General features: G+C 40.1%; 1 protein-coding gene across 1 annotated transcript; it reads right to left on the minus strand.

Annotated features, from left to right (window-relative positions):
• Nucleotides 1–16,203: 16,203 nt before the first annotated feature.
• Nucleotides 16,204–52,507, minus strand: LOC128094668 (probable alcohol sulfotransferase). Its single transcript, XM_052713148.1, has 6 exons — nucleotides 52,375–52,507; nucleotides 51,092–51,300; nucleotides 49,302–49,428; nucleotides 38,205–38,299; nucleotides 18,681–18,858; nucleotides 16,204–16,316 (listed from the first exon to the last, which is right to left on the minus strand). Exons 1-6 carry the CDS (start codon nucleotides 52,505–52,507, stop codon nucleotides 16,204–16,206), a joined length of 855 nt encoding a protein of 284 aa, XP_052569108.1.
• Nucleotides 52,508–70,581: the final 18,074 nt, after the last annotated feature.

Consider the following 70,581-nt stretch of genomic DNA (forward strand, 5'->3'; position numbering starts at 1 on the left):
TGGGGGACAGGCTATCACCATAGAAGAGAGGGAGGCATGAGGGGGACATACCTTGATAGTGTGCTCCTTTAAGCCAAACCTTTGAGCCAGTGCCATGCATTGCTCCTGGCTCACACATATGCACTTTTTAAAATGTTCCTCAAGGACAAGTTTCTGTTCCTGGGTGAAAAAAGTGTGTTTCTTCTGCTGTTTCCTAGGTTCAACAGGTGAATCCTGTGACCTTGGTGTGACTTGAGATGCCAGGAAACCCGGTTGAAATGGTGGAACTGAGGCACTCGAGGAACCTTGAGTATCTGAGTTGACTGGAGAACTATGGGATGTGTTACTCAGAAGTACACTGGGGCATCCACACTCTCCAGGTGGCAAGGGGATCCCTGGGGGACTTGAGAGCCACTGATTACAGGAGAATTTGATCCCATTGTGAGATCTTCCTACACTGGAGAACCTGGGATTAAAAACAGAGATCAGAGAAGCCCCACAGTCACTAACTCCTACACTAATTCTTTCCCATCAACTGCTACAGGCTTCAAACTCCAAACACCCATATTAGCTCCACATGCTACCAAGCCAGCTTCAATAGCTCCCACTCTCCCCCATCGAGGTACCCCCAACCTACATCGAGGCCTCACCTCACGAGGAAATCAGTACGTTGCTGAAGTTTGCTCAGAGCCCTCTCAGTGTGTGAACACTAGTCTAAGAACCAGGGCTTAAATACCTTCTCAAGGTGAAAATTCAAAAATCTCCACCCATCTTTTGGCTCCTCCCACACTACAGGCTATCTAATCCATTACTCACAACCACCAGTTTATGCCCCTCAGTATGTGCCCCACACCAGAGACTCCTAATCTTACTGATTCAATCTTAATTTTTTTAAATTCAAGGTCTTTCTATTATCCCAAGGGACCTACCATTCACAATGTTGACCAGCCTGGCCTCAAACTTATAGACATCAATTTTGATCATGCTCCTGAAGGCTAGCATTAAATAGTGGGTAACCAGGAGCCTGGGAGGTTTAATGATTGTTTTCCAAACAGTTTTGAAGGAAGTGACTGCAATGTGTGAATAATGGAAACTAAGAGAATATTGGTCCTACCATCTTGGTTCTGATGTTGGGAATGAATCTGTGCTCAAATGTTGCACTGTTTGGCAGCCTTTACCATAACTGTTAGATCTTGGAAAAATATGGATGTTCGGGCCATTTATTGCTTCTACATGCCAGTTTGGGACACCAGACCTGTTTGTATTGGAGATAGGGAAAGAAATTTCAGGAGTTGATGGCTAGCCTATACTAACGACATAGTAGCTCCAAATCCTGCCTGGGCTACATGAGATCCTGTCTCAATAGGGAAAAGTGCATGTAACAACAACAGACAATACACTCTCCATGAGTCTCTAGATTTTCACAAGAGAAAAAAATTCTCAACCATTACTGTTACCAAGGGCAAAATCTGGGGACATAGACCTGTAATCCCAGCTACTTGTAAAGCACCAGAAGAATTGCTAGTTCAAGGACAGCCTGGGTTACAAAGTGACTTTGGGGTCAACCAGGGATATGTGGCTTGAACTTTTCATTTGAAAAAAAAAATGGGATGAACATTTGAAATTTATCTCAGTGAAACAGATTCCTCTTTGCATTTTTACTATGTATAGGACCCTGATTCAATCACCAGTCTTTAGAAGATCAGGAAAGGAAGGAGGAGAGAATGCAAGGTGTTATTATGTTTTATGAGGAAGGCCTGACAAGAGACAAATGAGATGAAATGTCTGAGGTAGCTTGAGATGAAAATTCCAACCTTTGCTCCTCTGCCAGGACCCCAATTCTCAGTGACACAGCCAGTCCAAGAAGAGTTCTTTAAAGTCTTTATAAGACTTTTAAAAATTAAATTTAATATATTGTGAAGGTTCTGAAGTCACATGGAGGGGACAGTGAACAAGTTTCAAGAATCTTTTTGGCAAATGCCTTTTCATAGTGAGCCATCTTGGTGGACTCAGAAAAATACTTACTGGTTTTTATTCTTAGGAGAAAAGTGTATTAAATATATTTAAATTACCTTGGCATAGGATCTACCTTTAATCCCAAGAATCAAGAGGCAGAGGCAAGATGATCCCTGTGATTTGGGAAGTCAGATCTACATAACTTTCTAGGAGAGCTTGGAGCTCCACAGAAAGACATTCTCAAGTAACAACTGTATAGATAGAAATAAAGTTAGCCTGAAGATCAGAGGACAGACCCAGCCACTAGATTAAACACCATGCAGTGGTGGCACACATCTTTAATCCTAGCACTCTTGAGGCAGACATGGATCTAGAACTCTGTAAGTTCAAATAGATCCTGGATTGCATGTGATTGAGTCAGTCTAGGGGAGAAACAGAGCCAAGCAGTGATGGCACACACCTTTAATCCCAGTGCTTGCGAGTCACATGCCTTTAATCCCTGCACTTGAGATTTAATGCCTTTGCTACTAATATTTGGGAAGCACACACGCCTTTAAGGCCAGCACTAGGAAGGAAGTAATATGGCTGGGTAGAGAAAGGTATATAAGGCCTGAGGAGACAGGAAATTGAAGCTTTGGCTGAGGACTCATAGCTTGCAGTCTGAGGATTTGTGGACACAGGATCCCCCAATCTTTAGGCCTGAGGATCCTGTAGTGGTGAGAATTTTCTCTAATGAGTGGTTCCTTTGTCTCCCATCTTTCACCATTTACCCAAATATCTGGCTCTGGAGTTTGTATTATAAGAACATTTCGAATTTGGGCAATAGCTTCCTGTAAATAAAAATCACCTTTAGCACATTTTGAAGCTCTTCTCAGTCCACTTGCAGGTTTCTCTGCTGTCAAGATGCCTCAGATTATGAACAAAGTGGGCATGTGGAGAAATACCGAGGATAAAATTCTGAAAACAGCAGTAATGAAATATGGGAAAAACCAGTGGTCTGCGATTGCTTCGTGGGTGCATAGGAAATCAGCAAAGCAGTGCAAAGCCAGATGATCTGAGTGAATGGACCCAAGTATTAAAGAAGTCGAGTGGTCTACAGAAGGGGAGGAAACACTCTTATACTTGGCCAAGCTGATGCCAGCACAGACACTACCTCAGACAAAAGGCTGGGTAAAGACTTTCAAGTCAAGGGACTTTCAAAGCAAGCTGGTGTAGCTATCCTAATATCTAATAAAGCAGACTTCAAACTAAAATCGCTCGAAAGAGTTCAGGAAGGACATTTCATATTTATCACTGGGAAAATCTACCAAGATGAAATTTCAATTATGAACATTTATGCCCCAAATAAAATGGCACCTACATTTGTAAAAGGAACATTACTAAAACATGAATCACACATCAAACTCCACTAGTGGGAGACTTCAGAACCCCACCCTCACCAAATGACAGATCTGCCAGACAGTTCCCTTATTTCTCTGTTAAGTTTCTAACAGATACTATGACAAAAACGGATTTAATAGATATCTAAATCTCATGGAAACTGAATGATATCCAACTGAATCACCAAGGGGTCAAGGAAGAAATAAAGAAAAAATTAAAGATTTCCTAGAATTCAATGAAAATAAAAGTACAATATGACTAAACTTTGGGACACTATGAAAGCAGTACTAAGTGGAAAATTCATAGAACTAAATGCCTACATAAAGAAGTTGGAGAGAGACCAACCCCCAGCTCCCATCTGGCACAGAGCTCCCATCTGACACAGAGGTGAGTGACTGGGTTCATACCAAGGGAGGCCTGACCCTAGGTCCCATACCTGGGCCCCAGCCATTCCTGGGGAAGACCTGCCCAACTTGGCACCAGTTGCCGGCCAGCAGGCAGGGATCCCATGGGAAGGTTCCTTTTCTCCAAGAACCCCCAGCAGACCCTACAATCTGCATGCCCTACTCCCACACCCATCTGCCCGAGACCCCTGCCACTTCCTGAGACTTGGAGACCAGGCCCCAGTCCCATCCAGACCAAAGCTCCCATCCTCTGGCCCAGAGAGCTCCCACCCAGCCCAGAGAAAGAGAGAGCTCTCCTTGGACAAAGAGCTGTCATTGGACCAAGAGTAAACTCATGAGACAGTGAATCTGCCAGCCCTGATTAGACCAAGAGTGGCTTTCTGAGAAGTAGAATCTGCCACTTCTCATTGGACTAAGAGAGGCTTTTTGAAACGCTGAATCTGTCAGCTCTGACTGGACCAAGAGCCCTGATAAGACTAAGAATGAATCTGTGAGCCGGGCGGTGGTGGCGCACGCCTTTAATCCCAGCACTCGGGAGGCAGAGCCAGGCGGATCTCTGTGAGTTCGAGGCCAGCCTGGGCTACCAAGTGAGTTCCAGGACAGGCGCAAAGCTACACAGAGAAACCCTGTCTCGAAAAACCAAAAAAAAAAAAAAATGAATCTGTGAATCACAGAATCAACTAGCTTGGGTTGACCCAAGAGCAGCTTGCTGAGACACAGAAGCTGCCTGCTCCAATTAGACCAAGAGCTAAGATTAGACCCAGAAGGGCCCCCTGAGACACAGACACAACAAACACAGAGTGGACCAAAAAGCAACTCAGACACAGACACCTCTTATACCTATTAGAGGAGGAGATGGGCAGACATCAAGGCAGAAGTATATACAACAACATAAAGAGCAATAGAGCATCACCAGAACCAGGCCCTCCTGCAACAGCAAGATCTGAACATCACAAGATGGAAGAAGCAGAAGAAAGCAGCCTTAAGAAGAACATCATGAAGTTGCTAGAGGCCTTTCAAGAAAAAATAAAGAAATGAAATTGAGGAAAAGATAAACAAAAAACTGGAGGAAATCAATAAAGAAAATGAGAAAAAGTCAAACAAAAAATGGGGAAAATCTATAAAGAACTAGAGGAAAAGACAAATAAAAAGTGGAAGAAAACAATAAATCCCTTAAAGAAAACCATGAAAAAGCAATTAAACATGCGAAGGAAACAGTTCAAGACCTGAAAAGGGAAATAGAAACAATGAAGAAGACACAAACAGAGGGAATGCTGGAAATAGAAAAGCTGAGTAAACGAACAGGAAACACAGATGCAAGCATAACCAACCGAATACTAGAGATGGAAGAGAGGATCTCTGGTAGGTATAAGGGATACAATAGAGGAAAGGGATTCGTCAGTCAAAGAAAATACCAATGTCAAAAAAATCATAACACAAAATGTCAAGAAATCTGGGACACCATGAAAAGACCAAACCTATGAAAAATAGGGATAGAGGAAGGAGAAGAATAACAACTCAAAGGCACAGAAAATATATTCAACAAGATCATAGAAGAAAACTTTCCCAACTTAAAGAAGGAAATGCCTATGAAGATACAAGAAGCCTATAGAATACCAAACAGACTAGACCCCCAAAAAAAGTCCCCTTGACACATAATAATTAAACAACTAAATGTACAGAATTAAGAAAGAATATTAAGAGCAGCAAAGGAAAAAAGCCAAGTGACTTATAAAGGCAAACCCATCAGAATAACACCCGATTTCTCAATGGAGACTTTGAAAGCCAGAAGGACCTGGACAGATGTAATGCAGACACTAAGAGACCATGGATGTCAGCCTAGACTAATATACCCAGCAAAACTTTCAATCATCATAGACGGAGTGAACAAGACATTCCAAGACAAAACCAGATTCAAACAATACTTATCCACAAACCAACCCCTACAGAAAGCACTAGAAGGAAAATTCCAACCTAAGGAAGTCAGATACACCCTCGAAAACACAGGCAATAGATAACACCACAGCAGTAAATCCCAAATAAGGGAAGTATACACACACACTACCACCAAAAAATAACAGGAATGGACAATCACTGGTCATTAGTATCCCTTAATATCAACGGACTTAATTCACCTATAAAAAGACACAGGCTAACAGAATTAATACAAAATCAGGACCCATCTTTCTGCTGCATACAAAAAACACACCTCAAATTCAAAGACAGACACTACCTAAGAATAAAAGGCTGGGAAAAGTGTTTCCAATCAAATGGTCTTGCGAAGAAAGCTGGTGTAGCTATCCTAATATCCAGCAAAATAGATTTCAAACTAAAATCAATCAAAAGAGAACAAGAAGGACATTATATACTAATCATAGGAAAGAGCCACAAAGAATAAGTTTCAATTCTGAACATTTATTCCCCAAACACAAGGGCACCCACATATGTAAAAGAAACATTGCTAAAGTTTAAATCACATATAAAACCCCACACATTAACAATGGGAAATTTCAACACCCCACATTCACCACTGGACAGATCTGCCAAATTGAAACTTAAGACAGAAATAAAGGACTTAACTGATGTTATGACTCAAATGGACTTAATTGATATCTACAGAATATTCCATCCTAACAAAAAAGAATATACCTTCTTCTCAGCACCCCATGGAACCTTCTCTAAAATTGACCACATACTTTGCCACAAAGAAAATCTCAACAGATAAAAAATTGGAATAACCTCGTGTGTTCTATCAGACCACCATGGTTTAAAGATAGATTTCAACAACAACAAAAACTACACAAAGCCTACAATCTCATGGAAACTGAATAATTCTCAACTGAATCACCAATGGGTCAAGGAAGAAATAAAGAAAGAAATTAAAGACTTCCTAGAGATCAGTGAAAATGAATATACCACACACCCAAACTTATGGGACACTATGAAAGCAGTGCTAAGATAGCACTAAATGTTCACATATAGAAATTGGAGAAATCTCACACTAGTGACTTAACAGCATACCTGAAAGCTCTAGAACAAGAAGAAGCAAAGTCGCCCAGGAGAAATAGACACCAGGAAAAAATGAAATTGAGAGCTAAAATCAATAAAATAGAAACAAAGAGAACAATACAAAGAATTAATGAAACAAAGAGTTGGTTCTTTGAGAAAATCAACAAGATAGATAAGCCCTTATCCAAACTAACCAAAAGGCAGAGAGAACATCCAAATTAGCAAAATCAGAAATGAAAAGGGAGACATAACAAATAACACTGAGGAAATCTAGAGAATCATCAGGTCATACTTCAAAAACTTCTACTCACAAAACTGGAAAATCTAAAAGAAATGGATAATTTTCTGGATAGGTAAGTTAAATCATACCTAAGTTAAATCAAGACCAGATAAACTATTTAAATTGTCCAATAACCCCTAAGGAAATAGAATCAGTCATTAAAAGTCTCCCCACCAAAAAAAAGCACAGGACCAGATGGTTTCAGTGCAGATTTCTATCAGATCTTCAAAAAAGAGTTAATACCAATACTCTTTAAATTGTTCCACACAATAGAAACAGAAGTAACATTACTAAACTCCTTTTATGAGGCTACAATTACCCTGACTCCCAAACCAAGCAAAGATACAACAAAGAAAGAGAACTACATACCAATCTCCCTCATGAACATTGATGCAAAAATACTCAATAAAATACTGGCAAACAGATACCAAGAACATCAAAACAATTATCCACCATGATCAAGTAGGCTTCATCCCAGGGATGCAAGAGTGGTTCAACATATGAAAGTCTGTCAATGTAATATACCATATAAACAAACTGAAAGAAAACAACCACATGATCATCTCACTAGATGCTGAAAAAGCATTTGACAAAATGCAGCACCCCTTCATGATAAATATCCTGGAGAGAACAGGAATACGAGGAACATACCTAAACATAATAAAGGCAATTTACAGCAAGCCAACATCAAATTAAATGGAGAGAAACTCAAAGCGATTCCACTAAAATCAGGAATGAGGCAAGGCTGTCTGCTCTCCCCATACTTAGACAATATAGTACTTGAAGTTCTAGCCAGAGCAATAAGACAACATAAGGAGATCAAGGAGATACAAATTGGAAAGGAAGAAGTCAAGATTTTGCTATTTGCAGATGACATGATAGTATACATAAGTGACCCAAAAATTCTACCAGGGAACTCCTACAAGTGATAAATTTCTTCAGTAAAGTGGCAGGATACAAGATCAACTGAAAAAAATCAGTAGCCTTCCTATACACAAATGATAAAAGGGCTGAGAAAGAAGTCAGAGAAACATCACCCTTTACAATAGCCACAAATGATATAAAATAACTTGGGGTAACTCTAACTAAGCAAGTGAAGGACCTATATGACAAGAACTTTAAGTCCCTGGAAAAAGAAACTGAAGAAGATGTCAGAAAATGGAAAGATCTCCCATGCTCACGGACAGGCAGGATTAACATAGTAAAAATGGCAATCTTACCAAAAGCAATCTACAGATTCAATGCAATTCACATCTAAATACCAACACAACTCTTCACAGACCTGGAAAGAACAATACTCAACTTCATATGGAAAAACAAAAAACCCAGGATAGCCAAAAGAATCCTGTGCAATAAAACAACCTCTGGAGACATCATGATCCCTGACTTCAAGCTCTACTATAGAGCTACAGTAATAAAAACAGCTTGGTACTGGCATAAGAACTGACATGTGGACCAAGGGAATCAAAGACCTCAGCATAAATGCAGTTACACTGAACCTGATAGAAGAGAAAGTAGGAAGTAGTCTTGAATGCTTTGGCACAGAAGACTACTTCCTAAATATAACACCAGTAGCACAGACACTGAGAGCAACAATTAATAAATGGGACCTCTTGAAACTGAGAAGCTTTCGTAGGGCAAAGGACACAGTCAATAAGACAAAATAACAGCTTACAAAATGGGAAAAGATCACCACCAACCCAACATCTGACAGAGGGATGATCTCCAAAATGTATAAAAAAATTCAAGAAACTAGACATCAAAATGCCCAACAGACCATTTAAGAAATGAGCTATAGAGCTAAACAGAGAATTCTCCACAGAAGAATCTCAAATGGCCAAAAGACATCTAAGGAATTGCTTCACATCCTTAGTCATCAGAGAAATGCAGATCAAAACAACTCTGAGATAACATCTTACACCCGTCAGAATGGCTATGATCAAAATCACTGATGACAACTTATGTTGGAGAGGATGTAGAGCAAGGGGAACATTCCTCCACTGTGGGAGTGCAAACTTGTACAGCCACTCAGGAAATCAGTATTGCTTTTTCTCAAAATATTGGGAGTCAATCTACCTGGAGACCCAGCTATACCACTCTTGGGCATATACCCGAGGAATGCACAATCATACCACAAGGACACATGCTCAACTATGTTCATAGCAGCATTATTTGTAATAGCAAGAACCTGGAAACATCTAATACCCCTCAACCAAAGAATGGATGGATAAAGAAAATGTGACACATAACACAATGGAGTAATACTCAGCAGTAAAAAATAATGACATCATGAAAATTGCAGGTAAATAGATGGAAGTAGAAAAATATCATCCTGAGTGAGGTAACCTACATAGAGGACAAACATGGTATGTACTCACTCACTCATAAGTGGAGACTAGATGTAAAGTAAAGGATAACCACACTACAACCCTGAGCTCCAGAGAAGCTAGCTAACAAGGAGTATCCTAAGAAGGATGCATGAATTGCCCTTCGAAGGAGAAATAGATGAGATATCTATGAGCAAACTGGAGGTAAAGGGGGGCAATTTAGAGTAGAGGTTGGGGGATGAGAACACAAGGGAATGACAGGTTTGAGCTGGAACAAGGACAGAATGGGAGAGCAAGGAAAGAGATACCATGATAGATGGAGATATCATGGGAATAGGGAGAAACAGGGTGCTAGGGAAGTCCCCAGGAATCCACAAGGATGACCCCACCTTAAACACTAACAATAGTGAAGGGGATGCCTTAACTGGTCTACTCCAGTAATCAGATTGGTGAATACCCTAACTGTCATCATAGAACCTTCATCCAGTAACTTATGGAAGCAGATGCAGAGATCCACAGACAAGCACCAGGCCGAGCTCCAGGAGTCGAGTTTATGAGAGAGAAGAGGGATTCTATGAGCAAGGGACATCAAGATCATGATGGGGAAACCTACAGAGACAACCAAACCAAACTATTGGGAACTCATTAACTATGGACCAATAGCTTTAGAGCCCCCATGGGACTGGACTATGCCCTCTGCATAGGCAAGACAGTTGTTTTGCTTAAACTGTTTAAGGGGCTCCCTGGCAGCAGGATCAGGATCCATCCTGATCTTTTTGGAGCCCAGTGCCTATGGTTGAACAGCTTATACAGCCTTGGTGCAGGTGGAGGGACTTGGACCTGCCTCAACTGAATGTACCAGGCTCTGCTGATTCCCCATGGGAGTTCTTGCCCTGGAGGAGGTGGAAATAGGGGGTGGGTTGGGGTAATGCTGGGCGGAGGGGAGAGAGGGGAATCTGTGGTTCATATGTAAAATGAATAAAATTTTCTTAATAATAAAAAAGAAAGAAAAAAGAAACTAGAAAACCAACTGCATTATTCTCATACACATCTTAACATATTTTTACATCTTTGATGGTGAGTGGAGGACAAAGTGATTGTCATAGATTTTGATGGCTTAAAATTACTAATTCTTTAGAATTACCTTTATATTCCACAACTCAACTTTAAATGAAGCCTTTTTTAATCCACAAAATGCATATTGGCTGTGATTATTCTACAGAATAATTCAAACCTATCCCTCAAATGTGGGAAGTAATTCTATTTTGTCAATATATTAGATTTATTAAATCTGAAACTGGAAATTCTACATTTCATACCAGGTGATCTTCATATGAGCATGATAAATCACCATGGCTTTGTAATCCTCTGAGTTAGGTCTGCATTAAGTTAAGTGATCTATAAATATTTAATGAGTTATTTTAAATTTTGTATGATATTTGATGAAATTTTGCAAAACTAAAATGTAGATTAGTTTTACACATAAAAAATTCTTAAAAACTATGTTTATGTGTTATATGTTGAGTTCTTTATAGTATGATTCCTTATGATATTTTATACATACTCTTAATTTATCATTCTTTTTCCTTCTTCTATATAGATCTACATCCCCTCTGTAGTTAGTACACAGCATTGTTTCCCCATTTCCCTTTAGATTACATGTAACATGGTATTTATATTAATATTAATTTAAAAGAAGTATGTTTAATCATCAAATACTGATACAATAATAATAACACCAATATGAGGAAAAGTTTGCCAGTATTTTCAGATTCCACTTCTTGTATATTATGTCACTATTTCCAGGGATTCTCAAAAATATCAAATTTTGTGTCATTTTAAACATGTTTCTTTTTTTTTTTTAAAGATTTATTTATTTATTATGTACACAGAAGAGGTTGCCAGATCTCATTACAGATGGTTGTAAGCCACCATGTGGGTGCTGAGAATTGAACTCAGGACCTCTTGAAGAGCAATCGGTGCTCTTAACCTCTGAGCCATCTTTCCAGCCCCTTAAACATGTTTCTAACAGGCTTCATGTTATTGTTTTAATAGATAAAATTGTTTAAGGAATAAAATATGCTGAGACTGGATATATGAGTAGAGATTAAGATTGCTTGCTGCTCTTCCAATGGACCAGAGTTCAATATCCAGAACCCAGGCTGGGCAGTTCACTACCTTCTATAAGAACAGCTTGAGGGTATATGAGGGCTTCTTCTGTTCTGCTTGTGTGCACAAACCTTCCTCCAAAACCCCCTCAACCCTGTAGCTATAATTTAAAAATAGCCAGGTATGGTCGCCCAATACATAGAATGTTGAGGCAGGAGGATCTCTATGAATTCAAGGGCAGCCTGCTCTTCATTGAGGTTTGACAACCAGCCAGGGTTTTATAGTTTATCCTGGTCTCAAAAATCATTTAACAAAAAAAAAATCCTTAGATGATGTAATGAAGAGAATATATCGAATTATAATATATAAAATGAAAAGGAACTACTATACTAAGAATAATGGAAAGATCAGACCTAAGTTTAAGGTTCCGGATAAAGAGAATATTTATGTTATGGATGTTTAGTAAGAAATGGGTTAAGGGTCAGAGGTTATAGGGAAACCAAGAAGAAACCATTTGTTGAACAATTAATTTCCAAAAGTGCTCATAGTATATCTTCATGTGTTCATCATGATGTAGCAAATATCAAATCACAGCAGCTGTGGATACCTGCAGAGGGTCAAGCAGCAGAAGTCTGTCATCGATGGGGCACATGGTCTCTAGGACAAGTCCCATATTGAACAGCTCTAACTGCTTGGGAGGGATAATTATTCCCTTTTGGGGTTGTGACAACAATTAGGACATCCATGCTACAGTGCATAGCCCCCCCATGCTATTTCACAGGCAACATCACTCAGCTGGTAAAGGTGGTTGTGGCCAGTTGTGAGGATCAGAGTTTGATCCCCTGAACCTAAGTGGAAGGACAGAACTGATCCTGCAAATGGTCTTCAGACTTCTACTCATGCACCATGCTTTATACTCACACTCAGATATGCAAATAAAAGTAATTCAGTGTAAATAAAACATTTAAAGTATAAAGGATCCCTCTCACTTCTTTCCATGAGAGATCATTATGTGTTTGTCAAAAACATTTCATATTTAATTGTGTGTGTGTGTGTGTGTGTGTGTGTGTGTGTAGTTCCCAAGGAAGAGTGATTTGGCATACTACTACATTGGAGTGTAAGCTCCATAAGTATGCCCTCACATGAAACAAGAAGAACAAAAGGATAAGGGTAGAAGACATTCAGTGTTTCCTCTAAATATATCTTTTCTATAAATATTTTATTTAGCTGGGTGTGGTGGCACATGCCTAAAGTTACAGAACTTGACAGGCAGAAGCAGGTGGATCTCTGAGACTAAGGACAACCTGGTCTACAGAGCAAGTTCCAAACCAGCCAGGCCTACTCAGAGAAATCCTGTCATAAAAAACAAACAAAAATTTTAGTTTTTAAAAATGTTTATATATTTATTTATACACATATTATATACATATAGATATATTTAGTTTTCAATTATGTATGAATATATGTGTGAGTGTGGGTTTACACATGAAAATTTAACATGTGAAATTTACAGTTGTAATGTACATTATATTTGACCCTAAAGATGTTCGTGTGTTGATTTAGGGATTTTTATATTTATGAAATTAATGTACAAAATATGTACTGTATTGATTTAACATATTTGGGCCAAGCGACACCAAGAATGAGTTAACTATGAAGGCTTGTTTTTAGAGCCTTGTCATTTTTATGGTTAATATGGCTATCTTATAGTCAACTGCAATTTTTGTTTACATTTTGATTTTTTGTTTTCCTTATTGGATTAAGTTTAACATTTTATTATTAAACTTGCACATTTCTTTCTATTATAACATTTCTCCCTCAAGGATTTTGGACACAGCTGCTTGGAACATGATATGACTTTGAAGCTAGATAAAGGTATTATTTGTGTATGCTCAAGCTATACCCAGCATAGGAGACAGTTTAATTCCTGTTCTCTGCAGATCAAGATGATGAATTCTCAGCTCCTTCTCCAGCACCATATCTTCCTACACACCTCCATGCTTCCCACTTCTGATGATATTTGACTAAACATTTGAAACTGTAAATGCTTTCCTTTGGAAGAGTTGATGTGGCCATGGTATCTCATCACAGCAGTAGAAACCATAACTGAGAAAGACGGTCTAAGGAAGTAATTTTAAGTGTGTAAATGCAAGTTGTAAAGGTCTGAGGATATGAATGCTTAAGTTGTAAGGGTCTCAGAAAGTGATTCAATACACACTAAGGATATTGGGAAAAAATGAGAAATGTTTCATATTTTTCACTCTTTTTTATGCTATTGTTTTACTTTTAACATTTTAAGATTTTAAATGTTAAGACGTTTAACATTAATCAATGGAGTTCTGATAAACTGTTCATCTCTCCCTGGTAAAGTACTGACTACTATCATCATAGTCATAAGCTCAAAATTTAAAATTCCTTTGGTTGTTTTCTAGGTATAGACTTAAAAGTGCTTCTCATTGTGCTGAAAACATCTCATTCTAATCTTTATATATCCATCCCTCTGGATAGAGAAAAAAGTGTTCATGCCTTTAACCCAAAACCACAGCTTTTGGTATGACTCTAAGGCATGAGTCTACTCTAGCTGTTTTACAGACACCTGTTAACTGCTTTCTCTACAGTGAGAATTTCAGTACAGATTATAATCAGTGGAGATGCTAAAACATCAAAAAATTTTATCTCTTTTTGTAAACTTAAAAAAATTAATGTAAGCTTCAATGAGTCATGACTTGGATCCACCTGTCACAGGTCAAACAGACTCCAGGTGTGTACTCCTCTCAATCAACAGCTTAAGCTTCCCCACTTACCTACTGTCTATACTTAAGTGTTCTCTCTCTCTCTCTCTCTCTCTCTCTCTCTCTCTCTCCCCCTCTCTGCTAACCCTAGTCTTCAGACTATTTCCACATCCCAACTACCAGGAGCACAGGTCTAGAAGTTTCAGTGGTACACCAAAGAAAAACAGTTTTCTGCTAAGCTCCTTAACTTTACCTTACTTCTCTAGTCTATACCTGTCCAAGCAGATTTCTAATCACTTGAAGACTGAAAACTACTACAAATCAAGACCAGCTAGTCCTAGACTTACTGAAAACCAATGTAAACTAGATGCTTCTGATGGAATTTCTAACTAGGCAGAGCCTATGGCTTGAACCACAATTTTCAGACTTTTCCAAAGCCACCTGCACTTTGCTAGCCCCAGATGGTCACACTGAACCTAGGAAGCCTGAATTCCTCTCCTTTCTCCCAACCTTTGGTCAGCACTCTAACCTGCCTAGGTCCTGACAATGTCCTAACTTCAGCTAAGGAGAAGTTACAGAATAGTTTACATCATCACCAACAAACAGCCTGACATGTCAGGCCAAAAAAAAAAACCTCAGGACAAATGGCTAACTGTGGTGCCTATTATCAAAACAAAGTGCATGCTGGCCTCCAAGCATTCTGGGAAAGTATTTGTTACAGAGTCCACTCAGATATCTGGAATCCTGGCTCCTCTCAGCTCCTCTCATTCCAGGCTCTACCCAAACTTCTCCATATCATTGACATCCCTTCCCCAGCTTCTGATTCCTGTGTAAAAATGACATTATGACATACTACTTCTTGACTCTCTTGGTCTTCTTGCAACATTCTCTCTCTCTCTCTCTCTCTCTCTCTCTCTCTCTCTCTCTCTCTCTCTCTCTCTCTCTCTCCCTCTCTCTCTCTCGGTTGCTCTATGTTGATCCTGCTTTCTTGCTCCCCACCCCATGGCCTGGCCTATTCTACTGGCCATGATGTTCAGTCTACGATTCCCTGCTCTGGACTCTTCCAGGTGCCCCTGGCTGTGTTCTCCATCATGTCTATCAGAGAAACCTCCCACTTAACCATAAAAGTAAAGAGAATAATGCATTCTTCTCCAGTCTGCACATCTAAATTTAAATATAAGTGTGTCTCTATGACATTCAAACAGAGGGGACCGTGTGGGAGCAGAAAGTACTAACAGGAGAAAAAGGACAGGACTTGACAGTAGAGAAGAAATACTGAGTAAATTACTTGATGCTCATGTCTGTTTCAAAGTTTCCTAATGTAACCCATTATTTTATACACCCACTAAAATTACAAAAAAATGAAAAAGTGAAATACAAGTATAAAATACTGAGTAGGAATGTAAGTTTATAAAGGTCTTACTACACCTTAGGCTATTTGAATGAAGTTTCAAAGTCTCTATAAAAACATTTTTATTTCTTTTGAACAAATGTCCCAGAATAAAAATTACTTAAAGTTTCTTGTAGTTTTTTATGTTTAAAATGTTACAAGGATTGCTTTAATATGAGATTCCATGAAGCATATTGGAGTTAACTTATAATGTATAACAAACCACTAATAAAAAAAGGAAATATTTGTTGAATCATCTCTCCAAGATTCAGAGCTGGAGAGATGACGCTGAGGTCAAGAGCACTGTACTGCCCTTGTAGAGGACCTGACTTCAGTTCCAAGACACAAAGCAGGGGGCTTACAGAACATGTAACTGGAACTGCTTGGGAACCAAGCACTCTTCTGACCTCGAAGGAACTGTACACAGAAATATGGACACACACACACACACACACACACACACACACACACACACACACTCACAATTCAACTACCTCCACTACTATTACCACTACTAATAATTCTATCACTTAATACCTAAAAAAACAAAACTCTGCAATTCAATAACAGGATTTATTCTGTACAAAAACAGGAAAATAAACACCACTCTCCATATATTTTTTTAAGTTTTAAGAATTTATTCCCATGGAAACAACCCTGGAGGGAAACCAGCCATTTTCTCCTGGAATACTTTATCAAAGGCTTCAGCTTGGGCTACTGTAAAGTGATTCTTCCAGTCACCAGTCATGCCTGGAAAATGTGAAGCAGACACATAGATGGGTTAATGATGATCTCAACACTGATCTCAGTCCTTCCTTCACATGCTCTTACCATCTACTTGACAAGGCCCACACAGTTAATAAAGTGGAAGTACCAGTGACTTCCTGGAGAACACGTCTTATTCCCTTGACATAATTTACATCAGTCTTCTACCTCTGTGGCAATAATGTCCCCTCTTCTCCTATCTCATCATATCAGCTACACACTCTAATAACTTCCACACTACCTCTACCTTTTAGAATTTGATATTTTTCCTGCTTCCCACTATACCTGCTTCCATCACTCTGCCCAATCCAACAGTTTCATACATCAATTATCCAAACAGGTTTCAATTCTTCTTTTTAAATTTTAGTGTTTACTTATAAAAGTTCTGCAAAACATGCAAGCAACTTTTAAAAGCTCTTTTAAAATTAAGTTTAATTATATGTGTGTAGATGCACATGAATGCAGTTTCCTGTAGAGCTTTGAGGCATCAGATCCCCTTGAGCTGGAGATGCACACTGTTGTGAGCTACATGCCAATCATCTTGATGCTTTCATCAGATGCAGTAGACCCAGATACTGCCAGCTGGGAACATCCCAAGATTTCTGTTTTCAGTCAGCATGATGTCTGGTGATGCATCAAGACCTGCATGATCATTTTACCTTATCTTTTTACCAGACTTTGGTTCTCATCACTCCATTTTGTATGTCTTTAGTTTTGACGTTAGAGATGACAAATTGTGCAATTGCTCTCATTGAACTGTGTGTTCCTTCTTTCTAGAGTGCTGATGTCTTCCATATACTCACTTCCTGTTCTTTGGTTTCCTAGTTTATGCCACTGTGACCACCTCTTTCTAACTTCCCTCCATGTAGAACTCTGCAGGCCCATCCTTGCAGTCTTTTATTTCATAACTGTGACACTTTGATGAATTTCCTTTTTGTAAAGAAGCCTGAAACATGTATCTAATATATTTAAAATGTAAAATGTTTCTTTCATCACCAAAGGCTTCATTCATCAAATCATATCAGACACATTGATACTCAGTATGGACACATCCATACTCAGTATGGAATTGTTGAAAGCATTCATGAATGAGTGAGGAAGGTACTGGCCTTGTTTCCATTTTGCTGATGAGGGGAAATTAGCCTTGAGATGTTACCCAGCATGATGATGATGGATGTGTACTTTAAGCCAAAAATACTGACAGTAGACATCATGGTTTTCCTTATTACTTTGTATTCCTTATGTATCATATAAGTTAACTTTAAATTCCCAGTGGTATTATTAAAGAAAATATATGCTGTTCCGAATTAAATAGTAATTATTGATACACCATATTCAAATAATATGCCATTAATTGATATGACTATAAGAGTGTTATCTGCTCAGATGGGAATCTATCAGTATCCATTGCTACTCGCAGCTTTGTTATTTTCTTCATTATTAGAACAAGTTTCTTTATTGTTTTCCCACAGCACACCTGGCTCTTGATCAGCCAGACTGGATGCTGAGCTAACAGAATCTCAGTAAATTCAATATGACTGCACACTTGGATTGAATCAGTCCAGATGGGAGAAGTGCATCTTCTAAGCCTATATTTCTCTTCACTTGTTCTTTCTAAAATCTCCTCAAACTCTGGCGTGTCAGGGAACAAGATAACCCTAATTCTTGGTGGCTTAACTCTTGTTGGAAAGGAACATCCTCATAGTTCTAGAGGTTGCAGTTCTCACAAAAGGTTCTTGTCCAGTCTTCCATGGTTTTTATTGGCCTGCAGATAGTGGGCTTCTCTCTAGGTCTTCTTTCCTATATGTCTCAGATTAATGCCTTCTAAGAACACCAGTAAAAAATGATTCATGGCTCAAGCACTCTGTTTAGAAAACATCCACTGTGAAGTAATGAGGTCCAAAACCTTTGAAGTTTGTCAGAAGACATTTCTTTTTTCATGTCTTGATTGTGACAATGTCTTTATAAAAGTTCTGTCAACTAAACAGTGGATGAATGGGAATGACCATCTCTCTGGTCTGTAGTTCATGCAGTATATAATATGGAATCATAATGACCAAAATTGTTTGTAGATAATTATTGCTTGAAGCTTAAACCAGATTCATCCCAACTAGCCAGATGATTGAGTCTCCCAGGTAAAGAGTAGCTCTTCAACCCGGTGGTGGTGCACGCCTTTAATCCCAGTACTTGGGAGGCAGAGGCAGGTGAATCTTTGTAAGTTCAAGGCCAGCCTGGTCTACAGAGTGAGATCCAGGAAAGGCACAAAGCTACATGGGGAAAACCTGTCTCACTAGAACAACAAGGCCTCCATATGTTCTGACATAATTTAAAGCTCAAAAATTTCTTCACCTTTTCTCAAGAGAACCAAATCACTAGAAGCCTTATCTTCAGGGACCAGACTATAATTGGACATGATATTTTCTTTCATGGTTTGGAAGGAGCTGTACTTGAGGACCATATCCAGCTCATCTGGCTCTAATTTCTTCCCTAGGAAGTCACAGATCTTCTTTATGGAGCTCTTTGTGTCCTAAAAGAAGAAGAAACAAAAATGAAGGTAATCAATAGAAAGCTCTGAGACAACTGATGCTGAGATGGGAGCTATGGAGGGAGGATTAAAAGGGGATGTGAAGACAGAAATGGCAACATGAAAATGAGAAAGCATTGAAAAGGGTTGAGGAAAGGTACAGGGAATGTTGAGAGGACAGGAGTCCCACACAGCATTTGTATATTGAGTGGGCTTGCAATGTGGCTGATCTATAGCCCTAAAAGACAGAGGCTGGAATTTCTTTTAGGGAGGAGAGGATATTAGAGACAAGGTCTCATAAAAATCGATGCTGTTCTCAAACTTACTTCCTAGTGGACGAATTCATTGAGCGGCTGATCCTCCTGCTTCCATCTCTGTAGTGATGCGTCCACGTGTGTGTGACAACACACCTACTAAATATACTTGGGATGTATTTTCTGGAGAGATGATCTCACAATGGAGCCCTGTCTGGTGGGATGGAAATTGCTCTGGAGACCGGACTGACCTCAAGCTCAAAGAGGTCAGAGATCCACCTAAATGCCTTTGCTACCTAAGTGCTGGCATTAAAGGTGTGCACCACCATACCCAACCTGCCCTGTGATATTCAAAGAGACTTGTAAGAATAATTCTAGACAATGATCTACAGGAAAGAAGGCAGTGTGTACGAAGAATTTGAGAGAAGTTAATGTTTACATCATGTAATACTATATCCTATGGGTAAATGAGAATAATAGAGTTTTACACTTTCATGAGACTGATCTCAATAATTATTACTTGGGGATACTTCTGGGAGATATTAGTTTGTTTCAAGTTTTACCTCATGCTGTAACTCAGATGGACATCACATTCACAGTCTTCCTGCTTCAGATACCCGTATTCTGAAATTACAACTGTGCACTGCCACAACTGGGTTAAAACTAGGAAATCTCACAAGAAAGCACAGTCTTGGATTTGCTTTGAATTCCAGCTCTTTTTCTGGAGGCCTAAAGGTATTATTGTCTGAAAACTTTTATTACATATTTTATCACAGATTCACTTAATATTTCATGGGAAGGTAAAATCCATGGCAATAACAGAAAAAAAATGTGTTGAATGGTTGGACAGAAAACTCATGGGAAACTGCACTACCATGCAACAGAGACATCTTAGTAAGCAAGCTTCCTGGGGAATAATGAATTTTATGATGAGAAAGTAAAAGATTTTACAGAAGACAAAAGAGTCTTCTGTATTGCTACTTATATGGAAACTTTCTGTTCCTGCATGATACCATTAAGGGATCAAATTCCTTTTGAATAATACAATTTTCCTGTTCTTGATGCTCCTTAATATTTTTCATTAAAAATTATTTTTTGACTCCTGCCAGGGAAGCAGATAGGTTGATTGTAGACATTTACCATTCACTGTGCTCCTCCAGATCCAATTCCTCAGTCTCATGCCCAGTTATGCCACAGAAAATCTGTGGCAACCCCCACACACACCTAGAGTGGATTCCACAGATCTTCTAACCTTAGTGCTGCAATTCATTGTACTATCCCAACATCAAACTCCAACAGGCCCTCATTGTGAAACCAAAGACCATTCTGGCCAGGGTGGAGGTAAGCCAACTACAGATCTTCACCTCTCCCTCATTCCTTTAAGTACAATTCCCCAGGGTTACCCCCAGCTCTGTAGCAGAACACCTGCCTCAGCCACCCACATCCCTAGTAGGTCTTCCAGACCCCTCCTAACATCCCAACACCAATGCATTGATTTGTTACACACCTCAACTCCATCAAGCATTCCCTAGGAACCCAAAGACCAAGCTGGGCATGGAAGCAGTTAGGCTAAATGCAGATCTTCACATTTCTATTTGTTTGTTCAAATCCAGTCTCATAGTCTCTTTCTCAGCTCTGTGTAGAACACCTGCTACAGTCTCCCTTCATCAAATGCCCTTGTTTCATATGGATAACACAAGTCTTAAATTCCAAAGTTCATTCTGCCTACTCACTGTTTTGTCCTAGCAAATCCTGAAATCCAGAAGACACTCCCTAAGCACCTGCAGGCCACTCTTACCAGGAAAGCAAATAGGCTAGCTGCAGATCTTCATCTCTCCCTCCATTCTCCCAAGTCCACTCCTCAGTCTCATTCACAGCTTTATATCGAACCTTCTGCTGTGGCCTGACCTCACTCAGTGGCCCCATTCTCAGGTGACAAACTAAGCAGCTCCTGTGGAAAACTCTGCTCCCTTCCCTCCTGTGGACCATCTTATGACCCTCTCCTAGACCATCCCCATTCTTAGTTTTAGCTTTCTATGTCTGGAAACATTTTACCTAGAATCCTCAGTGGCCACACTTATCAGGATCCCAGAAGAATTTCCTACTTGGCAACACACAGCCACCACACTCTCCTGTGTACCAGATAGAGCAACAAAAAATAAGGAAGGAAGCATGAACCCAACAAAGACAAGACCAGATATTACCATGTAGAATTACAAGTTGCCCAATCCCAGATGCCTAGATGCCAACCTAAAAGCACAGTCAATAACATCCAGGACAGTATTTTTCACTAGAGCCCAGTAACCATACTACAACAGGCCCTGAATATTCCACCGTAGATACAGAATAAGAAACTGACCCTAAAATAGCATATATGAAGATGATAGAGTTCCTTAAAGAGGAAAAGAGTAAATATCATAAAGAAATCTATGAAAACACAAATAGTGGAAGGAAATGAATAAGCCATTCAGGACCTGAAAGTAGAAATAAAATCAATCAAGAAAACTCAAATTGAAGGAAATCTGCAAAGAAAAACTTAGGAACTCAAACAGAAACCTCAGATGTGAGCTTCATGAGTACAATACAAGAAATGGACGAGAAAATCTAAGGCATTGAAGACAAAATAGAAGAAATGGATACATTTGTCAAAGAAAAGTTTAAATTTAAAAAATACCCACCACATGGGATGGCCAAACACCCTAATTGTCATGCTAGAAACCTCATCCAACTACTGAGGGATCTGGATGCAGAGATCCATGGCTAGGCCCCGGGTGGATCTCTGGGAGTCCAATTAGCGAGAATGAGGAGGGTTTATATGAGCGAGAATTGTTGAGACCAAGGTTGGTTAAAGCACAGGGACAAATAGCCAAACAAATGGAAACACATGAACTATGAACCAATGGCTGAGGGGTCACCAACTGGATCAGGCCCTCTAAATGACTGAGACAGTTGATTGGCTTGATCTGTTTGGGAGGCATCCAGGCAGTGGGACCAGGTCCTTGCTCAGTGCATGAGTTGGCTGTTTGAAACCTGGGGCCTATGCAGGATTGCTTGGCTCGGCCTGGGAGGAGGGGACTGGACCTACCTGGACTGAGTCTACCAGGTTGATCTCAGTCTTCGGGGAAGGCTTTGCCCTGGAGGAGATGGGAATGGGGGATGGGCTGGGGGGAATGTGAGGGGGGCGGGAGGGTGGAGAACAAGGGAATCTGTGGCTGATATATAGAACTGAATTGTATTGCAAAATAAAAAAAAAAAAGAAAAGAAAAAAGAAAATAAAGAGATCAAAGCATGTATTTGCAAAGTTAAAACTGCCACAGTTTTGTGATGTTAATGATTTTAATAATCAAGACTGAAAACATTAAAAACTGTACGTACTTGCGCATTACTTCATCAACATGGCATGTAGGAAGCACAGCAAGCAACAGAAACTGTTAGCTTGTAAAATTAATGTCATTAATTAAAAAATAAAAGCAAGTAGATTGTGAATTATAAAAAAAAAATACCCATCACAAAACATTCAGGATATCTGGGAAACTACAAAAAGAACAAGTGTAATAATAAGAATAGAGGAAGAAGATGAAAACCCAGATCAAAGGCACAGAAAATATTTTCAACAAAATCGTACAAAAAAATTATCTAACCTAAAGAAGGAGATGCCTATCAAAGTAAAAGAAGCATACAGAACACCAAATAGTCTGAATCATGGAAGGAAGTGCCTACAGCATGTAATAATTATAAAAAAAAAATCTAAACATAGAGGGCAAGTAATGGATGAATAGTTAAGTGCTGGAATGGTAAGATCAAGTGGGGATGGTGAAAGGAGAGAGACTGGGAGGAGGGACTATGAGGAGATACAACTAAAATTAAGGGACATTTGAGGGAACATATGCAACCTAATACAGTAGTAACTTCTTTATTTATATGAATGAATACACACAGATATATATGTATGTATGTATATATACATATATGTGTGCGTGTGTGTGTGTGTGTGTGTGTGTGTGTGTGTGTGTGTGTGTGTGTGTGAAAGGACCATCTAAACAATATAAAGTAATAATGGGGGATATGGTATCACAAATGGCCATCTCTTGTCACCAAAGGAATTTTCTATTACTAAGATTAGTTTACACCTCATTGAGTTGTTGGCCAAAGAGATCTCATGGGAGCTCCAAACAACACAGGCTATAGGTTGCTCTTTACAAACTGATGACAAGGTACTGTTGCTGAAGACAACACCTTCATAACTCACTGAACATGGAAATGCTTGGCTGGTGACTACAAAGAGTTTTCATCCCTACTTTCCAGCATCTTTGTTACAAGAATGTACTTTGCACACTATCAAAAGAGAAATGGAAACATGAAGCCAGCCTCAAATCCTCTGATCTACAATGGTGTTTGCTGTGGAGCAATCCTTTTCTACACTATTAATATGTATTACTCACATTGGTTAATAAAAAGCTGACAGGCAGGTAGCTGGGCAGCAAGTTACATAGGAAAGAGAAACTGAGAATGATAGGATGAAGGAGAGTGGGGTCAGGTGAGATGCCAGCCAGCTACCCAGGAAGCAAGACATGCTAGAAGACAGGTAGAGCCACAAGTCACATGGCATTACATAGATTAATAGAAGTGGGTTAATTTAAATGTAAGATTGAACTGATAACAAGCATAAGCTATCAGTAAAACATTTATAATTCATATTCAGCCTCTAAGTCAGTTCTTTGGGACTAGGCAGTTGGGATAGGTAATGTCCCTTTACATATGGTATTCCAAGGTGTGGCTGAAATTTCCCCATAAAACCTGACAAAGCTTAAAAAAGGATCCTAGAGCCCCAACCTCTCACCAAGACAACCATCCCCTGTGGCACTAGTGACCACTGGAGGCTTAAGCCCACCCTGGACCAATTGGAAACAGGTAAGGCCCCATCTTAGACTGGGTAGACTAGGTCTCTACCCACTAAGCCACTGAGGCACACCCTGTGCCCCTCCCCCAAGCCACTGGAGCCCTAGAGACCATCCAGATGCCTCTTCCCCTGCCCCTCACCAAGAAAACACACCCCTGTGACACCGTGAAAAACAGAGACATAAGCCCACCATGCACCAATTGGGAACAGAAAGCAGGTTCCACTCTGTCAATAATTGGGAATAGCTGTTCCCTGAGACAGAGCCCACTGGTGCTCACTGGACACAGAATCCATCAGAACAGATTGGACCAAGAGCCCAGGTTAGATCAAGAGCTCCCATTAGACCAAGAGTATCAATTGGACCAAAAGACGATCCCTCAGACATAGACAAAACTTGCACAGAGTGAAGCAAGATATGGGTAGATGCCAATGCAAAAATACATTCAACAACATAAAAAACAATGTGGCACCAACAGAACCTAGTGGTGCTACATCCGCAAGACCTGAGCATCACAAAGCAGAAGAAACAGAAGAAATCGACCTTAAAAATGACCCTAAGATGACTAGACTGCTACTCACAACTCCAGAGAGGCTACCTAGTAAAGAAAACCCTAAGAAAGACACAGGGATCACCCTACGACAGAGAAATGGATGAGATCTACATGAGCAAACTGGACATGGGGGAGGGGTAATGAAGGGCAAGGGTCAGGGGAAAGAGAGCTTAGGGGGGCGGGAGATCCCAGCTGGATCAGAACAGAGAGGGAGAACAAGGAAAGAGATACCATGATAAATGAAGACCCCATGGGAATAAGAAGAAGCAAAGTGCTAAAGGGGTCCCCAGAAATCCAAAGATACCTCCACAATAGACTACTGGCAATGGTCAAGAGAAAGCCCGAACTGACCTACTCTGGTCATCAGATGGCTGAACACCCTAACTGTCATGATAGAACACTCACCCAATGACTGATGGAAGCAGATGCAGAGATCCATGGCCAGGCCCCAGGTGGAGCTCCAGATGTCCAATTGTCGAGAGAGAAGGGATTGTATGAGCAAGAATTGTGGAGACCATGATTGGAAAAAGCACAGGGACAAATAGCCAAATTAGTGGAAACACATGAACTATGAACCAATAGCTGATGAGCCCCCATGGAACTGGATCAGGACCTCTCGATAAGCAAAACAGTCAATTAGCTTAAACTATTTAGGAGGCCCCCCAGACAATAGGACCAGAACCTGTCCCTAGTGCATGAGCTGGCGTTTTGGAACCTAGGGCCTCTGCTGAGACACTTTGCTCAGCCTGGGCGAAGGGAGGAGGAGACTGGACCTGCCGGGACTGAATCTACCAGGCTGAGCTGAATCCCCAAGAGAGTCATTGCCTTGGAGGAGGTAGGAATGGGGGATGGGTTGGGGGGAGGAGGGAGGACAGGGGAATCCGTGGCTGATATGTAAAATTAAATTAATTATAATTTTTTTAATTACACCTTTAAAGAGGAAATGAAAAATTCCATTAAAGAATTTGAAGAAGCCCAAACTGACCTACTCTGGTGATGGGATGGCCAAACACCCTAATTGTCATGCTAGAAACCTCATCCAACTACTGAGGGATCTGGATGCAGAGATCCATGGCTAGGCCCCTGGTGGATCTCTGGGAGTCCAATTAGCAAGAATGAGGAGGGTTTATATGAGCGAGAATTGTTGAGACCAAGGTTGAATAAAGCACAGGGACAAATAGCCAAACAAATGGAAACACATGAACTATGAACCAATGACTGAGGGATCACCAACTAGATCAGGCCCTCTAAATGACTGAGACAGTTGATTGGCTTGATCTGTTTGGGAGGCATCCAGGCAGTGGGACCAGGTCCTGTGCTCAGTGCATGAGTTGGCTGTTTGAAACCTGGGGCCTATGCAGGATCGCTTGGGTCGGCCTGGGAGGAGGGGACTGGACCTACCTGGACTGAGTCTACCAGGTTGATCTCAGTCCGCGGGGGAGGCTTTGCCCTGGAGGAGGTGGGAATGGGGGGTGGGCTTGGGGGAAGTTGAGGGGGGTGTGAGGGGGGGAGAACAAGGGAATCCGTGGCTGATATGTAGAACTGAATTGTATTGCAAAATAAAAATACAAATTAATATGTAAAAAGCAAAAAACAAAACAAAAAAAAAGAATTCGAAGAAAAGACAAACAAAAAATGGAAGAAATCAATAAATCCCTTAAAGAAAGGCAAAAAAAAGCAATTAAACAGGTGAACAAAAAAGTCCAAGATTTGAAAACTGAAATAGAGGCAATAAAGAAGATGCAAAGTGAGGGAAGGCTGGAAATGGAAAAACCGAGTAAACAAACAGGAACTACAGATGCAAGCATAACCAACAGAATGTAAGAGATGGAAAAGAGAACCTCTGATGTTGAAGATACAATAGAAGAAATAGATTCACCAGTCAAAGAAAACACTAAAGCCAAAAAAGTCATAACACAAAACATCCAAGAAATTTGGGACACCATGAAAAGACCAAACCTAAGAATAATAGGGATAGAAGAAGGAGAAAAATATCAATTCAAAGGCACAGAAAATATATTCAACAAAATCATAGAAGAAAAACTTTCACAACTTAAGGAAGGAAATGCCTATGAAGATACAAGAATCGTACAGAACACCAAATAGACTGGGTGAAAAAAAAAAAAAAGAACCCTCATCACATAATAATCAAACCACTAAAAATACAAAATAAAGAAAAAATATTAAGAGCTGCAATGGACAAAGGCCAAGTAAAATATAGAGGTAGACCCATCAAAATACCACCTTACTTCTCAGTGGAGACTCTGAAAGCCAGAAAGTCTGGGACAGACGTTATGCAGACACTAAGAGACCATGGATGCCAACCTAGACTATTATATCCAGCAAAACTCTCAATCACCATACATGGAGTAAACAAAATATTCTATGATAAATACCTACCCACAAATCCAGCCCTACAGAAAGCACTAGAAGGAAAAATCCATCCTAAGGAAGTTAGATACACCCATGAAAACACAGGCAATAGATAACCCCACACGAACAAATACCAAAGAAGAGAAACACACAACACTACCAACAAAAAATAACAGGAATTAACAATCACTGGTCATTAATATCCATTAATATCAATAGTCTCAATTCGCCTATAAGAAGAAATAGGCTAATAGAATGGATATGAAAACAGGATCCATCCTTCTGCTGCAAACAAGAAACATGCCTCAACTTTAAAGACAGACACTACCTCAGAGGAAAAGGCTGGGAAATGACTTTCCAATCAAATGGACTTAAGAAGCAAGATGGAGTAGCTATCCTAAGATCTAATAAAATAGACTTCAAACTAAAATCAATTGAAAGAGGTCAGGAAGGACATTACATATTTATCACACGGAAAATCCAACAAGATAAAAACTCAATTCTGAACATTTATGCCCCAAATACAAGGGCACACACATTTGTAAAAGAAACATTAATGAGGCTTAAACTACACATCAAATCTCACACACTAGTAGTGGGAGATTTCAACACCCCACTCTCACCAAAGGATAGATCTGCCAGACTGAAACTTAACAGAGAAATAAGGGACCCAAGAGAAGTTATGACTAAAATGGACTTAATAGATATCTACAGAACATTCCACCTTAACACAAAAGAATATACCTTATTCTCAGGACCCCATAGAACCTTCTCTAAAATTGACCACATGCTCGGCCACAAAGCAAATCTCAACAGATACAAAAACATTGAAATAACCTCCTGTATTTTATCGGACCACCATGGCTTAAAGTTAGAATTCAACAACAAAATTTATGGAAAGCCTACAGTCTCATGGAAACTGAACAATGCCCAAAGAATCACCACTGGATCAAGGAAGAAATAAAGAAAGAGCCGGGTGGTAGTGGTGCACGCCTTTAATCGCAGCACTCAGGAGGCAGAGGTAGGTGGATCTCTGTGAGTTCGAGGCCAGCCTGGGCTACAGAAAGAGTTCCAGGAAAGGTACAAAGCTACACAGAGAAACCCTGTCTCGAAAAACCAAAAAGAAAAAAGAAAGAAAGATAGATAGATAGATAGATAGATAGATAGATAGATAGATAGATAGATAAAAATTAAAGATTTCCTAGAATTCAGTGAAAGTGAAAATACAACATACCCAAACTTATGGGACACTTTGAAAGCAGAGCTAAGTGGAAAATTCATAGCACTAAAAACCCACACAAAGAAGATGGAGAAATTTCACACTAGTGACTTAACAGCACACCTGAAAGCTCTAGAACAAAAAGAAGCAAACTCACCCAGGAAGAATCAACAACAAAAAATAATCAAATTGAGGGCTGGAATCAATAAAATAAAAACAAAGAGAACAATACAAAGAATCAATAAAACAAAGTGTTGGTTCCTTGAGAAAATCAACAAGATAGACAAGCCCTTATCCAAATTAACCAAAAGGCAGAGAAAAAGTATCCAAATCAACAAAATCAGAAATGAAAAGGGAGATATCACAACAGACAATGAGGAATCATCAGGTCATACTTCAAAACTCTGTACTCCACCTGAAAGAAATGGGCAATTTTCTGGATAGGTAGCACATACCAAAGTTAAATCAGGACCAGATAAATGATTTAAATAGACCAATAACCCTTAAGGAAATAGAAACAATCATTAAAAGTCTCCTAACCAAAAAAAAAAAAAAAAAAAAGCCCAGGACCAGATGGTTTCAGAGCAGAATTCTATCGGATTTTCAAAGAAGAGCTAACACCAATACTCTCTGAATTGTTCCACACAAAAGAAACAGAAGGAACATTACCAAACTCTTTTTATGAGGATACAGTTACCTGATACCTGAACCCCACAAAGATGCAACAAAGAAAGAGAATTACGGACCAATCTCCCTCATGAACATTGATGCAAAAATATTCAATAAAATACTGGCAAACCAAATCTAAGAACACATCAAAATATTTATCCACCACAACCAAGTAGATTTCATCCCAGAGATGCAACGTATGAAATCTGTCAATGTGATATACCATGTAAACAAACTGAAAGAAAAAAAACCACATGATCATCTCATTAGATGCTGAAAAAGTTTGGCACAAAATCCATCACCCCTTCATAATAAAGGTCCTAGAGAAATCAGGAATACAAGGAACATACCTAAACATAATAAAGGCAATTTACACCAAGCCAACAGCCAACATCAAAGCACCAAAAATGGACTCAAAGCGATTCCACTAAAATCAGGAAAAAGACAAGGCTGTCCATTCTCCCAATATTTATTCAATATAGTACTTGAAGTTTTAGTAAGAGCAGTAAGACAACAAAAGGAGATGAAAGGGATAGAAATTGGAAATGGAGAAGTAAAACTTTCAATATTTGAATACAATATGATAGTATACATAAGTGACCCCAAAAATTCTGATAAACTCCTTCAGTAATGTGGCAGGGTACAAAGTTAACTCAAAAAAATCAATAATCCTCCTATGTACAAATGATAAATGGGCTGAGAAAGAAATCAAAGAAACATCACTGTTTGCAATAGTCACAAATAATATAAAACATTTTGGGGTAACTCTAACTACAAAAGTGAGGGACCTGTATGATAAGAACTTTAAGTCTCTGAAGAATAAAAATGAAGAAGATATCAGAAAATGGAAAGATCTCCCATGCTCTTGGATAGGTAAGATTAACATAGTAAAAATGGCAATCTTACCAAAAGCAATCTACAGATTCAATGCAATCCCCATCTAAATTCCTGCACAATTCTTCATAGACTTGGAAAGAACAATACTCAACTTCATATGGAAAAACAGAAAACCTAGGATAGGCAAAAGAATCCTGTACAATAAAACAACCTCTGGAGGCATCACAATCCCTGACTTCAAGCTCTACTATAGAGCTACAGTAATAAAAACAGTTTGGTACTGGCATAAAAACCGACATGTGGACTAATGGAATCGAATTGAAGACCCTGACATTAATCCACACACCTATGAATACCTGATTTTTGACAAAGAAGCCAAAAGTGCACAACGGAGAAAAGAAGACATCTTCAACAAATGGTGCTGGCATAACTGGATGTCAACATGTAGAACAATGCAAATACATCCATATCTTTTGCCATGCACAAAACTCAAGTCCAAGTGGATCAAAGACCTCAATATAAAATCTAGTTACACTGAACTTGATAGAAGAGAAAGTAAGAAGTAGTCTTGACTGCACAGGAAACCACTTCTTAAATATAACACCAGTAGCACAGACACTGAGAGCAACAAATAATAAATGGGACCTCTTGAAACTGAGAAGCTTTTGTAGGATAAAGTACATAGTCAATAAGACAAAATGACAGCTAAAGATCCCCCACATCTGACAGACTGCTGATCTCCAAAATATGTAAGAACTCAGGAAATTAGACACCAAAATACAAAACAATCCAATTAGAAAATGGACTACAGTGCTAAACAGAGAATTCTCAAAAGAAGAATCTCAAATGGCTGAAAGACATTAAAAGAATTTCTCAACATTCTTACTCATCAGGGAAATGCAAATCAAAATGACTATGAAATACCATCTTATACCCATCACAATAGCTAAGATCAAAAACACTGATGACGGCTTATGTTGGAGAGGATTGGAGCAAAAAGCACACTACTCCACTGTTGGTGGGAGTACAAACTTGTACAGCCACTCTGGAAATCAGTATGGCATTTTCTCAGAAAATTGGGACTCAATCTTCCTCAAGACCCAGCTATATCACTCTTGGACATATACCCAAGGAATGTTCAATCATACCACAAGGACACATGTTCAACTATGTTCATAGCAGCATTATTCATAACAGCCAGAAACTGGAAACAACCTGATGGCCTTCAACCAAAGAATGGATAAAGAAAATGTGGTGCATATACACAATGGAGTACTACTCAGCACTAAAAACCAATGACATCATGAGGTTTTCAGGCAAATGGATGGAACTAGAAAATATCATCCTGAGCAAGGTAACCCAGACTCAGAAGGACAAAGAGGGTGTGTACTCACTCATAAGTGGATACTAGATGTAAAGCAAAGGATAACCTGACTGCAACCTACAACTTCAGGGAGGCTAGCTAGCAGGGAGTACCCTAGGAGAGATGCATGGATCACCCAGCGATGAAGAAATACCTGAGCAAACTAGAGCTGAGACAGATAATGGAGGGCAACAGATGTAAGATGAGAACACAGGGGAACAGAGGGTTCGAGCTGGAACAGGGACAGAGTGGGAGAGCAATGAAAGAGGTACCATGATATATGAAGACATCATGGGAATAGGGAGAAGCAGGGTGCTTGGGAAGTTCCCAGTAATCCACAAGGATGACCCCACCTTAGACTACTGGCATAGTTGATAGGGTACCTGAACTGGCCTACTCTGGTGATCAGATGGGCGATTACCCTAACTGTCATCACAGAGCCTTCATCCAGTGACTGATGGAAGCAGATGCAGATATCCATGGCCAGCAGCCAGGCCGAGCTCCAGGAATCCAATTGATGAGAGAGAGCAGAGAATCTATGAGCAAGGGACATCAAGACCATGATGGGGAGACATACAGAGATGGCCAGCCAAACTAGTGGAAACACATGAACTGTGGACCAAGAGCTGAGGAGTGTAGGGAAAAGGGGCTGGCTAAAGAAACCCACCATGACCCTGGAGCCAAGAATTAGGGAAGGATGGCTCAGACAAGGCCAGTGAGACAAACACAGTTTAGCTCAGATCAGAGCCATCTCTGCCCCTGTCCAACTGACTTGTGAAACCAACCAATCACAGAGCAGGAGAGCAGAATCCTGGCCCTAGAGCCCAGGACCAGGGAAAGAAAAAAAGCCTGTGTTTGGGACCTGAGCCAGAGAAATGAACCAAGGAAGCATGCCCTGACCCTGAAACCAGTTCCAAAGAAACACTCTTGGACCCTAGAATCAGAGTCAGTAAATGAAATATGCCCTGGCCTTAGAGGTAGTGTCAAAAAGCTAAGTAAGGCCAGTGAAAGAAACACAATTTAGCTCAGATCAGAGCCATCTCTGCCCCTGTCCAAAGACTTGTGAAACCAACCTATCACAGAACAGGACAGTAGAATCCTGGCCCTAGGGCCTAGGACCAGGGAAAGAAACACAGCCTGTGTTTGGGACCTGAGCCAGAGAAATGAACACTTTATCCCCAAACCCAGAACCCAGGAAATATGCCCTGACTCTGAAACTAGTACCAAAATAACACTCTTGGTCCCTAGAATCAGATTCAGTGAAAGAAATGTGCCCTGCCATTAGAGATAGTGTCAAAAATCCAATAAGGCCAGTGAAAGCAATACAGTTTGGCCCTGATATCAGGGCCATCTCTGCCCCTTGCCCACAAAACTGGCCAATCCCTGGACAGAAAAAAAATCACAGTTGACTCTGCCCCCTGGGCATCCTCTATAAACCAGCCTGCCCAGTCAGTTGTGCACCGTTCTCTCCACCCTGGTAGAGGCAGCTACTCTCCTGGACTCTTCCTTCCCAAATAAATCTCTTTCTCAAAAGAGTTTTGGCTAAAGACCTTCATTCACTGGTACACAGAGGAACCTTGCTGGGACATCCCATAGTGGATTGAGCAAGTGGGGAGCTGAACAGAAGAACCTTGCTGGGATATCCCATAGTGGATTGAGCAAGGGGGGAGCTGAACAGAAGAACCTTGCTGGGACATCCCGTAGTGGATTGAGAAAGGGGAGAGCTGAACAGAAGAACCTTGCTAAGACGTCCCATAGTGGATTGAGCAAGGGGGGAGCTGAACAGAAGAACCTTGCTGAAACATCCCATAGTGGATTGAGCAAGGGGGAGCTGAACAGAAGAACCTTGCTAGGATGTCCCATAGTGGACTGAGCAAGAGAGAGCTGGTAACACTGAGCCAGAGATTGCAGCTCTCCAGGAGAGGATCCTAGACACACAAGAATGTAGTCAAGCATGGCTTCTTGGTAGTGACTTTTTCTCCAATGGGCTGTTTGCTGGCAGTGAGCACATGCATGGCTCCTTTATGAGGTAGCTTTCAGGCTTAGTGTTAGCAGCAAACAGGGGCAGTGGCTCTTTTAAGAGACCCCACTACCAAACACTTATATGGGGCTTGTGAGCAGCTGGCAGCATGCTACTCTATGGCAGCATGAACCTAGAAACTTCCCAGAGATCAGGAAGTAAACATGGTTCCCAAAGCTGGTGGTAAACATGCCTCTGCCATGAGTCTAGACTCTCAGGGAACCAAGGGGGATGAGCTAGCACCAGCATTCTGTGATCTAAGTTACATAGCAATTTTTTGGTTCATGCACACAGAAAAGGTTACTGATGTGCAGTAAGGACAGATTTTTTAAAAAGAGCTTCTAAACAGGTCACAGTGTGTCTAATATGCATTGGCTTGGGAGAGAGAAAAAAAGAATATATATAGTCCTAGATTTAAATATATAGTTTTAAAATAAAGTAAATTCCTTAAATAATAAGCCACATAAATATGGAACACACACAGAGAGTCTAGATACTGTATGTTATTATGTTGTCTTTAAATTTTTTGTATACTCATCAACAAATGAGAACTGCAAAGAAACATTTGATTATGAAAGCTGCTAGATTAAATCAAACTATATATTTTGAAAATATCTTGACATCAAAATTTAAGTCAAAAGATATGTTACTTTGGGAAAGAGATTCTGATTTTATTCCACAGGAAATGAGAGGCTTTGGATTCATTTGGGGTTAAGAAAAATCAGGTTTGAATGAGGAAGACCACCTGAAAAATCTCCAGTGGGAAAGGATTACCCAACTGATGCAACATTTGAGAGTGCCTCTGTTGCAGTTCCCTCTGAGTTCTGCAACAGAACAACTTCAAGGCTGCTGGCTGAGATGATCCAGCCTCACAGAATACTTCAGTCAGGACTTGACCATAATCCTAAATTTTCTCAGGATCCCCAAAACATTACCAGGACACAAAATCAACCAGAAATAGTCTAAAGAACTACACCCACATTCCCAAAAACACATTATGATTGTCATTATTTGGAGGGTTGGCTACAAGTTGTTCTACATAATGGTCAGAAAACAATGCTAAACAGTGAGATTAGATTCAGGAATCTTGTTTGGAAAAGAGAAAGGAGGATATAGAAATGATAGGGAAAATGGTAGACTATTGAATCTACTTTAATCCAAAAACAAAGTACTAATCTTATGTATTTTACATTGATATGGATTTTGGTTTATTGATACAAATTTAAAGTCAATTTTGTTATAGTGTGTATATTTCTACTCTTGTCTCTGGTATTATGGTTATGCAGCTAATTTTAAAATGTAATATATAGTTAAGAAACACAGATTAATAGTCATCTATAATAACAAACATATAGAGGTGTTAGTTAGGTCTTCTAGGTATACATAGGTATATTTCAGATAGATAGGCAATATTCAAACACTTCAAGGACCTACAGAATACAGCATTTGAAATGTTTTAAGAATATAGACTTTTCTTGACACTAAGGCATGTCTGCTCCTGGCATCACCAACTACTTCAAAGAGAATGATGGGCATCAAAGAAATTCCATATGGAATTGGTTTTCATTATGGCAAAAGCTAGCAACAGAGGTAAAGTAATTGCCCTTGCCTCAATTACTGATGGTTACTTTCTAAACTGGACCAGCAGGATGCAAGAAAGGTAACTGCTGGACTTTGCCAAGATAGTGTAAGACAGTCCTTCAGCCGGGCGGTGGTGGCGCACGCCTTTAATCCCAGCACTCGGGAGGCAGAGCCAGGTGGATCTCTGTGAGTTCGAGGCCAGCCTGGGCTACCAAGTGAGTTCCAGGAAAAGGCGCAAAGCTACACAGAGAAACCCTGTCTCGAAAAACCAAAAAAAAAAAAAAAAAGACAGTCCTTCAATATTCTCTGCTTAACAGGAAAGTCTGTCAGATATGCTTGGCCTGTCGACCAGAGTTGGATGCCCCAGTGTTACAGATGAACTTTGGGTAACTGTCCAGGCAACCTGATGTCCCTGCCATTAGGTAAATTTTCACCCTTCTGGAGTCTTTGAGGGAGCTGAAGATTAAATAGTTATGGTTATAGTTTTCCTTAGTTATAATAGAAAGTAAATTAGATACAAAATTTAGACAAACCAAGATAAGATAGATAATTAAGTATTTTCTCCACTTTTGCAAATATAAATGGATCAGATACTGTTACTGTAACTCTTACATAATAACTGTTTTAGTTGTTCAGAGATTTACTATATTAAGGATAAAACCTTCCATTTAATTAGACAAAATGGAAAAAAAATATCTGTCACAATCCTTTCTACACTATGAATATGTATTACTCAGATTGGTTAATAAAATGTTGACTGTCTGGTAGCTGGGCAGGAAGTTAGGCAGTAAAACCAAATTGAGAATGATGGGAAGAAAGAACAGATTTAGGAGAGATGCCACCCCAGCTGATCAGGAAGAAAGACATGTTAGAGGACATGTAAAGCCATGAGACACCTGACAATACATAGATTAAAAGAAATGGGTAATCTAAAGTAAGGTATCTAAATCTAAAGGTAAGAATGAGCTAGTAACACGCCCGAGCTATCAGCCAAGCATTTATAGTTAACATTTCAGTCTCTGAGTTGGTTATTTGGGATCAGGTGGTTGGGACAGGAAATTTCCAATTACATAGTCCTACCTGCAAGATACGCTAAGGCAATGATGCCACAAAACTCACAAGAGTAACCAACCAATAACAGATTTTACTTAAGGCCTACTCTATGAGATGGAACACATAGCTGACACTGCTTTGGTGACCAGAGACTAGATAGCCTAGGGACGTAGGGTAAAACCAAATAATACTGGTCTGAAAAATTAGTGAAAAATGATTCCAGATGATATTCTGCTATACTCAGATTAGCACTTTGTACAGTCCTCATCAGAGAAATTTTCTCCCAAAGCAGCTGAGAAGAAATATAGAGATCCACAGATGGAGAATACACAGAGATTGAGATACTTTTGAACAATCAGCCCTAAATGGTATGTCCCCACCAAATCTCTCACTTTAGAGCTCAGATAACTCTTCAGAAGGAGAAGAAAGTGTGTTAGAGACAGAGAAAAGGGAGGACACTAAGAAAACATGACCATCCACATCAACATAAGAAAAGCTCATATGAGCCCACAGACTGGAGCAGCATGCATAGTACCACACCAGTCTGCTCCAATCCTCTGCTTATATGTTAGGGTCTAGAGTTTAGTGATTTTGTGGTCTTCTTGGATGTTCAAACATGTAACTCTCTGCTTGTGCCTTCTCTTGTGCTGTTTTCCTTCTGTTGGTTTGTCTTGTCCAACTTTGAGGGAATAATATTATTTCATCAGATTGTACTTTTTGTTGTTATATTTAAAAAAATGAATGCATGAAAATCCAGCCACTAGGGTAAAGGTTAATAAGTGAACTGTCATTTATACCTGCTGGGAAAGGGAAAATCCATTGTCTCCAATGAAATGACACTGGATATATCAACCACTGCAGGAAAGTCTTCATGTGAAGGAGTAGTTGACCAACATGTAATAGAATCCAAGTTTTGTTTTGTTTTTGTTTTTGTTTTGTTTTGTTTTTGTTTTTGTTTTTGTGTGTATGCTTTTATTTGGTTGCAGTTCAGTGGGTTTTTTCTTTTTGGTTATTGTTTTATTTTGTTTTCTTTCAGGGGGAATTTTGTTTTATTTGGATTTTGTTTGTTTTTTTTCAGAAAGAATTTAAGGTTGTGTGGGTAAGGAGAAGGAGAAAACTTGGAAGAAATTGTGGGAGAGAAAGAATATGATCAAAATATTTTTAAATTTAAAAATTGTTTTAAGTAATAAAATTTTCATAAGAGAAATAAAAATGAAAACAAAAAAGTTACAGCTATCAGTAACCATCATCACCAGAGTCTACTTCTGAAAGGTACAGAGTGGCTGTAAGACTGCTTCTTTTCAGCCTTAACTAAATTTTTGAACTATTCTAAGGATGGGCAAGTGTTTTCTCTGGTAGACTGCACAATTCTTTTCTTGTTCAGAAAAAAAGTACAATTGATACTTTTACCTGTGATATATAAATGATGATTACTTTCACTGATAGCTTCCAAACTACTTAAACATTTGAGTTGGTGATCAAATGTGAATATTTTTGTGCTTATATGCTTGGTGTCATTATTATGTGTCCATCAGTAGAGGGAGAAATTTTTAGCTAAATAAAAATAAAATATACAAATGAACTTAAAATTATTTTTAATTAATGATCTTTGGAATCAATGTCTCTTTTGGCCAAGGTTGACCTCAAACCCACAATACAAACAAGGATAACCTAGAACCCCTGATTCCCCTGATTCTCTCTCTCTCTCTCTCTCTCTCTCTCTCTCTCTCTCTCTCTCTCTCTCTCTCTCAGTGCTAGTTTTAGTCCTGTGATGACTTGCCAAGATGTATTTTTTTAATTTTTAAAATAAGAGATATTTTAGACACATACACAGTACTTCAACGTGTTGTTGTCTGTGGGGCATTTCAATGAAATGAAACCTGCAATGATCTGCTAAGGATATGGCCTAAGAGTTTATTTAGACATATGTCATTACTGAATGTTGAAATATTTCAGATATTCTCTACTAAGAGTTTTAAAATCTCCAGTATATTCTAGCCCACATGGAGAAACCTCTGTACTGCAGAACACAGAACACAATCATCCCTGACTGGCTGCATCCTGTACATGCCTAGTCAGTTGTATCACTCATGCTTTTCATATGACTTCAGCACTTGTGCTTTCCCAGGATTCACAGATGGATTTCCTACCTTTGTCTCTCTTCTTGCCTTCAAGGGGGGATGACATATATTTGGAAACAACAGTGGAATGGCACTGCTTTATCCATTCCCCACTGACCACTGGGTTATTAGGTGTATGGAATGTGTTGCATAGACAGGATTAAAAACCCTATATCGCAAGTGTGAGCTACCCCACCCTACCCCAGGGTGGAGTAGGGTAAAGAAGTTGTGGATGATGGACAAGGAGACTGCAGAGAAAATGTCAGATGCAGCTCAATACAGGACATAGGGCATAATCTCACTTTTACTGACTCTTCATTGACCTAACACTAACATGGGGATACGGAAGAATATGAGGTGCTGCATGGGGAAAGTTTGTGAGAGACTTTGTGATTGCTGTAACAGTTACCTTTTTCATGTCTTCATAGCTCAGTAGCAGGAAGTTGTCCTTTTCTCTCATGGATAGCCAGCCACGGGTGTGCTCAAACCATGATCCAAATATCACTGTGTTAAGGGAAGAGGAAAGCACTGATTATAAAGAAAGAAAGTGAGGTCTTCCTGATAATTTCTGGAAATGGCAGACAGCTTTACTAAGAAAAATCAAACCAGTATTTATAGTATACAATGTGACATTTAACACATACACACAGATAATGAGCTGATTAAATCAAGTTCATTAGTAAACTCATCATCTCACAGATTTACCCCTGATGCCTCATGGAAACATCCTCCTCTTGGGCTTTACTGATGGAGTCAGGTTTGGGGGAAAAGCAATCATACCAATACAGTAAGCCAGAGTGGTCTTGGCATGGCCAAGGTGGACTTTATATTACTATCATGTCTAAAGACCTATCTTAATCCTTTCTAAGGGAGATCTCCTCACCCTGCCATCTACTTCTAAGCTTCTACCAATTCTCAATAGTGATTCTTCAATACCCTAGCCTCCTAAACGCAGACTACTAGAGACCTTCCAGGCATAGAATTATACCTTCACCCCTGTGGGATGACTCATTCCTAATAAGCTTGAGAGCCAGCTGGCCCAAATCAGTTAAAAAAAAGATACTTTCTGAGAACCAACCTGAGTCTGGCTAAGGGCCTTAGCAACAGCAGCTGAGACATGATCTGGAGATGATCTGGACCAATGAGAGGCAACCATGTCACACCAGTAGATGCATATTCTTAAGACCTTCTCCCAGGGTGGGGTGGAGGGTTATGTAAGACGTGCCTCTTCCAGAATAAACCAGGCTTGTTTCAACGTTCTCCCAGAGTCTGTGTCATTGACTCTGTGTCTACTTGGCTCCTCCCCCAAAGGGAAAAACTGCACAGGACCCTGATACACACCCCAAAGCTTCATTTACATTCCTAGGGCTATTGTGATGTTTTCTCAAGAGTCACAGTGTCTTCACTATTCCTGGTTTAGGCCTCTCTATATATTTCTCAGCTTCCTTTACACATTTGCATTGTTCACCATTATCTGACAAATTAACTAAATCAAGTCAGGACTAAAGTTAAGAATTAAACAAGGGTCAGAGCAGTAGGATTCATGAATTCAAGGAATCTAAAATTTGATTGAAAGCTGGGGGTAAATGATCTACAGAGAAGTAGTAGGGAGAAATAAACTGCACAATACATGACAGAATTAAGCCACTTAACGAGATTGAAATCTGGGCTCAGGTGATGGCTCAGTGGAAAGCATTTGCTGTGCATGTGTGAGGGCTTGAGTTTGAATCCTCAGGAACCATTCAAAGATGGTGATTCAGTCTCTTTTTATTACCCTAGTGCTCCTTTTATGACATGTGAGCTGGAGAAAGAAGAATGTCGAGAAGCTTGGGCTGGCACACACAGTGCTGAACAAGAAGAAAGAAACTCTGCCTCAAACAAGGTAGAAATTAAGGTTCAACACCTGATGTTGTTGTTTGTTTTCCCCACTCAAGCTTTGGCACAAGAACAGCCACATTCTCACATTTGTAACCACACCATTGTAAACACACGTACCTATTCACATTCAAAGAAAAGCTAAAAGTCAAGCCAAATGTGGCATACATGTGCAATAGTAAAGCTTGGGAGGTAGAGAGACAAGAGAAGACCAGAGATTCAATGTCATTTTCAAGTACATAGAGAATTTGTGGCCAATCTGGGATATAACAGATCCTGTCTGAAAACAAACAAAAAGCCAAAAGCATTTTAGGGAGAGCACCAAAAATAAGCTAATGACATATATGTAGCTGATAATGAACAGTGGTTCTGCCTTGGAAGTCATTTTAAAAGATAAGTGTTTATTTGGAAGCAGGTATTAAAGAATATCTCAACAAGGCTGCCTCCATCTTGGTATGTAGACAAGGGTGTTCTTGAACTGTTGATTCACTTGAATCCATCCCATGAATGTTGTGATTGCAGGCGTGCACCATACTAATCAGCCTGGATATTTATATTTTGTTACATTTTAATTGATGTGTATCAAGTGATGAGACCTAGTGGCTATATCCAAGGACAAACAACCACAAGATCTGAGTGTTTGTGGGGAGTAATGTTCAATTATCAGGCAAGTAAATACCTATATCTTGGTCCTATAAAAACAAAAAGATTCAAAGACAGAGATGAGAAGAATGGCATTTTGTATCACATTGAGAAGAATGATTCTCATCAATACAACAAGCAGTTTAGTGAAACCAAATGAATGAATCAAGGTTGTATGGCATCATTAATAATAACAATTAAAAGAATGAAAGGAATAAGTCATCAAGGAGAGAGAGAGAGGTGGGGAAAGGGTAGAGGGAGTGGGAAAGGGAGAAAGAGACAGAGAGGGGAGAAAGAGAGAGAGAGAGAGAGTGTGTGTGTTACACATGAGCGTTCAGAGAATGTGCAAGCCCTAGAAACTTGTAGTTAAAGAAATAAATTTTGAAAGATTTATCTTAATTTTTTCTTTTTGTATACATTTGTGTGTTTTCATATGAATGTGAGTCTGTGTGTTTGTGTGTCTGCAAAGATGAGAAGAGTGCCAGTTTCCCCTGAGGCTAGAGCTATGGAAAATTGTGAGCCACTTGATGTGTGTACTGGGAAACAAACTCCCCTCCCCTAAAAAGCACCAAGTTCTTTTGAGCACCAAAGCATCTCTTCAGCCCCTAATGACATAATTTTGAAAAGTAAGTTATGAAAACAACTTTATTGCACAAGGAAGAGTAGAAATTAGCACAAGTGATCTACACAACTAATAAATAGTAAATGAAGCAAATAGAGATACAAAAGGGAATGGTGGCATTGTGAAATAATAATGGATAAACCAAGTGCTTATCATATAAACCCGATGACCAAACTGTCTCTGTAACCTACATAAATCAGAAGTACAACTGACTCCACAAAGTTGTTCTCAGGGTCTCACAAATGTTCTGTGAGATGTGTGTGCCCAAACAGACACTCATGCACACATACTCACAAGATCACAATAAACAGAATATTTTTAAAGAAAAAAATCACAGTGTGAAGGTAAGGTGGAGGACTTGGGAAAATCTAATAAGAACAAAGATAATATAATAAGAAGATAGGGCCGGGCGGTGGTGGCGCACGCCTTTAATCCCAGCACTCGGGAGGCAGAGGCAGGTGGATCTCTGTGAGTTCGAGGCCAGCCTGGGCTACCAAGTGAGTCCCAGGAAAGGCGCAAAGCTGCACAGAGAAACCCTGTCTCGAAAAACAAAACAAAACAAAAAAAAAAAAAAAAGAAGATAGGAGTTGTAATTCCAAGATATATTAGGACACAAAGAACGTCTGAGCAAATATAGGAAACTGAAATATTTCTTTATATTCTGTCCAACACCAATAAAATGACTATAAATAAACAAGAAAAACTCTAGAAGTAAACAAACTCACGGAGATTAAACAATTTACAACATAGTCATGAATGGTTTCTTAAAGAATCCAAGAGTAGAAAGACTCCTTCAATAAAATGAAAATTAAACACAACATTCTTTAATCTGTGAGATGCGATGTAAACAGTCCTAACAGAGATGTTTAAAGGTCAGTGTTCCTCTATTAAGAAATCAAAGGAAATTCTAATAATTTAGTTAATGGTTCACCTTAGGGCTGTAGAAAAGGAACAAGTCAAACACCAAAATCATTAGCTGGAAAGAAAACACTGACAGTAATGAAATCAGTGAAACAAAAAACAGCTCAACCACACAACAAACCACAGAGTCAATGAAACAGATTTGGTTCTTTCACGTATTGACCAACTTTAGATAAACTAACCAAAAAGAAGAATGAATTCCAAACCTAATAAAGTAAGACATGAAATGAAGTCGTTAGAACAATCTCCAGTGAAATTCAGAAAATTATTAGGGTTTACCTTAAGAGCATTCCACTAAACTGGAAAATCTAAAACATATGGATGAATATCTGCATAGATTAAAAACTACCAAAATTAAACTAAGATGACATTTTGAACAAATAGACAAGTAGGGATGGAGAGAAGGCTGAGCAGTTAAAAGCATTCACTGTTCTTTTAGAGAACCAGGACTCAATTTCTACTACCCACAATGCAATCTTCCTGCCCCTCTGGGCCCCAGACACATATTCAACAAACACATACATGCAAGAAAAATACTTCTATAAATAAAATAAAATGAACCTTAAAAGTAATCAGAACTGGACCTACCCCTTGCCTGCCACCTCTGGGGCAGGAGAAGGCAGAGCAAAGAGCAGTGCTGAATAACTCAGCAACCACAGACACCCAGACCTAGGGCTTTGAGTTGGTTCACCCCAACATTTATTGTATCTCTGATCTGGTAGAGAAGGTGGGAAGGGCCAGTCCTGCAGAAGCATAGCCACAGGATCTCCATGACTCTGAGCAACAGTAGGATATCTGAGAGGAGTCTAGAGGAGTCAGTATTGATGGTGTAGCAGAAGCCAGAGGCCCTGAACCAGACCAACAGCTCATTGCAATGAACATTTGCAAGTAAAGCTGTCTGGGCAAAAGGGTATACTGCATGACACACCTCAGCTCCCAATGCGATTATGATGAATAAATATGTGATGCAGAGGTGGAAAAGATGGAGTAGCAAAGTGGTACAAGTAGGTTGGAATAGGAGACAGAACATGTTTGACTGGTGTGAGAAAAGACTGCCATTGATAGAGGAGCATGTCATTGCCCAGAGGGTCTGCAAGATGGTTTGATTGTTTTTTCCTTTTCTTTTTAAAATAAATGTATTTGTGTACTTATTTTACTTTACAGCCATAGTTTTCCCTTGTGTCCTCTCCTCCCAGTATCTCCCCCAGGAGAACCCCCCTCTCTTACCCCCTCCCAAATTCCTCCTCCTCCATTTCTGTTTAAGAAATGGCAGGTCTCTTATGAGTATCAACATGGCATATGAAGTCACAATAAGACCAAGTACTTCCCCATGAATTAAAGCTGGGCAAGGTGACCCAGCATGTGAAGTAGGGTCTCAACACCAGTAAAAGAATTGGAGATAGCCCCTGTTCTCACTGTTTGAAGTCCTACAAGAGCACCAATCTACAAAGCTATAACAGCATATACAGAGGGTCTAGATCAGTCCCATGTAGGCACCCTGGTTGGCATTTCAGACTCTGTGAGCCTCTATGAGCCCAGGTTGAGTCTGTGAGTATTCTTGTGGTGTCCTTGACCCTTGTAGCTCCAAGTATTCTTTCTCCCCCTCTTCTGCAGGGTTCGCTGAACTCCACCTAATAGTTGTCTGTTGGTCTGCATCTGTTTCCATCAGTTGCTGGATGAAGTCTCTCTGATGACAATTAGGCTAGGCACCAATCTGGTCACAGGAGATGGACAGTTCAGACTATATATCTGCTGTTGCTAGGAGTCTAAGTTGGAGTCTTCCTTGGAGATTCTTGGCAATGTTTTTACCTGACCCTAAAATGTTCCCCTTTCCTTAGTCTCTTTCAGAACGCTCCCTCTTCATCCCCTACATCAACCTGAACACTCACATTCCCATGCCCACCTGTTCCCTGTTCACTCACAAAATCACTTCTTTTTCCCTTTCACAAGGATATCTGTGTGTCCCCACCATGAATCCTCCTTGTTACCTAGTCTTTCTGGGTCTGTGGATCATAGCACTATTATCCTTTATTTTATAGCTAATATCCTCATATGAGTGAGTACATACCATGATTGTCTTTCTCTGTCTGTGTTACCTCACTCGGGATAATTTTTTTTTCTAGTTCTATCCATTTGCTTTCAAATTTCCTGGTGTCCTTGTTTTAAGCAGCTAAGTAATATTCCATGTTTTCTTAATTCATTCCTTGGTTGATGACATCTGGGTTTCCAGGTTCTATCTATTACAAATAAAGTTGCTATGAACATAGTTGAGCAAATATCCATATTGTATGATCGAACATTCTTTGGCTATGTGCCCAAGAGTGGCATAGTTGGGTTTTGGGGTTGGTTGATTCCCAGTTTTCTGAGAAACCACCACACTGATTTTGAAAGTGGCTGTACAAGTTTGCACTCCCACCAGCAATGGAGGAGTATTCCCCTCACACTACCTCCTCTCCATCATGAGCTGTTACTTGTGTTTTTTATCTTAGCAATTCTGACAGGTTGAAGTGGAATCTGAGAGTCATTTTAAGTTGTATTTCCCTGATGGCTAAGGATGTTGAACATTTTGTTAAGTGTTTCTTAGCCATTTTGGTTTTCTCCAAATATAAGGGGATGAGAAAGGACTAGATGCAGATAATGGATGAGAGTGTTGAGAGACAATATAAGGTTACAGTGTTCTAGTTATAAATTTGTCACAGATTTTCAGTTTTAGTGAAGGAAAATTGAGTGCAATATAAGTGATATTGAAAGTATAACATGTAATGTGACTCTTAGCAGCTTCTCTTTTTAATATCAAATCTAACTGTATTTTATATACAATTTGTATCCATCAAGTTTATAGGCTTAGAGTCTCATTAATTTAGGTGTATCTTGTTTTTACTTATTTACAAGTTTCTTCATAATAAAGCTTAGTTTTTAAAATTTATGAAGAAAATGTGGGGAAAGAGAAATGTTGGTGGGAGTGCAAACTGATACAACCCCTACTAAAATCACTGTGGAGTTTACTAAAAAAAGCTGAAAAGAGAACTTCCATATGACCCAGCTATCAATTCTTAGGTATATACTCAAATTATTTAGGTATAGTCTATTATATACTTAGATATGTACAACTATGCAGGTACTCAAACATCTGTGTTCATTGCAACTCTACTCACAATAGCTAGTAAACAGGTTCACCCTACCTGCCCATAAACTGAAAAGTAGATAATGAAATTGTAATGTATATACACAATTAAATTTCCTTCAGCTATAAAGATGAAATTATAAAATTCTCAGTAAAATAGATGGAACTGGAAAATATACCTAATGAGGTAAGCCCAGCATAGACAGGCAGCCATTGCATGTGCTCTGTCATATAAGGATCTTAGACAAGTTCTTAGTGTGTTTAACTTGAAGTGCATTATAAGTACAGGAAACTGGAAAGGGCCCTTAGATGGGGAACATGAAAAAGAGACCTTAAGAAAAGAGAAATTCCAGAATATCTATGGTATGAATGTGAAGGGAGGGAATATGAGACTGAGTGGGTTAATGTGAAGATGGGGTGAGAGGATGAGGAATAAAATTAATCAAAACCACCAGGGGTGGTGGTGCATGCCTTAAATCCCAGCACTAGAGAGGCAGAGACAGGCGGATCTCTGTGAGTTAAAGGCCAGCCTAGGCTACAGAGTGTGTTCCAGGAATGGCAAAAAGCTACACAGAGAAACCCTTTCTCAAAAAAAAAATTAACCAAATCCAAGAATATATGACAATGCCTTATGGAAACTTATTCGTTTGTAAGTTCATTAAAAAGTGTAAGTCAAGCTACAGTACTGCTCTCAGAAGTCATAGGTTATTAAATAAAAACTCCATTGCTAGTGGTGGGATACCTCCCTAGGATTTGTTGCCTAGAAAGGCCCAACGAACCAAATAATATAGGCAATTGTCACTGTTGCCAGTGTCCCCTAAAACTAGTTAAGACCCTATTTCTAAACATATCCTCATATTCTTATCAAAATACATAAAGAAAGCAAGCTGGGAATTGGCTGAAATATGCCTTCCTGCACAATAGCTCTCATAGAGCCAGAAAGTGTTGTGCAGTCTGATAGTAGGAGACTCTCATCAATAGTCATGGTATTCAGCTGTGGACACTGTGATCGATACTTCAACCAGCCTTACAAGGCATGTCCAGTAGTGCAATAATGGAAATTGTGGTATCAGGGTAACCAATCATTTTCTGATTGAGAAGAGTTCAAATGTGGTGCACTCAATGTGGTTGAATATACATGCTGTGGAGGGAATAGGTCCTAGGGTTGAAGCTATCACTGTTGTTCTGCTGAATGGACTTGATGTACACATCAAATTCTCTTCTAAATAGCTATGTTTCTCCTTATATATCACTACTGTCAGCTTGGTTGAAAAAAAAGATTCTTCTTGAAGTGAGCAGTTTTGGAGACACAAAATTGGCCAAAATGCTGAGAATAAGGTCTTTTTCAGTGCTCACCAAATGAGATGATCTAGACCCCGCCATGAAGCCTTAAGAAACATGGAGGAAGAAGGTATGGAAATGATGTAAAAGCTTAAATATGGGGTAGAATTATGTGGAATATTATCTTCTAGACACGACAAGGCCACAGCACATTTTAACTCTTAGTAGGTGGGATTACTGTACAAGACCTGCACAAGATTGGGCCCTAAAATACTCTGTCAAGGAGAGAGAAAGTACTCCCAAGTATCCACCACTTTCCTGTGGCTTTATGAGCAGTCAAGTGTAGTTAGGGGGCAGGGCTCATGAGACCCCCATCCTTCCATGGTCTATAGGCAGTTAGTGGTTGCTAGTGGAAGGAGAGGTATTTTTCTTCAGTATTGGAGCTACTGGTGAGATACCCATGTTCCTGTAAATGACTCCTTCTCTGTGCTCCAGTAAGCAACCCCAATGGACCTCACTGCATACAAACAGACACATGCAGAAAAGGGACATGGAAGTAGAAAGCAGAGCTAGTTGGGAAGAGAAAAAGGATCAGGAAGAGTGGGAACAGCAGAAGAGAGGTTGGTGGGCCATTAATTTGATGAAAAATACCTGCATATATATGAAAATGTCATAATAATTATATATAATTATTGTAAGTCAATAAAAGTTAAACACATTTACAAAGCGTTAAGAATCCATGCCTATGAAAATACTTTTAAGATAATAAAGAAAATAGGATTTATAATATTTGGAAAGATGCATCTTAACAAAATGGTGGACAGTCAGGACAAAGTATGGGAAGCCAACGAAAAAAAGACTAAGAGAATCCACAAATGAGTGGTGTGGTAGGAAGACCAACATTTTTGTTAGTTTTCTGTTGCTGTGATAAAACATCACGAACAAAGGCAACTTAAGTAAGCAGAGAGAACTTAATTTTGGCTTATTATTCTAGATGAATATGAATAAATGATGGGAGAAAGGAAGCAATGGTAACAAGTGGCAGCCAGGGCTATAGCAGCATGAAGCTGAGAGATCATCTCAACTACAAGCTGGAAGCAGAGACAAGAAGCTGGAAGTGACTTAAGAACTTAACCTTTTGATGTGGATCTAGGGGAACACTCCTCCACTGCTAGTTTTAGTCTAGACTTGTACAGGAACTTTGGAAATCAATATGGAGGTTTCTTAGAAAACTGAAAATCAATCTACCTTAAGACCCAGCGATACCACTCTTGGGCATATACCCAAAGGATGCTCAATCTCTCCATAAGAACAGTTGTTCAACTATGTTCATGGCAGTGTTTTTCACAATAGCCAGAACATGGAAACAGCCTAGGGGCTCCTCAGCCACACAATGGACAAAGGAAATGTGGTACATTTCCACAATGGAGTATTGCTCAACTGTTAAAATCAATTACATCAGGAAATTTGAGGGAACTGGAGGAACTAGAAAAAATCATCCTGAGTGAGGTATCCCAGACACAGAAAGACAAACATAGTATGTACTCACTCAAGAGTGGATATTAGCTGTAAAGTAAAGGGTAACCATGCTAGAATAAACAGCCCCATAGAGACTAGGTAACAAGGAGGGCCCAAAGGGATGGGTTGACTGGGATGGGAACATGAGAGATTAGGCTGGAGGCATAGTTGGAGTGGGAGAGTAATGAAAGAGACATCTTGAGGGCAGGCATTTGGGGTCAGGTAGAAACCTGGTAAGAGAAACTCCCATGAATCTACAAGGATGACTCGAGCTAAGACTATTAGCAATAGTGGATAGGAAGCCTGAACTGGCCATCTCCTGTAAGCAGGGTGGTAACTCACCACATTGTAATCAGAGAGCCTCCATCCAGTGACCTGAAGAAACAGATAGAGAGACCCAGAGCCAAGCACTGGGCCTAGCTCAGGAAATCCTACTGAAGAGTCAGAGGAAGGATTGGATGAGCCAAGTAGGTCAAGGTCATCCCAAAGGTACCAACAGAAACAAATGACATGGGCTCATAGGAGCTCACAGACTCTGGACTGACATCTAAAGATCATGCATGGAACTGACCTAGGTCCTCTACACATGTATGGCAATTGTATAGCTTTTTCTGCTTGTGGGACTCCTAGTGATGAAAGCGGGGCTCATCCCTACTTCTTAGGCTGAATTTTAGGGACCTATTCCTCCTATTGGATTGCCTTGTCCAACCTTAATACAAGAAGAGTTTAGCTCTACCTGAACTTGATACGCCATGCTTTGTTGACACCCATGCTGAGGCCTGCACCTTTCTGAACAGAAACAGAGGAGGAGTGGATTTGGGGTTGGGGATGGAGAAGGATTGGAGGAAAGGAGGGAGGCTAAACTGGTCAGGATATAGAATAAATGAATAAATTTAAAAAAAGAATTTAAAACCTCTCAAAGCCCACACTCAGTGACATACCTCCTGAAAGGTTGTGCCTCATAAATCTTCTGAAATAGTGCCATCAAGTGGGAAACAAGTGATCAAATGTCAAGGTCTAGTTGAGGCATTTCTTATTCAATACCACAAATTATAACACCTACCTTAGTACTGGAAAGACCAGTTACTCCAAATGTTGCCAGGATGGTGTGTTATGGGTCAAGCTGTGGCTGTGCCCTGTTATTCAGTGGTGTGTGAAAACAGGAAGACTTCACAATTAGGTTCAAAATGGTGATGAGATTTAGAACCACAGATTTGTTGAATATAGAGGGATAAGATGGAATCAAGTGAAGACTATATACTGAAGAATATACTAAAGGCTAGGGACATAAGCAAGTTAGACAAAATACATGGTCTTGTGGGTGTGAGCCCCAGTATTAAATTGACGGAATATGGTAGTAGATGCTTTTAGTACTAGAACTCAAGAAGTGGATGCAGGAGGAGCAGAGCTTCAACATTGTCCCTGGCTATATAGAGTTCAAGACCAACCTGAGCTATATATCACCTTGTCATTAAAAATGGCTTTGAGGCTCACCGAAGCCCTATATTTAATAGGACACTCACCATTTCCTTTGAGGAACCATTCAAAATAAGTTCTCAGTGACTCTGGAGTCTTAACAAATTTCATCTTACTCCAGAAAAAATAACCAGACACAAGAACATCTCTGGGATTTCTGATTAAATAGATCACCTGAAACAGAAAAACATGTACATGAAGGTCAACATAGTCATTTGAAACCATTTAACTTGCACAATTTATATGAAATGTCAATCAAATCTCCATGAGGTTTCTAAAAACATTAATTATTTTTATTTGACAAAATATTTACATAAGTGCAAAATATCTATAGTGAGAATCCTCTTTCATAATTTTATTTCATTTACAAACATGTAACAGCAAAATTACTCAGGCCACTAATACTTTAAAAAACAAAACAACAATAACAAAAATCCAAGACTGATTCTCTAGTTGTAAAGATCAATATCTTACAGTGTGAAAAACCACCCATCCACTATGAAAGAACATCTTATATACTCAAAGATGAGTACTGTACTAAATCTATCTACAAAATGAGAAACTAATTCTTTTCCACAACTGTAACTACCAAATATAATTTTCAAAAGAATCATGATGCAGAGCTCAAAGCCAGTGTGTCATTGCACAATAGTGAACACAAAGCCCTACAGGCAACTCAGATATGCAGAGAGTTGGAGAAATAGACTTTCCCTGGGAAAAGCATAACAGCTGGTTGGTTATGCAATTCCCAGTGCTCAGCCCTGAAAACATACATACATACAATAACATTTTATAGACTGAGCAGGTTGCATTTAAATATTGAGAAGTACATAGATACATATACAGATATAACAACAATTAAAGAAAAAAGAGACCACAAATATGAAAGAGAGAAAGAAGGAAAGCCTGGAGGGAGGAAGGGGGAATGATGTATGTAATTATATTATAATTACAAACAATGAAAGAAACAAAATAAAAATAAATATTTTTAATAAAAGGAAATTTATATTTTGTGTCAACACTCTTTGTGACATTATTCTAGAATTCAACTCTTTAGGCCCCAACTTTCCCAGCTAAGTATGTGTCAAATCCTAGTAATGCACATGCATTTAACTGAATGGTCACAACTTCCATATGATATTTTCAAGAGAGGAAATTTTTCTAAGTTTGTCTTTGCAGTTTAAGCATAAAATATGTTTAGGCTCCATGGTGCAGGGACTTCCAAAAAACTTTCTTACTAACAAGAAACTATGATAGGTCAGAACCTGGATATTTCTGATCCCTTCTAGAGATCCTCAATCAGTGATGTGTATGATTCTTGTGGCTAATCACATCAATGGACACCTAGATAGAGCAACACACAGTGGGTACAGATGAGCCATGACTGCTGAACAATCTCCATGATTAGAGCACTGATGCCTGGTCAGGCTGCTTTCCTATGAGCAACTCTATCTGGGGTGATTCACACACTGCTCACGAGATTTATGTAGAATCAAGATTAGCTATTTGACTTTGATGACAGCAAAACAGTAATGTCCACTGTACACTAGAGTGTGCCCTCTGCTTGACCTGTATCTGTAGTTCCTGAATGCTCTAGTTGATATTTCACTTTCTCTCATTTATCTGCCCAGGATCACTGTGTAGTACTTAACAATCTGGTACTCTGATGTAGTCTGAGGTGGACACACATCTGCACCACTTAGTGCATGAGAATCTCATGTTCCCACCCACAACCTACACAATCCGAGTGCATTTCAGCAAGAGCTCCAGGGCCCATCAACGTAGATGAAGTTCAAAGAGCATTTGGTCAAAGATTTCTCAACCACTGGACACTGACCTTGGCCTTGGAACTGAAGAATGACTTGGGGAAAAGATGGAAGGGAAGGTGGGAGCTGATGAGGCGTGGTCCTTTGTTATTTATTAATAGTGGATATCCATATTGTGACTCTACCCAGGGTGAGCGGTCCCAGATAGGCACAGACTGGATCCAAGTGGGATCCCCCTTGGTCTGAATCAGGCAGACAATCTCAATTAGCCAGTTACTTCCTGAAGAAGGAAACATAATGGTCACTCATTTCAACAGTACTTGTTAAAAAGCCTCAAGAAGAAAATTGTACACCTGTACAATTTACAGTGCAGCTGTTTCCAAGCACACAGACCTGTGGTGTTCACAATGTCCACATGCTCTAAGTACAAAGTATATTCATTCAGTACATTGCCAATGCTTCACATGGAGAAACTGAGACTATGCTCAATAAACTCCACCTGAAAGTGCCAAGTCCTGGGCCATCATCATTCTACATTCTTGTGCTGTGAGTTCAACTTTCCCAGATACTTCACAGGGGTATAATTGTGGACTCTGTCCTTGAGACTGGCTACTTTCTTTTAATGCAAAGCAATTGAGATGCATCCATGCTGCAGTATGTGTATGAGTACTGCTTCTCTTTAGGTGAATAAATCCCCTTCTGTCTATTTACCACACACATTTGTTTTTATGTTTACATGTTCACTTGTCCTTGGGTATTTCTCTAGCTCTCTGCTCTGGGCCATTGTATGAATCTTCTTCATGCATTCCACCGCCCTTGGCTTTTCCAAGTTCTTTCACTGTCAGTGTCAGTAACCTAAAACTTACCTGTGTTCACTGTTTCTGCCACCCAGCAAACAACTCTCCCCAAAGCCCATGATGCTTCTTTTTGGTTCTTGAGTTTTGAGACTGTTTTCACTTCCTGGACAAGGTCCACGGTAATTCTTCTTCTACCTGACATTATCCTCTCCTCCACATATTCTTACATCCATGCCTTTATGCCTTGGTGCTATTTCTTCTGTTTATTTTCCTCATTTCCCCCTTCCACTCTCCTCCACACAGAGACAGAACAATACCAGAGTCTGCCTTAGGATCCACTGGCATTGCTACCATGGCCTAGATGAGCCCTCTCCCCACACAGACCAGGCTGGAGTTCTTTGTCTGAGTGAAAATGCACTCACACACAGCAATCCATGCCCACAAAACATTTTAAACATCAGATATATAGAGCAGGTCACTCATCGCCCAAATGAATGAGTATCAAAGCCTTATCCTTCCTCATACACTTCAGGATTATTCTCACTAACAGTTCTTACCTGATTTAGGGTAAGTCACTAAGACTGTGTCTTCATCTCTGATCACAAACTTATCACGAGATTCTTCAATTGTTTCTTTTTCATACTCTTCAGTAGGGAAAGGTATCCCTTCAAACCAAAGGTACTCTGACATGACAAATTGCTCTTTGTGGGTGCTGTTAGGATACAGCTTTAGCCACCTTTTCAGCTTCGACCAAATGGTGAGGGTAATATTTATAGTGCAGGCAAAGAAATCAGTAACACCCCACAGTTCGTTGTGAAACTCACTACTGACTGGAAGAAAAAATGTAACAACCAGTCAAAGGTTGTTGTGTTAAGCAATTGGGAACTCATTCAGAGATCATTCTGCAGCATCTGTGAGCCTGAGTTCATGACCCCAAACAAGAAACTCAATAACAAGTACTAGGACATAGAAATGGGGCTTAATTTAAAGTGTTTTCTAATACAATTCAGTTTTCAGAATAGTTTCAAATGTGCATAAAAGTTACAGAGATCATACAAAATATTACCACATGCAATTATTTTTTTTTAATTTTAATTTATTTTGTAATACAATTCAGTTCTACATATCAGCCACGGATTCCCTTGTTCTCCCCCCTCCCGTCCCCCTCACCTTCCCCCCAACCCCTCCCCATTCCCATCTCCTCCAGGGCAAAGCCTTCCCCACAGACTGAGGTCAACCTGGTAGACTCAGTCCAGGTAGGTCTAGTCCCCTCCTCCCAGGCCGAGCCAAACAATCCTGCATAGGCCCCAGGTTTCAAACAGCCAACTCATGCAATGAGCACAAGATCTGGTCCCACTGCCTGGATGCCTCCCAAACAGATCAAGCCAATCAACTGTCTCACCCATTCAGAGGGCCTGATCCAGTGGGGACCCCTCAGCCATTGGCTCATAGTTCATGTGTTTCCATTCATTTGGCTATTTGTCCCTGTGCTTTATCCAACCTTGGTCTCAACAATTCTCACTCATATAAACCCTCCTCATTCTCGCTAATTGAACTCCCAGAGATCCACCCAGGGCCTAGTCATGGATCTCTGCATCCAGATCCCTCAGTAGTTGGATGAGGTTTCTAGCACAACAATTAGGGTGTTTGGCCATCCCATCACCAGAGTAGGTCAGTTCGGGCTGTCTCTCGACCATTGCCGGCAGTCTGTTGTGTGGGTATCTTTGTGGATTTCTGTGGGCCTCTCTAGCACTTTGCTTCTTCCTATTCTCATGTGGTCTTCATTTACCATGGTCTCCTATTCCTTGTTCTCCCTCTCTGTTGTTGATCCAGCTGGGATCTCTCGCTCCCCCAAGCTCTCTTTCCCTCGACCCTCGCCTTTCATTACCCCCACTCATGTCCAGGCTGTTCATGTAGATCTCATTCCATTTCTCTGTCATTGGGCGATCCCTGTGTCTTTCTTGGGGTCCTGTTTTCCAGGTAGCCTCCCTGGTGATGTGAGTAGCAGACAAGTCATCTTTGTTTCATGTCTAGTATCCTGCTATGAGTGAGTACATACCATGTTTGTCTTTCTGAGTCTGGGTTACCTCACTCAGGATGATTTTTTCTAGATCCATCCATTTGTCTGCAAACCTCATGATGTCATTGTTTTTCTCTGCTGAGTAGTATTCCATTGTGTATATGTACCACATTTTGTTTATCCATTCTTCAGTTGAAGGGCATCTAGGTTGTTTCCATGTTCTGGCTATTACAAACAATGCTGATACGAACATAGCTGAACAAGTGCTCTTATGGTGTGGTTGAGCATTCCTTGGGTATATGCCCAAGAGTGGTATAGCTGGATCTTGGGGGAGATGGATTCCCAATTTTCTAAGAAAGCACCATATTGATTTCCAAAGTGGTTGTACAAGCTTGCATTCCCACCAGCAGTGGAGGAGAGTTCCCCTAGCTCCACATCCTCTCCAGCATAAGGTGTCTTCAGTGTTTTTGATCTTAGCCATTCTGACAGGCATAAGGTGGTATCTCAGAGTTGTTTTGATTTGCATTTCCCTGATGATTAGGGATGTTGAGCAATTCCTTAAATGTCTTTCGGCCATTTGAGTTTCCTTTGTTGAGAATTCTCTGTTTAGTTCTATAGCCCATTTCTTAATTGGACTGTTGGGCATTTTGATGTCTAATTTCTTGAGTTCCTTATATATTCTGGATATCAGTCCTCTGTCAGATGTGGGGTTGGTGAAAATCTTTTCGCATTTTGTAGGCTGTCGCTTTGCCCTGTTGACCGTATCCTTTGCTCTACAAAAGCTTCTCAGTTTCAAGAGGTCCCATTGATTGATTGTTTTTCTCAGAGTCTGTGCTACTGGTGTTCTATTTAGGAAGTGGTCTCCTATGCCAATGCGTTGAAGACTACTTCCTATTTTCTCTTCTAGCAGGTTCAGAGTAGCTGGATTTATGTTGAGGTCCTTGATCCACTTGGACTTAAGTTTTGTGCATGGTGATAGATATGGATCTATTTGCAGCCTTCTACATGTTGATAATCAGTTTTGCCAGCACCATTTGTTGAAGATGCTTTCTTTTTTCCATTGTGCACTTTTGGCTTCTTTGTCAAAAATTATATGTTCATAGGTGTGTGGAATTAATGTCAGGGTCTTCAATTCGATTCCATTGGTCCATATGTCGGTTTTTATGCCAGTACCAAGCTGTTTTTATTACTGTAGCTCTATAGTAGAGCTTGAAGTCAGGGATCGTGATGCCTCCAGAAGTTGTGTTATTGTACAGGATTCCTTTGTCTATCCTGGGTTTTTTGTTTTTCCAGATGAAGTTGAGTATTATTCTTTCCAGGTCTGTGAAGAATTGTGTTGGTATTTTGATGGGAATTGCATTGAATCTGTAGATTGCTTTTGGAAAGATTACCATTTTTACTATGTTAGTCCTGCCTATCCATGAGCATGGGAGATCTTTCCATTTTCTGACATCTTCTTCAATTTCTTTTTTCAGGGACTTAAAGTTCTTGTCATATAGGTCCTTCACTTGCTTGGTTAGTGTTACCCCAAGGTATTTTATGTCATTTGTGGCTATAGTAAAGGGTGATGTATCTCTGATTTCCTTCTCCGCTTCTTTGTCCGTTGTATATAGGCGGGCTACTGATTTTTTTGAGTTGATCTTGTATCCTGCTATGTTGCTGAAGGTGTTTATAAGCTGTATCAGTTCCTTGGTGGAATCTTTGGGGTAGCTCAAGTATACTATCATGTCATCTGCAAATAGGGAAAGCTTGACTTCTTCCTTTCCAATTTGTATCCCCTTAATCTCCTTATGTTGTCTTATTGCTCTGGCTAGAACTTCAAGTACTATATTGAATAAGTATGGGGAGAGCGGACAGCCTTGCCTCGTTCCTGATTTTAGTGGAATTGCTTTGAGTTTCTCTCCATTTAATTTGATGTTGGCTGTTAGCTTGCTGTAAATTGCCTTTATTATGTTTAGGTATGTTCCCTGTATTCCTGATCGCTCCGAGACCTTTATCATGAAGGGGTGTTGGATTTTGTCAAATGCCTTTTCTGCATCCAGTGAGATGATCATATGGTTTTTTTCTTTGAGTTTGTTTATATGGTGTATTACATTGACGTACTTTCATATGTTGAACCACCCTTGCATCCCTGGAATGAAACCTACTTGATCATGGTGGATAATTGTTTTGATGTGTTCTTGGAGTCTGTTTGCCAGTATTTTATTGAGTTTTTTGCATCAATGTTCATGAGGGAGATGGGTCTGTAGTTCTCTTTCTTTGTTGTATCCTTGTTTGGTTTAGGAATTAGGGTAATTGTAGCCTCGTAGAAGGAGTTTGGTAATGTTCCTTCTGTTTCTATTGTGTGGAACAATTTAGAGAGTATTGGTATTAACTCTTCTTTGAAGATCTGGTAGAATTCTGCGCTGAAACCATCTGGCCCTGGCCTTTTTTTAGTTGGGAGACTTTTAATGACTGTTTCTATTTCGTTAGGGGTTATTGGACTATTTAAATAGTTTATCTGGTCTTGATTTAACTTAGGTATGTGGTACCTATCCAGAAAGTTATCCATTTCTTTTAGGTTTTACAGTTTTGTCGAATAGAGGTTTTTGAAGTATGACCTGATGATTCTCTGGATTTCCTCAATGTCTGTTGTTATGTCCCCCTTTTCATTTCTGATTTTGTTGATTTGGATGCTCTCTCTCTGTCTTTTGGTTAGTTTGGATAAGGGCTTGTCTATCTTGTTGATTTTCTCAAAGAACCAACTCTTTGTTTCATTAATTTTTTGTATTGTTCTCTTTGTTTCTATTTTATTGATTTCAGCTCTCACTTTGATAATTTCCTGGAGTCTATTTTTCCTGGGAGACTGTGCTTCTTCTTGTTCTAGAGCTTTCAGGTATGCTGTTAAGTCTCTAGTGTGAGATTTCTCCAACTTATTTATGTGGGCATTTAGTGCTATGAGTTTCCCTCTTAGTACTGCTTTCATAGTGTCCCATAAATTTGGATATGTGGTGTCTTCATTTTCATTGATCTCTAGGAAGTCTCTAATTTCTTTCTTTATTTCTTCCTTAACCCATTGGTGATTCAGTTGGGTTTTATTCAGTTTCCATGAGATTGTAGGTTTTCTGTAGTTTTTGTTGTTGTTGAAATCCAACTTTAGACCATGGTGGTCTGATAGAACACAGGAGGTTATTCTAATTGTTTTGTATCTGTTTAGATTTGTTTTGTGGCCAAGTATGTGGTCAATTTTAGAGAAGGTTCCATGGGGTGCTGAGAAGAAGGTATATTCTTTTTTGTTAGGATGGAATGTTCTGTAGATATTGATTAAGTCCATTTGAGTCATGACATCAGTTAAGTCCTTTATTTCTCTGTTAAGTTTCAATTTGGGAGATCTGTCCAGTGGTGAAAGTGGGGTGTTGAGGTCTCCCACTATTAATGTATGGGGTTTTATATGTGATTTATGCTTTAGTAATGTTTCTTTTACATATGTGGGTGCCCTTTGTGTTTGGGGCATAAATATTCAGAATTGAGACTTCATCTTGGTGGATCTTTCCTGTGATGAGTATGTAATGCCCTTCTTGATCTCTTTTGATTGATTTTAGTTTGAAGTCTATTTTGCTGGATATCAGGATGGCTACACCCGCTTGTTTCTTAAGACCGTTTGATTGGAAAGTCTTTTCCCAGCCTTTTATTTTTAGGTAGTGTCTATCTTTGAATTTGAGATGTGTTTCTTGTATGCAGCAGAAAGATGGGTCCTGCTTTCGTATCCATTCTGTAAGCCTATGTCTTTTTATAGGTGAATTAAGTCCATTGATATTGAGGGAAATTAATGACCAGTGATTGTTCATTCCTGTTATTTTTTGGTGTTGATGTGTGTGTACTTCTATACGTTGGGGTTTACTGCTGTGGCTTTATCTGTTGCCTGTGTTTTCGAGGGTGTATCTGACTTCCTTGGGTTGGAATTTTCCTTCTAGTGCTTTCTGTAGGGCTGGGTTTGTGGATAAGTATTGTTTAAATCTGGCTTTGTCATGGAATGTCTTGTTCACTCCATCTATGGTGATTGAAAGTTTTGCTGGGTATATTAGTCTAGGCTGACATCTATGGTCTCTTAGTGTCTGCATTACATCTGTCCAGGTTCTTCTGGCTTTCAAAGTCTCCATTGAGAAATCGGGTGTTATTCTGATGGGTTTGCCTTTATATGTCACTTGGCCTTTTTCCTTTGCTGCTCTTAATATTCTTTCTTTATTCTGTACGTTTAGTTGTTTAACTATTATGTGGCGAGGGGACTTTTTTGGGGGTCTAGTCTGTTTGGTGTTCTATAAGCTTCTTGTATCTTCATAGGCATTTCCTTCTTTAAGTTGGGAAAGTTTTCTTCTATGATCTTGTTGAATATATTTTCTGTGCCCTTGAGTTGGTATTTTTCTCCTTCTTCGACCCCTATTATTCTTAGGTTTGGTCTTTTCATGGTGTCCCAAATTTCTTGGACATTTTGGGTCATGACTTTGTTGGCTTTAGTGTTTTCTTTGACTGATGAATGTATTTCTTCTACTGTATCTTCAACGCTAGAGATCCTCTTTTCCATCTCTTGCATTCTGTTGATTATACTTGCATCTGAAGTTCCCAATCGTTTTCTCAGATTTTCTATTTCCAGCATTCCCTCTGTTTGTGTCTTCTTCATTTTTTCTATTTCCCTTTTCAGGTCTTGGACTGTTTCCTTCATTTGTTTCATTGATTTTTCTTGATTTTCTCTCAGTACTTTATTGTTTTCTTCCAGGACTTTATTGATTTCTTCTAATTTGTTTGCCCTTTCCTCTAGTTGTTTACAGCGTTCTTCACATTTTTTTGTCTTTTCCTCTACACAAGCCTCTACCTTCTTCATGATGTCATTCATAAGGCTGTTTTCTTCTGCTTCTTCCAATTTCTGATGTTCAGGTCTAGGTGTTGGAGGAGGGCTAGGGCCTGGTGATGCTGTATTGCTATTCATTTTGTTGTATATGTTTCTGCCTTGACATCTGCCCATCTCCTTGTGGTTCGTTCTTGGCCTTATCCGCACACTTGGTTCAGACAGACCAGTGTTCCAAAAGGGAAGTCCGGAGCAAGATGGGAGCTGGGGGCCGGCCTCTAAGTCTCAGGAAGAGGCTTGGGGCTCAGGCAGATGGACGTGGGGGCAGGGCGTGGAGAGTGCAGTGTCTGCCAGGGGTCTTGGAGAAGGGGATCCTTCCTGGTGGGACTAGCAGGGAACCTGCCCAGTGGCCAGAACCTGGGGCCAAGTTGGGCAGGTCTTCCCTGGAGTGGCTGGTGCCCAGGGATGGGGTCCAGGGCAAGGAAGGGCACTCACCAGTGTTCCAAAAGGGAAGTCCGGAGCAAGATGGGAGCTGGGGGCCGGCCTCTAAGTCTCAGGAAGAGGCTTGGATCTCAGGCGAATGGGTGAGCGCGCAGGGCGTGGAGACTGCAGGGTCTGCCAGGGGTCTTGGAGAAGGGGATCCTTCCCGGTGGGGCTAGCAGGGAACCTGTGTTCCAAAAGGGAAGTCCGGGGCAAGATGGGAGCTGGGGGCCGGCCTCTAAGTCTCAGGAAGCGCAATTCTTTTTTTAAAAAACTAGTGGTTGTTTTTGAGAAACTCAGTTCCTTAGTTGTACTCTATGGCTCTCACCCACACTCTCCCCTTCCAGTACCTCACTCCCTTCCCATATTTAGGATCTCTTCTTTACTTTTCAGTTTATGTGTAGTTATGTATATGATCACATGTACATATAACCTACTGAGTCCAATTAGTTCTGTTTGTATGTGAATGTATGCTGAGCTGAGCACTTGTGATTGGACAACCAATATGGGATTTCCCTACTGAGGCAGCTGATTCTCTCTCTTTCAGCAGTCGTTGGCCTGCTGTATTCCCTCATCTAGAGGTAAGACCATGTAGAATTTCCCTGTCCTTATTTCTATACCAACTGGTGTGATTATGATGATACATTTCTCTAAATATACTATTGAGAGTTCATAGTTGTATTTTCCTGTCATGTCTAGGGTATATATACTATCAACAGGGATCCTTAGCCTCTGGGGCCTTTCTGTCCCCTCTTCTGTGTTTTTTCCAAGTGTTAGGTTGAATGGATTCACTGCAGATGTATCAGATGTGGCTGGACACCTTACAGACAGTTATTCTCTATGGGCTCTTGCCCCACCAGGAACTTAGGTCACCTCTGAAGAGGTGACCTGGACTGAAGAAAGGTAAGTGTGCTGCTTGCCCTTTTCCCAGCCTTCCTCTTACCAGGAGACAATCAGACACAGTGGGGAGTCAAGTCAAGCAAGAACTCATTTATTATTAGGCAGGAAGCCTCTTTTATAGCAGAAAACCTGAGAACCCTAGGAGCAGGTGGAAGAAACCAACCAATCGTTTTAAACCTCACCCTATGCTCATTTCCTTGTTAACAAGCTGTTTATGCACTGACATCATCTCCTGATCTTTGTATCTAAGCTCAGCATAAACAACTTGGGCTAACTTCCTCTCGGCACCATCTTTGTAGCTCATGTCTTCCTGTATGCCCCACAGTTCTCTGCATTTTGACCAGATGTGGGACTTTGTAATAGTTTCCATATGTTACAAAAGCTTCTTTGATGAGGATGGGAACTATATTTACCTGTGTGTAAAAGACAGGTATTAAGAAAACAGCAGAAAGTATAGTGGATTCTGAAACTTACAGCAGCAGTTTCACCTCTTAGATCTATGCCCTTTCCAGGCCCAAGTGGTTGTCTATGTGTGGGGCAGCATTTCCTATCTGCAGGTGGGGTGAGCCCAGGGCACATTTTCTCCCTAACTACCTAAAGGTTGAGAATCAACAAATTCAGACACATTGGAATTCTATGTCCTTGGGTGTCTGCAAATGTCTCAAATGAGATACTTTTGCCTGGACACTTAACACTGACCAAATGTCTGCCAATGAAGATAACTGCAAGAAGGCAGATATCTAAGTTTATATTGGAGAAAGGAACAAAGACCTGGTTGTGGGAAACAAGTACTGACTGTGTGACTGTTTCCATACACAGCTGGGGATGTTATCCAAATACCCTAAATGTATAGGGGAAGTTGTGCCCAATAAATGATCAATCACACTGTTAGAAATTCTTGGGGAAGAATCAGATGGGAAGGCTACAACAGCAAACAAGAAATTCACTTCAGGAAACAGCTAATACATTCAAAAGCCAATATCACCAAAACTCCTTAAGTTTGGCTTTAACCAGGGGCTCTGCTGGGTTAGCCTTGTCAGTGCCACCTGAGTAATTACTTCATATTTCTGTGGCTCGAAGCATTAGTCCCATTACAGTTTAAGCTATTGTGAACAGCATTTTTCTTATTTCTTTCTCAACATGTTCATTGTTGTCATTTGAAAGTGCTGCCTTGCAGAAAGTACTTATCAGGTCTAAGTATTTTCTTGGAGGAGTCTTTGTGTCATGTGCGGCAATATCTGTGAGGGAGGATCATCTGACTATTTTCCTACTCATATCATATTTCTATTTTTATCTTTTCTTTTAGTCAAAACCTTGAAGAGTATATAAAATAAAGCATAATCAATGAGGTATGAATGTGTGTATATATATATATGTACACATACATATGCAGTCATATACATGCACTTATACATGCATATATGCATGCACACATACTCTCACACAAAAAATCAAGTATTGTTAAATAAAAGACCAAAATATAATCCTGGAGCAAAACAATAAACTGCAGCAATTAAATTTGTCAGAAAAAGGTCCTAGTACAAGGAAAGTCTCTGAGTGAAATCGCTAGGCAAATGCTCAGTACCTTCCCATCCCTTATCTCCAAGCCCACACCCAGGCATCACCAGCCCTGGTGACAGTCAGTGATCTTCTTTAATGTCTCAGCACAAGGTATGAAAGTCATTCCATCTGTGTAGCCAGTACATGTAACCTATGTAGTCTCTGAACACAAACTGTGTATGAGCCGGCACTGGAACAGAAGCTTCCATTGCATAGTATTCAGAGAACCACCATTCTGAAAAGACAACAGGTTAATGCCCTAAATCCTGTCTTCTATTTCATCTCCACCCAGCTAACTTTCTGTATGACTGGAGGAACAGCAGCAAACAGCCATTTCACAGATCAGGTTCTCTCCCCTCTGTCAGTACATTTCTGATGTCTGTGTTCCTCTTTATCATCACAAGCACTCTTCCCTCTTTTTCTGGGTATTTTATTTGTACTTAAATGTGATTTTATTTGTATGTTAATAAATAAAGTTGTCTGGGGGTCAGAGCTAATAGTAAGCCATAGTGGAGCTGGGCGTTCATGGTGCATGCCTTTAATCCCAGCACTTGGTAGGCAGAGCTAGGTAGATCTCTGTGTGGACAAGGATACAGCCAGCATTGGAGACACACGCCTTTAATCTCAATACCAACCATAGAAGACCTGGAGGTCTGTACAGACAGGCAGTGACGAGGCGGTCATGTGGTTCGGTTGACAACCAATGAGAAGGCAGAACAGAAAGTCTATATAAAGACAAACACACAAGAAGTAGGTCTCTCTTGGCTGAAGAGGATCGCTGAAGCAGGAAGTGTAAGGCTCTTAGCTCTGACCTCTTGGGCTTTTATCTTTACATTGGCTCTGTGTTTCTTATTCAATAGGATGGTTACTTCTACACTGGGTGTCAGAGCTGAGGTACTTTTGGAAGTACTCATTGTAGCTGGTGTCTGGCAGCATCAGCATCACGGTCCTGTGGGATGAGGAATTAACTCAGATTAAGCAACCTGCCTTAGTTTCACTTCCTGTGCTGTGATAATTCACCTTGAGAAAAGTAACTTAAAGGAGGTAGGGTTTGTTTGGCTTGTAGTTCCAGGATACAGTCCATCGTTGTGGGGAAGTCAAGGCATAGAACCTTGAGATAGCTAGTCATATCACACCAGACACACAGGCTACTGTGGGAAATACATTAGAGCCATTGTACCTGACATAAACTCAAGAGTGATGGCACAACTAGGCTCTGAGATAATCATTTGCAATAAGCAGTGACTGTTATCTGAGATTTATATAGGTGCTTTTCTGTAGGATCTTAGATTCTTTGCATGAATTTGGTCACAAAATATTCATGGCAAACCAGAAGGTCTTGTCATGGCTGAGAATGGCTTGAGTAATATGTTCTTTCTGACTACTCCTAGATCAGATCAAAGGATATGGCCCTTGGAATTTGACTTGTTAAAAATACCTTTTGTGCAATGACTAATGAAATGTTTTTTCAAGGCTGTTAAGGGTTCAATCCACTGTGATTCCCAAGGCTTTATTGCATCCTTGAGTATCTCTCTTTTTTTTTTTTTTTCGGTCATCTCACATGAAACAGTTACTGACATTTGGTACCCAACCTGTGGTGCTCAAGGAAATGAGGGGTCCAGATGCTCCAGGACTGCAGGTTAAGTACAGTCACAGGCAAATGAGACTCTGAGATTGGGAAGGGACATAAGGAATTCTCCATTTCAGAAGCAGCAATATGTGCAGTTGCTAAAATCCTTGTCAAAAGGAAATGGAAAGTGAAAGGGAAACAGCTTACCAAGGTTTTAGAACTAATTAAGTGGCTTTGTATTGGTTTCAGGAAACTCTTCATGTTCCATTAAAATGACAGTGTCAAAGTATTGAGAGCTTTGAGGAGAGTTCATCAAAGAGAAGAAGCTATACTCTTTCAGATTTGGCCTTTATGTAAATTAATTCCAAATGCTTTAAAGCATCTGCAGAATGAAGAGTCAGAAAAGGCCTCATCAGTCCATGAACTGTAGACTACTGGCTGTGGAGCCCCCATGGGACTGGGCCCTCTGGATATGGAGGATGATTGTTTGGCTCGAACTGTTTGGGGGACACCCAGGCAGGGGGAATTGGGGATCCGTCCTGGTGCATGGGCAGGCTTTTGGAAGTCCGGTGCCTGTGGTGTGATGCCTTGCACAGCCTTGGTTCAGTGGGAAGGGGCTTGGAACTGCCTAGGATGTGTGTGCCGGGCTCTGCTGACTCCCCATGGGAGACCTTGATTTGGGGGATGTGGGGATGTGGGGTGGCTTGGGAGGGTGGGCTGGGGGTGGGAGGAGGGAGGAGATGGGATCTGTGGGTGATGTGTGGAGTGAGTAGAAAATTTCTTAATAGAGAAAAATGAAAAAAAGAAAAAGAAAAGTCTTCATCAGATGTGAAAAGGGAAAGTAAGAAGGAGGATATTCTGGCCAGGAATTGTCAGTTAGCAGAGGAGAATGTTGTCTCAGAGGAAAATAGAAACGTTGTTTTGGAGTAAGATGAAGGTGTGGAGGTTCAAGATGCTGGAGAGGAATCTCCTCTTCCTCCTTTAGATGAAACTCAGATTAATTGCGTTCAATTAATAAATCAGAGAGAAATGTGCATTTTGATCTCTTACCACAGGGAAACCTGTTTAGTAAGATATGGGTTAAGGGTCAGAGGTAATAGGGAAACCAAGAAGAAACCATTTGCTGAACAATTAATTTCCAAAAGTCCCCATAGTATATCTTCATGTGTTCACCATGATGTAGCAAATATCAAATCACAGCAGCTGTGGATACCTGCAGAGGGTCAAGCAGCAGAAGTCTGTCATCAATGGGGCACATGATCTCTAGGACAAGTCCCATACTGAAGAGCTCTAATGGCTTGGGAGGTAGAATTGTTCCCTTTTGGGGTTGTGACGACTATTAGGACTTCCATGCTGCAGTGCATGTCCCCCATCCTATTTTATGGGCAATATTGCTCAGCTGGTAAAGGCAGTTGTGGCCAATTGTGAAGATCAGAGTTTGACCCCCTGAACCTATGTGGAAGGAGAGAAATGATCCTGCAAACTGTCTTCAGGCTTCTACTCATGCACCATGCTTTATACTCACACTCAGATACACAAATAAGAGTAATTCAGTGTAAATAAAACATTTAAAGTATGAAGGATCCCTCTCACTTCTTTCCATGAGAGATCATTATGTGTTTGTCAAAAACATTTCATATTGAAGTGTGTGTGTGTGTGTGTGTGTGTGTGTTTGTGTGTGTGTGTGTGTGTGTGTGTGTGTGTGTGTGTGTGTGTGTTTGTAGTTCCCAAGGAAGAGTGATTTGGCATGCTACATTGGAGTGTAAGCTCCATAAGTATGACCTCACATGAAACAAGAAAAACAAAAGGAAAAGGGTAGAAGACATTCAGTGTGTCCCTCTAAGTATATCTTTTCTTAATTACAGAACTTCAGAGGCAGAAGCAGGTGGATCTCTGAGACTGAGGACAACCTGGTCTACAGAGCAAGTTCTAAAACAGCCAGGCCTCAGAGAAATCCTGTCATAAAAAACAAACAAAAATTTTAGTTTTTAAACATGTATATGTTGCTAGAGTTTTCCTGCCTGGCCCACAGTCAGGACAAATCTCTCTCACCCGCCAGTCCCAAGCCGCTTAAACCCGATCAAATAAACACAGAGACTTATATCGGTTACAAACTGTATGGCCATGGCAGGCTTCTTGCTAACTGTTCTTACAGCTTAAATTAATCCATTTCTATTAATCTATACCTTGCCACGTGGCTTGTGGCTTACCGGTACTTTACATCTTCCTTATCCTGATGGCGGCTGGCAGTGTCTCCTCCACCCAGCCTCCTGTTCTCTCAATTCTCCTGTTAGTCCCGCCTATACTTCCTGCCTGGCCACTGCCAATCAGTGATTTATTCATTGACCAATCAGCAACACATTTGACATACAGACCATCCCACAGCACTTCCCCTTTTCTTTTCTTAAAAAGGAAGGTTTTAACCTTTACACATCTCTAAAGTCAGCTTGGTATATTTGGGAATTTGGGCGTAGCTTCTCTTACTACTTCCTGCTGGAGGGGGGTGCTGTATCTTCTGGGGAAACAAAGAATATTTTAGGATCATGGAGTAGTCCGTGAGGCTGTATCATCTGAGCCAGTTGCCTTGAAACGGTTCTGGATGTTGGATCATCTGGGCCATGGTGTCATTGGAGACCTTTCAGGTGGTCTTGGCTGGTCAAACCTGATGTGTCTTAATCTGGAACAAATCCATAGCCTCTGGCTTTCTGTGGAAACAAAAGCAGAGTCTCCTTTCCAAAGTAACATATCCTTATATCCAAATTTTGAAGTCAAGGTACCTTTAAAATATGTATATTGGTTTAACTCAGCTTCCTTTACAATCAAATATCTCTCTGTAGTTAAGAATCCCAAAGACAACACAATCCAGATTCTCTGTGTGATATCCATCTTTACGGGGCTTATTTTTTATATTAATTTTACTGTCTCTTTAAAGACTTTATTTTTTAAAACTATGTATTTGTTTCTGTAACTGTATATATCACCTTTTTGATCTCTTTCAAGCCTACGTATATTTTACACACATTTTAAACTATTACATCTGAATCTGTCTTATTGTGAATCTATTGCCTTAAACTGCAGCAGCTGTGGCTGCTGGCTCCGCCCACCTCAGCTTCCCAACATGGCGGTGGTATGCTTACCGCCAGCTCTGGGAGCCATTGTGGGTCTATGCTTTTATCCAAGCAGCATGTAGCCCAGAAACCTCTTTTTTTTGTTTTGTACTAGCAAAGGCTAAATCCACCAAGCAGCTTAATGTGCCACTTGCAGAAGCCTCATTCCCGCCATACAGCAGGTTGAGCGTGCACACTAGGAAGCCACCAGTAGCTCAAACTGGCAGCTGCCGCTCATTTGAGAGAGACAATTAGGAAGCTGTTTTTAGCTCTGTTTTAGAATCTTTTCTCAGTTTTTAGGTGGAAACTCTTGCCACCATGTTGGATGCCATTTGTTGCTAGAGTTTTCCTGCCTGGCCCACAGTCAGGACAAATCTCTCTCACCTGCCAGTCCCAAGCCGCTTAAACCCGATCAAATAAACACAGAGACTTATCTCAGTTACAAACTGTATGGCCGTGGCAGGCTTCTTGCTAACTGTTCTTACACCTTAAATTAATCCATTTCTATTAATCTATACCTTGCCACGTGGCTTGTGGCTTACCGGTACTTTACATCTTCCTTATCCTGATGAATATACCAAACTGACTTTGGAGATGTGTAAAGGTTAAAACCTTCCTTTTTAAGAAAAGAAAAGGGGAAGTGCTGTGGGATGGTCTGTATGTCAAATGTGTTGCTGATTGGTCAATAAATAAATCACTGATTGGCCCGTGGCCAGGCAGGAATTATAGGTGGGACAAGGAGGAGAATAGAGCTGGGAAGTGGAAGGCTGAGGAGGGAGACACTGCCAGCCGCCATGATGAGAAACAGCATGTGAAGATGCCGGTAAGCCATGAGCCATGTGGCAAGGTATAGATTTATAGAAATGGATTAATTTAAGCTGTAAGAACAATTAGCAAGAAGCCTGCCACGGCCATACAGTTTGTAACCAATATAAGTCTCTGTGTTTACTTGGTTGGGTCTGACGGCTGTGGGACTGGCAGGTGAGAGAGATTTGTCCTGACTGTGGGTCAGGCAGGAAAACTCTAGCTACATGTATATATATATATGTATTTATACACATATATATTATATACATATAGTTATATTTAGTTTTCAATTATGTATAAATATATGTGCGAGTGTGGGTTTGCATATGAAAATTTAACATGTGAAATTTATCAGTGTAATGTACATTATATTTGACCCTAAAGATGTTCATGTGTTGATTTAGGGGTTTTTATTTTTATGAAATTAATGTACAAAATATGAACTGTATTGATTCAAAATATTTGGAACAAATGACACCAAGAATGAGTTAACTATGAAAGCTTGTTTTTAGAGCCTTGTCATTTTTATGGTTAATATGGCTATCTTATAGTCAACTGCAATTTTTGTTTACATTTTGATTTTTTGTTTTCCTTATTGGATTAAGTTTAACATTTTATTATTAAACTTGCACATTTCTTTCTATTATAACATTTCTCCCTCAAGGATTTTGGACACAGCTGCTTGGAACATGGTATGACTTCCACTGTTGGCTGATTTGAAGCTAAATAAAGGTATTATTTGTGTATGCTCAAGCATAATAAGCATGGGAGACAGTTTAATTCCTGTTCTCTGCAAATCAAGATGATGAATTCTCAGCTCCTTCTCCAGCACCATGTCTTCCTACATACCTCCATGCTTCCCACCCTGATGATATTTGACTAAAAATTTGAAACTGTAAATGCTTTCCTTTAGAAGAGTTGATGTGGCCATGGTATCTCGTCATAACAATAGAAACCATAACTGAGAAAGACGGTCTAAGGAAGTAATTTTAAGTGTGTAAATGCAAATTGTAAAGGTCTAAGAATGTGAATGCTTAAGTTGTAAGGATATCAGAAAATGATTTAATGTATGTGAAGGATATTGGGAAAATGAGAAATGTTTCATATTTTTCACTCTTTTTATGCTATTGTTTTACTAAGATTTTAAATGTTAAGACGTTTAACATTAATCAATGGAGTTCTGATAAACTGTTCATCTCTCCCTGGTAAAGTACTGACTACTATCATCATAGTCATAAGCTCAAATTTTAAAATTCCTTTGGTTGTTTTCTAGGTATAGACTTAAAAGTGCTTCTCATTGTGCTGAAAACATCTCATTCTAATCTTTATATATCCATCCCTCTGGATAGAGAAAAAAGTGTTCATGCCTTTAACCCAAAACCACAGCTTTTGGTATGACTCTAAGGCATGAGTCTACTGTAACTGTTTTACAGACACCTGTTAACTGCTTTCTCTACAGTGAGAATTTCAGTACAGATTATAATCAGTGGAGATGCTAAAACATCAAAAAAATTTATCTCTTTTTGTAAACTTAAAAAAATTAATGTAAGCTTCAATGAGTCATGACTTGGATCCACCTATCACAGGTCAAACAGACTCCAGGTATGTTCTCCTCTCAATCAACAGCTTAAGCTTCTCCCCACTTACCTACTGTCTATACTTAAGTATCCTCTCTCTCTCTCTCTCTCTCTCTCTCTCTCTCTCTCTCTCTCTCTCTCTCTCTCTCTCTCCCTCTTTGCTAACCCTAGTCTTCAGACTATTTCCACATTCTAACTACCAGGAGCACAGGTCTGGAAGATTCAATGGTACATCAAAGAAAAACATTTTTCCACTAAGCTCCATAACTTTACCTTATTTCTCTAGTCTATACCTGTCCAAGCAGATTTCTAATCGCTTAAAGACTACAAACTACTACAAATCAACACCAGCTAGTTGTAGACTTTCTGAAAACCAAAGTAAACTAGATGCTTCTGTAGCATGAATCTTAAAAGGTCTTATTAGTAGAAACAAACCCAAGGCCAGTTATTGGGGTGAATGCTGGAAGAGCAGAGAAGCAGAACAAGCCACAGCTTCCTCACCTTGCCAGTTCCTCAGCTGATCCTGTTTCCTCAGACTGGAAGCCTCTGAGTCCTCACCCGAATAGATCTCAGCTGAACTGCTGCTAGAAGCCTAAAAGCTTAACCAGCTCTAGTTCCTGGTCCTCACACCTTAAATACCTTCCTGCTTTCTGCCATCACTTCCTGGGATTAAAGGCATGAGTCACCATGCCTGGCTGTTTCCAGTGTGGCTTTGAACTCACAGAGATTCAGATGGATCTCTGCCTTTGGAATGCTAGGATTAAAAGTGTATATGCCACCATTTTCTGGCCTCTATGTCTATCTAGTTGTCATTCTGTTCTCGGACTCCAGATAACTTATTAGGGTGCACAATATTTTTGGGGAACACAATATCACCACATGCTTCTGATGGAATTTCTAACTAGCCAGAGTCTCTGGCTTGAACCACAATTTTCAGACTTTTCCAAAGCTCCCTGCACTTTGCTAGCCCCAGATTGTCACACTGAACCTAGGATGCCTGAATTCCTCTCCTTTCTCCCAACCTTTGGTCAGCACTCTAACCTGCCTAGGTCCTGACAGTGTCCTAACTTCAGCTAAGGAGAAGTTACAGAGTAGTTTACATCATCAACAACAAACAGGCTGATATGTCAGGCCCAAAAGAAACTCATGACAAATGGCTAACTGTGGTGCCTATTAGCAAAACAAAGTGCATGCTGGCCTCCAAGCAGTCTGGGCAAGTATTTGTTACAGAGTCCACTCAGATATCTGGAATCTTGGCTGCTTTCAGCGCCTCTCATTCCAGGCTCTACCCAAACTTCTCCATATCATGGGCTTCCCTTCCCCAGCTTCTGATTACTATATAACCCTGACGTTTTGACATGCTCCTTCTTGACTCTCTTGGTCTTCTTGCCACTCTCTCTCTCAGCTCCTCTCAGTTCATCCTCCTTTCTTGCTCCCCACCTCATGGCCTGGCCTATTCTGCTGGCCATGTTCAGTCTAATACTTTCTCTCCCTGCTCTAGACTTTTCCAGGTGCCCCTGGCTGTATTCTCCACCATGTCTATAAGAAAAAACTTCCACCGGCCAGTGGTGGTGCACGCCTTTAATCCCAGCACTCGGGAGGCAGAGCCAGGCGGATCTCTGTGAGTTCTAGGCCAGCCTGGACTACCAAGTGAGTCCCAGGAAAGGCTCAAAGCTACACAGAGAAACCCTGTCTCAAAACACCAAAAAAAAAAAAAAAAGAAAAAAGAAAAAACTTCCATTTAACCATAAAAGTAAAGAGAGTAATGCATTCTTTTCCCACCTGCACATCCAGATTTAAATATAAGTATGTCTCTACGACACACAATCAGAGTGGACTGTTTGGGAGCAGTAAGTACTAATAGGAGCAAAAAGACAGGACTCAACAGTAGAGGAGAAATACTGAGTAAATTACTTGATGC

This window comes from Peromyscus californicus, unplaced genomic scaffold, assembly GCF_007827085.1.
Source record: "Peromyscus californicus insignis strain IS unplaced genomic scaffold, ASM782708v3 Scaffold_4__1_contigs__length_199733344, whole genome shotgun sequence".
NCBI lineage: Eukaryota > Metazoa > Chordata > Mammalia > Rodentia > Cricetidae > Peromyscus > Peromyscus californicus.

What these genes read in the sequence shown, in the direction of transcription:
- LOC128094668 (XM_052713148.1), bottom strand. Translation starts at nt 52,507, where the DNA reads ATGTCAGAGTACCTTTGGTTTGAAGGGATACCTTTCCCTACTGAAGAG. An exon ending in AGTGACTTACCCTAAATCAG is followed by an intron (nt 51,301 to 52,374) that starts GTAAGAACTGTT and finishes TTCCTTCTTCAG; the next exon opens with GAAGTAACTGGCTAATTGAG. An exon ending in ATGGTTCCTCAAAGGAAATG is followed by an intron (nt 38,300 to 49,301) that starts GTGAGTGTCCTA and finishes CCCTTAACACAG; the next exon opens with TGATATTTGGATCATGGTTT.